The 65,003-nt window shown below is 43.2% G+C and overlaps 1 protein-coding gene across 3 annotated transcripts; it reads right to left on the reverse strand.

Annotated features, from left to right (window-relative positions):
• Nucleotides 1-3,567: 3,567 nt before the first annotated feature.
• LOC1274771 (retinal homeobox protein Rx) lies at nt 3,568-48,742 on the reverse strand. Of its 3 annotated transcripts, none has more exons than XM_313972.4 (6): nt 47,613-48,741; nt 47,374-47,463; nt 35,479-36,792; nt 35,190-35,356; nt 5,359-5,524; nt 3,568-4,913 (listed from the first exon to the last, which is right to left on the reverse strand). In XM_313972.4, exons 1-6 carry the CDS (start codon nt 47,824-47,826, stop codon nt 4,165-4,167), a joined length of 2,700 nt encoding a protein of 899 aa, XP_313972.4. In that variant the 5' UTR covers nt 47,827-48,741; the 3' UTR covers nt 3,568-4,164. The 3 variants fall into 3 exon arrangements, with proteins under 3 accessions (XP_313972.4, XP_061500886.1, XP_061500887.1); XM_061644902.1 differs by having other exon boundaries at nt 47,350-47,463; XM_061644903.1 differs by lacking the exon at nt 47,374-47,463 and having other exon boundaries at nt 47,613-48,742.
• Between the last annotated feature and the right edge of the window lie 16,261 nt (nt 48,743-65,003).

Below are 65,003 nucleotides of genomic sequence, written 5' to 3' on the forward strand. Positions count from 1 at the left end.
TGTACGAAAAGTACATAATTTTTAAATAATAGCTGTAGTAGTAGAGCATTTTTTAATGAAATTATGTATGAAGATGCTTGAACATATAGCAAATTTGTGAAAACTATGTGTTCGCATATTGTTGTGGTTTCCTCATTGCTAGAAATACAGTCTGTCCTCGAGATACGCAGATTCGGAGATTTACGATTTTTTTATAAATTTGAGGTGCGTTTGACCAATCAGTACAATTGCTCCAAGAATTGTCAAGTCCAAAATAAACTATTTTTTTTTACTAAACTTTAAACCACTTTAAATCCAGCAAATACATTATAATTATAATGAATGTATACACATACCCAGTAACCCTGTACAAAGTTATACAACACACCGTGCAAAAAAACTGTAATATAAAATGGTTAAAACATCGACAGAATAGTTTTTGAATATTTATTTGTTTCATATACACAATACATTCTGGTAAAAATGAGCCTTTTTTCTATTTTGAGTTAGTAACCTATGTGTTCAGCCTGTCAGTAGAAAAATCCGGATTGTATACATGAGCCAACAGCGTTCTGCAAAATTGGCTTTCATCAATTTTGAGCAAATAATGATAAGTTTCAAAATAATTTTCTTTTCTTCTTTCTGCTTCAAAAAAGTTTTTCGTATAATGAAACATCAATTCAAGCTGTTTTAACATTTCTTGACAAAATGTCAAGTTTAAAAATGAACTATATATGAGCTAACCTCGATCCTATGGCGAATTCGCGTTTTTTCAAACCTTTTTACATGCTGAAATATTCTACGCTGAAAATCTAGGCCTAGTTTGTTGTTTTGTTAGCCGGTCTCGTGGTACAGTGGTCAACTCGTACGATTTAACAACATGCCTGTCATTGGTTCAAGCCCCAAATGGACCGTGCCACCATATAGCGCGTGGCCATGGAGCTGAAAAATGTTGAAAATTTTTTCAACTTTGTCAAAATTGCTTGTCAACTGCAAAAAAGAGCTTTTCTCGTGGCCGCAGCAAAAACATACACAAGAGCGACAAAAAGCTCCAACATCTGAATATCATCGATATTTTGTTTGAGAAGTACTAAATAGGTACATAAATCAATTAGAATCATGCATTTTAGCATTATTATCATAACAATGGGTCACAACTGCGCCAAATAGCTGTTTGTTTACGCTTTTTCACGAACGTCAAATTTTGTCAAATTTTGTCAACTTTTGTCAATTTTTTTTCTGGCTGCTCCAGGTTACAAAGTTTTGACAAAAGCTCAAAAAAGTGACAAAAGCTCACATTTTGAAAAATTTGTCAGCATTTTGTCACTCCCATGGCCTTTCGCTTATACGTTGGGCTGACTATCCTGCTATGGGGGGAAATAAATTAGTCACTGAAAAACCAACCCCACAAGTGGATCTAGGCAGGCCTTGACCGACAACGGTTGTTGAGCCAAAAAAAAGTAGAAGAAAAAGTTTGTTGTGTGTATTTGTATGGAGTAGTCATTGGCAAAATGATTATTTCCACTGAACGCGAAAGAAATAGTTCGCTCAGTAAAAATAACCGAGTGCGACTGGTATTATTAATTTTTTGAAAGCTTTCGGATTCGTCCCACGGATTCGATTAATGAAACGTTTCACTTAATTGATTCAATCATTTATCTTAAAAATGGACAATGCATTTATCTTAAACATTGTGAGCACGATTCATAAATGTATAGCAATACATCAATAAATCGTAGAACAAGAAAAATAATATCGGGAAACGCAAGGGAAACGTTGCAAGGATTAATTAACAGCTTGCCTGTGCGCAATCAAACACTAAACGACACGTTCGAACTAGTGATGGGTAATTCCGATTTTTTTCCGGAGTCGGATCGATCCGACTCCGGTACACATCGGAGTCAAACCCGAAGTTAAATGCTACATGGAATTTCTAATTCATCTATTTCACACTCAGAGAGCAGTGCAGGCGGTCCCCAAGATACACGGTTAATGGGGATCTAAAACGACCCCAAAATATCGCGTATCTTGAATTTCCGCGTAAGTCGAATCTCGTTATTTCCAGCCTAAATATCACTAATTTTCATATAATGTTTCAATTAGAGAGTGGTTTTAGCCACTTTATTGATTATTTGATATAATTCCGACTGAATTTAACAGTTATAATTCTTTTGAAATGATTTTAAATATTTGATCAAAAGGGAAATTATTTGGCATTTGACAATTGATATGTCTAATCAGTACAATTTGCTCAAAGTACTATCAAATTTAGAAAACTGCGTATCTCCAAATCCGCGTATAAGAGGTACCGTGTATGTCGAGGACTACCTGTATTTCACTACACATTCTTACCGTGCGGCCAGACGAGGTGAAATATACAGCGAAATGAACTATTTGACAGGTAAAGGGTTGGGGGAGATACAACATCCACTTTCGAAAATCACTTAAAAATAGTATCTTATTAAGCGGAACATTTACAAATGGAAAGAAATGATGAACTGTTAACTGAAAATTAACGAAATACTTGATATTGAAGTTTTTTAAAGGATTTAGTTGCGATTTTGTACACGTTATTTGTTTACATTGCACATCAGCTGTGATGCGTTATCTCACTGATATTTCACCTGTCACATAGTTCATTTCGCTGTATTTTTCACCTCGTCTGGCGTTGCGGTTAAATAAAGTGGTAATTTTATCAACAGAATATAACAATTAAAACGGTTTCTATTTGTTTTTTTTTTTCTTCAAAACAATGTTGTACACCATAGTTGTATTAATCAGTGAGTAATCGTATATTAATTTTGATAAATAAATCATGCATATCAAATACCAGCCAATTCCGTGCTACAGACCTCAAGACGCAAGACGTAACTTGTCTATCATATGCTTAAGCCCCGTATGGTCCTTAGCCTCCATACACAGGACAGACTATTCTGCAATGGGTACAAAATTTAGTCACAGACAACCAAGCGTATTAGTCGCTAAGCTAGGTCTAGACCGACTACGATTGTTATCACCTTCTGCTGACCACGATACCATTCCTCTGTTAACAACGATTAGACAAAAGGTACTTGACTTCAATCGCTTCTCCTCTCGCTCATGAAGTGCAAAGAAAGGCGCAGCTTGATGAAATAATTAAAGCAATAAAATGGTAATGATTGTTTGCCTGTGTACTGATCGATACCAAATTCAAATCTACCATGCTCAAGTCTCAAATAAAGCTGTTTGAACATTACTAGAAGCATTGGCTGACTGATAGAGGTGAAACAAGGAACAAGAGTTTCGGTAAACTAATCGATGCTGTTGGCCAACGATTCTGTACGATATTGTTATTTAGGTCGTGGAGGGATCAACATACTCTAGAATACGGACAAAAAGTTTACTTACAACTCGAGAGACCTGAAATGTATGACGTAAAGTTGTTCGGATAATACGCAACTGCTCTTCCGGTGTTATTTTCGAAACAAATGCTTTATTTCCCATTCTTCCTCCTCGAAACGCTGTACCGATTGCGTTGTATTCTTAAATAAGCCAAAAGTGTTATCTTTTTTTTATCTTGTTTAAAAAAACAGCACCCTTCAACAGTTGGTTGTTATTGTTGTTTGTTTTTGTGTTTTTTGTTGTTGTCTCCTGATGTCATCCTCGCAAGCGCTGCGGTATCGTGGGTGTGTGCGTTCTAAAAATTGGCTACATTAAATTATGCCTACAGGGATGCTCGTAAACGCAAGCCAAAATCTGCAATTAAACATATTTACAGCTCCTCCATTCAATGGTTTGGTGGCTTTTCTAACGCTATTTCTTGAAGTGTATTGGTTTCGTTTTATCTTCGCAAAGCTTTCATTTGCCCTAACCACTGCATAATCGCTAACACAATTTGCTTGCCGGAAAGGAAATTTGTGTCACGTCTTAATTTTCCTTAGTATTTAAGCTGTGAAAAATTATTTCCAACTATGTGTACACATATTTACAAAACATAAAACATACATTCACACAAACGAACTCCACCTTACTGATCACATATTAATTTACTCCTGCTCCGGGTAAGTCCTACGTTAGCCTATCTTAATCGGTGAAGGGTTTAGAACAAGTTTGTTTAAGTTAGATTTCGCTTATCGTTATGTACAAAGGGTACACATGAACAATCATCGTAGCGTTAATCATAGATAGTTTAAATAGCTCAATATATTACACCATCGTTGTCATGCCTTTGCTCAGATTTTCCAGATGTTCCTTCGCTTTGATGCGCAATGTCGCGATGGAGTTGGTGCGCATATCCGACGAATGGTGATGATTGACCGTCATATTGAGTGCGGCCGAGGAGGGCGTGCTAGATGCGGCCGTATTTGGGCCCGCTTTGGACGTGTCAGCGGACCCGGGTGTGTCACTCTCCGAGCCAGGATCGATCGGGGTCAACTTGGAGGCCATCTTTAACCCCGTCGGCGAGGGTGAGTTGGGGCTGAGCGATTGCAGGTGTCCTTGTGAGCCGGTCGTCGCACCCGGAGGTGGAGACCGTAGCCCCGGCGGTGTCAGGGAGAGGTTTTGGGGCGATGCAACGGGTATGGTGATGGGTGTGGATCCGGCAGTGGGTGGCAATGGAGGTGGTTGCGATCCGGTCAGACTTCCCAACGGGCCAGCCTCCAGCGGTGAATGGCGCGGTGTTAGTGGACCATGCGGGCCCGGAGGCGGTTGATGAGGCATTGAGAGGTTCTGCGGACCTCCGAGCGAGCCGTTAACGTGGGGCGGCGAAAGTCGCATGCTACCGGCGGTCATTTGGGGGGACGTCATGGCGGCCATGCTCTGGGGCGAGATGCGCAGATTCTGTGGTCCGTTCGGGTGTCCCAGCCCCAGGTTGGTCATGCCGAGGTTGGACGGATTGAGGCTGAGCGGAGGAGTCAGGTAGCTCGGGTAGACTCCTTGCGGGTGCGACAGGAACCCTACAAAACGCCGAAAACCCGTAAGAATGAATTACTTTTAAAACAGTGCTGTTAAGTTGGCGAAACGATCAACAAGAGTGGCGAAGTGTTGAGAGTAAAATGTCCAGTTTTATTGAAATTTGTCTCATTTTTGACATCATTTCGACAGCGTACGAGTTAGTCGTCTGCTTAAGAATAGCTTTTTAAAACTAAATTGTAACTAAATCGTAAAATTGATGTTTAGGTTTCCCTGCATATTCTAAAACCTTGATACTAGCTCGTAGTTGGATGCGCTATGAATGTCACTAGTAACTTAAATCACACAAAGTACCCATTCAAGCTGAACATTACATTACTTTGATAACAATTTGCAAAGAAAAACGTATCCCTCCTACTAGTGCAAGACGTCTCACTCATTCTAATAGCTTAAGCGCGCCCGACCACAAAATTGCCGTTAGATAGTTACCTGGTAGGGCGGACAGCAGCGGCGGGGAGAGCCATGGATCGACCGGAAGGTTGCCACCGTTGCAGGACAATCGGTGCGGGAGCTGGGAGAAGTGTGACAACCCTAGCCGCAAGCTTTCCGACTTCTCCTGGCGGCGCCATTTCGCTCGTCGATTTTGAAACCATACCTGTGTTGGATCGGAAGAAAAAGAAAAACCCGTGCAAACGGCGTTAGTAAGGTGGGAAAATTAATGAAATTATTTTTCATTTATGAGCGTTTAATTGCATTTTCTCAAGCGCGCCTCTCCCTTGCACGGACGGAGAATAGGGGACAGACTAAAAAAAAAAAAACAAACATGAACCACACCCTGATCGACTGTAAATTTCTTAAGAAAAGCTCCGGTACCATGCTTTCCGACTCCTTCCCTGCGCTGCAAGATGATTATGAAAAGCGCAAAGAATGGTTAATTACTTGATTTTTCCGCTCCTTCGTAGACAGTGGGATAAAAACCGTCATCTGGCATAAATGGCGGAAATAATGGTGCAAAATTTGTGTGTGTCTGCGTGAGCATAGGCTGGAAAAGTACTGGGAATAAGGAAAGCATTTAATAATTTGTCGCACAAGACTGGAGCAGAGAAGCAAGAAGAAGTAAAACAGCAGACAACAGCTTAATTTTAATTATGAAACAAGCATCTCCCGAAACGACTGGAAAGCAAATGAGATTATTTTTTAATCCTTGCTTTTTAGACGAAAAACACGTCCAACAAAACTCTTGGAAAGAGAGTCAGAAAGCAAAACTATTGCCATCTTTCATTCAGCCAGTTAGCAGAGGGATGGTAGCAGAAATGTAATTAGTTCGCCATTTTCTTCCATCGTTGCATTTGCTTCGCTAAAAAAGCGATGCAATGCAGCAAGAAAAAAGGATCCAAAGCAGACAGTTCCATAACAGCACCGGGGCTCTTCAGTTTCAGTCCAGTACAGGAACGTTAGCCTTCTTCAACGTGCACTGTTCAGCCCGCTAAGCAATGCAAATTAAAACTAAATTAATTCCATGAATTAAATAATTAATTTAACCATCACAAATTCGCAACGCCCGACGCGACAGGAAAACGGATGGCTACGCGAACGGATGGGTATCGATCGGGCGGTGGTATGGGTGTTGGAGCCTGGGCTACGGCAGCGCTATAAGTATCTTTTCCTTTTGCTTCGCCGGTGGAGACATTTACTGGTGGAATCGCGTCTCGTTCGACAGCCGCCGCCTTCTCGTCGCTATTTTGTCACCCACGCTCTGGGCCTGTTCGAAAGCGCCCTAATTAGTGCCGGTAAGTAATTGGTTTCTCGGCTGAGCATTTTCCCATGAGGAATTGGTGGTCGCCGAACGTGGCGAGCCTGTTGCCGATTCCTTTGTGCCGTTGGGAAACGGGGAAAAGGAATCTGTCAATTAGGCGAGCTAGGCCGCGGATGGTGCGAGCTGCCACAATCTCGCCGTTCCAGAAATACTCGGACCGCGGCTGTATGACAGTGTCACCATTTTGTTGTTTGTGTGTGTGTGTGTGCGTGGCATGTTGCGTTTCGCGATGGACGCCAATTACCGGCACGCGGGATCGGTGAATCGGGAATCGGATGATGATGGAATGATGGCGTTCGGGCTCATTAGCGCTTTGTGGCATCTAATTGCTTGACTAATCCAATCAATTAATCTAGCAATTTGCCGCCATCACTGTTTCAGGACGGTTTGACGGTGTATTTGGGACATGGGTGCCTCTTCTAATCTTGGTGCAAAACTTCAGCTTCCAAAGGCAGCTGTATTAAATCTGTTGTGTGATGGTTTTCTGTGTGCAAACTGTAAGTTTTTCACTACAGCACTACCACGTATAGCAATATTTTTCCCTTGAAAGAAACCAGATGCCAAGCTTGCCAAGTTTTTCTTCCCGTTTGCTCTCCGACTCACCGACCGCATGGCGTCATGTTGCTTGATTTCACGTTTGTCACGTCTGTTGGTGACAGCTTTTTTGCAGGAAAGAAAATTGGCTTCACTTCTTGTTACCAGATTTGCATGGCGACGTTTGGTACCGTTGGGCGGTAAGACGTTCGCTGTTGTCGCTTCTTTAATTAAATGCTTAAATTCGGCACGATATTGCTACGAATACATTTTTTTCGATTTTCAGGTACAAACGCTAAATTGAAACATTTGAAAATGTAATCGAATGAAATAATTATCATATTTTTAGAGCTAAATTAGTCTTTTTCTGCAAAAAGGGACTATTCAACGTTTGAACGCGACTATTTCTAAGCTTTGATTGTAATTTTCAGCCGTACCGGCGAACTCGTTCGTTCCTGGGAACGTTCGCAGCGACGCTCATTTTCACTCATTTCATAGCCCTCTAGATCAAAAATTAGAAAACCGTTTAGATTTTGTACTGGCCAACCTAGCGGTACAACCCTGTCCACTCATGAGCGACGAATGTTTCTCGTCGAACGAGTTCGCCGGTATGGCTGTTTATTAGAAGCGAACCGATCCGTAAAACAAACGAAAAGATAAAAATTAAAGCATAAAGCATTTGACGTGTTTCTTCTAATCAAACAACAAACACGGCAAAATTGAAAATAGACCACCAAATTATTAAAACGGTACAGGTCCATTTCCTGCGCAATACCAACCGTTCCCGATAACTTTGCTACAGGTATGGAACCGCAAAATAATTCCAATCGCACACAAATCTTCATTTCCCTCGCATGCATAGGCCAAATCAAATTGAGAGGTGCCAACAAAACTGAAATACTGATTCCTCCCCTTCCCCATACAGCTCGTCGTCCTCTGCGATCTCTGCATTGATATCTGAGCTTGGAGTCTGATTGCTGTCAACTATCAACCGGCGTCAAGCGTTCCATTTGCACAATCTACCAACCCGGCCCCCTTCGCACGCCATCCCAGCCCAAAAGGGGGGTACGTCTCGTTTGGGTACACTGTGATTTAGTTTAATTAAAATGCTGTGTAAATACTGATCGAAAAGTTTTAATTACATTTGCATAATAGTTTCGCTCCGAGAGCGCACGGCGAGCCGGGATCGTTTCAACGCTGAACCGCTCGACAATGCTCAATGGAAGTTTGGGGGCGAGTATGTAGCGAGTGGATGAAATGGAAGGGATGCGTGTAGAGAAAATCTCCGCAAATCAAACTATCCCTTTCGGGCCGGATCAGACCAAATACAACTCAATTCGGTCCGAAAACCCTCAAACGCACACGTACGTACGTGCACCGCACACAAATCTCGACCTAAACCTAAACTGACTCTTCAAATTGACGTGAATGTCGGCATAGAGGAGGTGCATGGGGGGCCACTCTAGGTTGGAAATGTATTTCATTTCACGTTTGCAGAAAATGGAAAACGCTTTTGAATGCTAGTTCCGGTGAGGTGGGGCAGGCGAAAGGGTTAGCCAGCTTGTTGACCCCCTTCCCCTAACGCTTCTCCTAAATCCGGTGGATAGCGAACTGAAACGAAAATTGCAAAACAATAACACACACACACACGCGTGTTGTTTTTGTTGTGCTCTTTTTCGTCTTTGTCGGGATTCGACAGCAGCGAGCAAGCGACATCGCTAAAACTATTCAACTCATGTACATACCCTGTATTGGGATGAAATTTGACAGGGAGAGAGAGAAAGAGGAAAGCATACCCTGCGTGAGCAAGCAAACTAAATAATTTCCTCGGTAAACGAGTTCGATCATAGCAGAGGCCGTCCGTCGGTATGTATTTCCGATGTACAAAGCTTTCTATTCTATGTCGGCGGCTTCGTTGTCGTGGTTAGGGTTTAAAATCAATTTTAACTACAAATCATCCACAAAACTGTGTTTGTACTGTTTCTGGGAAGTGTGTGGAGCACTTGTAGGATTAGATTATCAAAATATTCGATTTCAAACGTATCCGCTGGTGGCAAGCGCACCAACAATCGCCATTGTATTTTAGTGAAGAAAACACACCGTACGCACAACAAAACACGTCCCCGGTACGGCAACGAGCCCCAACTAGAAGGACGACGATGGCTTGAGTTTGAAATTCGTCGCTCCCCAAAACGAACCCGAAACCCAAACCTTCACATCGGTAGATTCAATTAAAATGGTTATTTCATGCCATAGTTTCAATTACGGACGGGTTTGTTCTGCTCTGGGCTGTCAGCGACGCGTTCGATTGGTTTTCAGCATGCGTCGTGGAATAAATGATGCTTGTGGCTACATTTCTTACCTAAAAAAAATTGAATGGTACGGAGAGAGGGAACACAACGATTAAAAAAAACCTCAAGCAAAAGCGCATCCCCCGAGTGAGAGCAAACTCATTTCGTTTGGGCCGGCCATGTTTGTTTCGGCATTTTGGAGGCCTTTTGGCGGAGTAGTGTATTTTTTATTTTTTCCTTTTTTTTTATTCACCAAAAATGACTTCCCCCAGCTTATTCCATGCATCGGTTTCCGTTGCCATTCGGTCGTATCAGTGTGAGATTGTGGAAGCTAAACATAGACACACTCACAAAAAAATCCAAACCATGTCCATCCGTGCGGTGTCCCCGAGGGGAAACGAAAAAGCTCTCGTTTCTAAAAATTTCAAGCCAGTTCCGGTTCCGGAGACCACCGGTACCTACGCTATTGATGTTTATTGCATCAAGCGTGTCCATTTTTGTCAACATTCATGTCACGATCCCATGAGTTTGCGAGGAAGGGGGGAGGGTCTCCGACCCCTAAAGTGGACCAAAAATTCATTTGCCATCCATCAGCACTTTTATTTCCAATTTCGTCTGCGGCAGTGTACGTGTGTACCCTTTTAGGTGCACGCACACGCACAGCAAACGGTTCCATTTCATCTTTCACTCGTTCAATTCGCTCTCCTTGCGGGGGTTGTGTCGTGTTTTTGTTTTATTTTTATGTTGTTTGTGTTGAACCGTTTAGCGAAACGCTAGCAGAGTATTGTATCGAAGGTTGGTTTTTGTTGTGCTCATCTCCATCTAAGCTTCCCGAAACCAATCAGCTTCAAACAAGTCCAGTATCTAGTCGATTCCAATATCGGTTCCGCCATTGAAGCATTGTTTTTCCCTATGGTCCCTTGTTTCGGATTACGTTTTTTTTTATCAGAACCTACCAGCTGGATTGCAATCGAATCGACATTTTCATCGTTACGGACCAGCAGCAGGACGGTGCGAGGGTAGTGTATTGCGTGAGATGGGCTCTTTACCTTGCATCACAAAGCAATAAGGGCAGTTGACGATGAGTCGATCGAACGCCTAAACCTGTGCGTACGTTGAGCATCGCGAAAACGCGCTTTTTCATTGAGCGTGGCTTTGGTTAAATTGGGAAATTTGCGTTTCCTTTTCCGAGATAGGCAGCAGGCGGAACAAGGGACCACTTTGCTGCCCAACCGGGATTTTCATTAGGAGATATTAATCATTCTGCAAGGTGTCGTACGCACCAGAAGGATCAAGGCAAAGCCATTCAAAGAACTTTTACTGAATTGCTGGTATATAGCTCATTTTTTCTACGGCGTTAAACATTACATGAGCTTTTACAAATTGCCATATGTTACATCAGTTTCAAACATACATTAAATACTAATTTCAATAAAATTGCTTTTCAAAATTGCATCAAAACTGATTCTTTATTAGTACGAAGCTTGAGCTGTAGAGTAACGCTTCAAACAAGTCGCTTTCGCATTCCTGAGACAAACGTAATTGCATCTAATTAAGATGTCAAAACAGTCATCCAACCAGAAACAGTCCCTCTTCGCATAAAACATAGCAAATAAAAGATGGCTTCAAATTAATTTTTCGCTCGCAATCAATATCCCATACCGTATAGCTTCACGCACTCTTTCAAACGCATATAATTTCCTTTCCCACAGGTCTCGAACGTACCCGTTGATGTCTCTTGATTCGATACGATTCCATCCTGCTTCAACTGCTCCGCCTGCATCATGCCAATGTAACGGCTTCAAATTACACGCCGTCCTGTCTCATTTTTACTCTCCCCACCGACGGCACTTCAAAAGGACACTAAAGTATCAGCCAGGCGCACGTGTCCTTCGTTTGACATCGACAAGCTGCTGTTTGTCGCACTCGATTTGTTGGTTGGCTAGCGCGCTCCGACCGTGTAAGAGTAAGAACTGTCTGCGCCTTAAGCGAACGGCGTGTACCAACAACTACGCCGACGTCAACATTGGCCATTGGCCCTGCGGCACCGCAGCCGGTGGGAGCAGAATGGTGATACCCTACACTCTGACGTGTAGCGCAAGCAACATCCAGCAAACAAAAGCGTCCGCGGCTTCGAGACCGAGATAATCGAACACCCTGCGCATGCCCTGGGGCCGGTGGTTCTCACACCTCCCCTTGGCGCTAGTATATAAAGGATGTAAAGCGAGTGATGAAAAATCGCAAGAGAGCAAGAAAATGAGAGCAAGAGAGAGCGAAAGAGAGAGGAAGAGTGAAAGAAAGAGAAAGAGAGATAGAGAGAAAGAGCTATGTACGTTGTTGTGGGCCTAAGGATCAAGGCGGAAATTAAAAGCAATTTTACCGCTCAATGACGAACGGTGGCGACAATGGCGACATCTTCCTGCATTAGCCGAGATTCCCCCAAAGCAGAAGGTCATTAGTTACCTTCCTGCAGAAGCGATCGATCTCTGTTGGAGGCAATTGCTTACTGAAATCCCCATGAGACGTTTCGAGGTCAGCCAGATCCAAAGGACCTAAACAGACGAGGAAACGTGAACAGAAATCCCTACTCAGCCGGAGGAGGTCTTGTTAGCGCGGGACCATGTTGTCATCCGCTATTAAATTAGACCACCTTCTCTACTGCTAAGGTAGCGTGAATTACACACGCACACACACACACCCGAAACACGGAACCGTTGACCAAACAGACCGTCCACACGCGCACTCACCAACGCGGGAGTCATAAACAGTTATTAGAGGGTTAATTAAACACTTGCCACGTGACCTGCCAACTCCCGGGACACCACACTGTGCCCTGTCCCTGCCGAGGGTTAAAAAGGCATACCCGAATATGTATGCGTGTGTGTGTATGTGTGTGTATATGAGCAAGCGGATCATGCTTGGTGGCAAAACAGTGGCCCTGGGAATTGTCCGTGGGAAGAAGCGGGGCGGTGGACATAAACAAAGGTGACGGTGACGCCGAAAAAAAGCGGTCGTCAATGCACACGCTCCTATGGCTTGTGGCGTTTATCGCCTCCGGGGACTTGTTTCCTTCAATATGTCACCATGGTGGGACATACCACCACCACCACCACCACTAACCAGTGTTGAAATCTTACTCCTGCCCTAAATGGGAACTCTCCAGCTAATGCGAAACAGCCAAAATTGAACTTTCTGATTCTTGGTCTCGGTCAGATATACTCACTGTGGATGAAATCTGTGCGGTTAGGTGCAGTTCCTTTCCTACTTTTGACTGTTGATTTTTGCCCGACCTTCGGCAGCTGCAAGAAAGCATCGCCAAAGGAAAACTTGTCGCTTTGCTTGCTTGTGTCGAAAGTTTCGGCGTGTGTACGATACGACTCGAAACTGTTTCGAACGCACACTGGAAAAACGGTTTATTTTCACATCTCCGTCCCGGTTAGATCTGCGAAAACGATGCGGAAAAGCTCGTGACAGACACCGGGTTAGGGCAACACTGGATGGTTAAAAACATTGCTCTGTGCCGTGCGCTAGGTAGCCGAACGTCTTTGGTGGAAAAAAGCGCCGAAAGGAAACAAGATTTCCCGCGTCTACCGGGGTTTCGACCGGATTAGGACCAAAGAAGCAGTGTTTTCTTTCGCCATTGCACCTAAGGACAAAATAGTTGCTGGTGTGAGCTGCAAATGCACAACCGAAAGGATGCGACATCTGAAATGCGAACAATCGTGCGTAAGAATCACCTTTTTGATTTTGTCCTCGAACTGTGTGCAGTTGTTAATTGTAGGAAAACTCAGACCCAAGGGCCGGGGCCCGCTCGAGCGGATGAGCATCTCCGATGAAAGTCTTGATGCTGCTGACCGTTTGCCGGGCGTTTTTCGGCACGCACACACAAAGGCCTGGGAAAATGGTGTCTCACACTTGAGCAGCTAAAATTAAACTGTCAAATGCAAATGTTGGGATGGAGCTCCCAGCCTTCCTTTCAAGCACCGCCCAGAGGACACTCGCAAGGCGTATGATATTGATTGTTATCGTACAGTTTTGATCTTTCACACGCAACGAAACCAAAGGGAAACACCGACGGACGGAACGGATGTTGTTTCTTTTTGCCCCAGATTGATTATTGTTGCCCTCTTCATGCAGGGAAGATGAGAACTTTAGATGATGAGGTTAAGAGCCTGTGTTGCCATGTGCAACTGAGACTGCAATGAGACTTTTGATTCTTTGTACAAATGCGATCGGAATGAAAAGCATACCAGTAAAGTATGATTTTTATTTGTTGATTTCGACTTTTCTATAACTTAAAATTGAGTAATGGTAAATTTAAAAAAAAACCTATGTGTATTATACCATATAATTTTTTGAGTTATAAAGTATTATGATTTAAAATATGAACGAACGGAAAGTTTATTGACATCTCAGTTTCGTATTCTTATTGAACAAGGGTCTAATTAAAATCATGCTTTACCCTTTCCTGTGTTCTTATTGCCCAAACATGCACACACAAATCACACAATACAAGATCATATGAGGAGTACGTATCATCATCAACATGTTTACACTTTCCCCTCCCATCAAATGAGGCCTACATTACCCCTTATTACCCTCCAAAAAGCCAGTGTAACTATAATGCCTGCGCTTCTCCTTTGCTAATGGTTTACTTTGAGCAGCAGTTTGGTCGACAAGAGCTTTACCCCAGACCCAAATGACGGTGCACTTCTGAAGTGTGATCGGAAAGGTGCGATAAATGGTGATTATGCGAAGGTGACATGTAACGCAGGATATTTAACAACAATACAACACTAGAAAAAAAAAAGAAACACAAAACATCAACAACGACAACAAAACGAACTGAACAACAAGGACAAAAACGTCATTTTTTTTGCTACAACACAAAACCCCCTGCACAAGCATTAGCTTGTGTGTATTTTTGTGACAGGAAACACCCTTGTGTTGTAGAGAGAGCGATAGATATAGAGAAAGAGAGCAAAACAAGAACGTTGTTGCTGCAGTTTTAATGCTGGAGTGCGAATACAACGGAATACCCTGAAGGACGAAGAATGGGATAGAAAAGCGAAGCAACCCAAAGTGGTTTCGATAAAGATCCTTTCGTTTCGGCGGAACGGGCTGTTTATCTACCGATGCATTCTGGCAATTACGGTCTAATGAACTTGAATAGAAATAGGTAAGTAGCGAAAATGGTGATCTATGTTTTATGCTTCAAAACAAGTTCGGACACCCTACTTTTAGCCCCGAAAAAAGGTTTATTGCTAATTGTGTATAAATTAGAAATTACGAATCATTTCATTTCCAAATGGTTGCTATTACTTTTCATCTATTTCAGAAAATACTCGCAGAACATAACGCAAGTCTCATATGTCAATATTCACGTACAAATTGCAATTTCTAGCACACTCCAAAATCGGTACAAAATAAGGGCAAACAAAGCTGCTACCTCTTCTATCCGTCAAACGTTGCTTCCATTGTTTGGTGAGAGTCCACTCGAATGTAAAGCACACTTGATCCTCTGTTTATTCCACTCATACCTTTCCATATGTTTCCACCAGTCAGCCCAGGATTCTAACCTCTTCATCCAAGCACGAGGAACATATGAGAGCCCTCCTTTTGAAGACGAGTGCGCTAAACTAATTAAACTCTTGACGCATGTGTGTGTGTTGAACTACCCCTACCCCGTACAAGGCCCTGACGGGTTGCTCGTGTCCAACGTTCGGAAGAGGCACAGCCCGACAAGATGAGACGGAAAAGCAAAATCAGGGAATCCGTTTCATGACTGCAATCTGAGCTGACTGTCTGAGAAGCTGAGATGAGTGTGTTGCATCATTTGGACAGCGCGTATAGCGATGGTTGGAAAAGCCGCTACCGTCGGCATCGTTTTGGGGTAACTGGAGACGCTTGTGCCCGAAGGACAATGTTCCGCATTGCCGCCATTCACGATCACATGCCGTGCCGTGCGTCGTGGTAAATAATTAGCGCATGGGGCGGCTTAGCTTCAAATGGCGCATAGCCAGCTGGCGGTACGGGTAGCGCGGTTTGTCCAGTTGTGAGAAAAGCGGTACGTTTGACATCATCTTTATCCGTGTAGCGTGCTGGCGATCGATGGCTTTCATGTTTACCGCCGTCATGAAACAGAACGAGCTATTTTGTTAGTTTTCCTATTTTAAATTGCTATTTTAACGCATTCAGTTGACAGTTTATACAAATGAATCAAGATATTTGCTCTTGTGAAACAATATCACTCTTTTCCAGCTATAATAAACGAGCAAACAATGAATAAAATGGCAAATCATCATCAGTGCATATCATTGATCATTCGATTGCTACGACCTTGGGCGTCCTCCCGGCCACAGCAGGATTCGCAACATTGATGTTTATTATAGCCAAGCGCTGGGAATTTGGCAAAATGTTTGTGACGGGCTGTCGTGAAGATGCAGAAGAAAAAAACATATAATCGTTTATATGGGTTTTTTCTTCCTCCCATTTACTCCTGCATTGTCTGAAGACAGGCCACCACAACCAACAAAGGGTGTGCGATAGCGAGGTGTGAGTGTTTTTTTTCTCTTTTCGAACCTAATGGAGCATTCGGTTGTTTCGGTTATTTGGGAACAGTGCGGTTTGCAGTAAGCTCGGTTAAGAACCGAGAAAAATCGGTTTTACGCATGGTTCGCTTTAATTGTGCACTCAATTTATCATTGTGATCCGTGGCAAAATGTTGTCACCTGGGACGGCTGCTCACTACCCGGGCAGGGAATTATGAGAATTATTTTTCCTTTTGCTTATCAAGAAAGTAACATGGTTAATCAAATACGCTGGGGTTGCTTAATTTGCGTTCAATAAGTAAATGTTTAGAAAGGGACAAACTATACACAATAATGAAACCATTGCAAATGTAATATTGTAATAAGATACGCTGTGTGAACGCTTGAACAGTTCGATTCATTCTGCTTCATTTCCATGCTGCGTAGAAATTTCCCCCGTGCTCCCAGCACAAGCCAGCCCAATCTAACAAATCCCAAAAACAAAGAATCTCTCCCCCTCTGATGAAGTGACAGCGAACGTAGGGGTGAGTTTAATAATTGTCAAATTATTTGCTAAGTACCAAACAAAACCCATTCCAGCGCCGGTTGTGTATCGCGCTTAAAGTAAACACACCTTCGTGGCTGTTTCTTCTTGATTTTCCACCCTATCGTGCGGGTGGCAGTCGTGCGACGGTGGCATCGAATGCCATACGTCCCTTGCGGCGGCAGCACCTAAAACCACTTTGAACTTCACCCATCCGAGAAGAACGGTTCATGATGATGATGATGATGATGATGATGCTGATGTTCATTTTGTCGCCTCCTCGCTTCTTCGTCTGCTGTTCGATTTTCCCGGCGCTTCAGCGAGCGACAAAATGCAAGCAAAAAAAGGCAGATTTTCCTCCAACACTTTGACCCTCGGGTAGAAAAACCTATTGCAGATTTTTTTGTTGTTGCTCGATTCACCTTTTCTCGCGTGCCTTTCAGTTTTATCGAAACGATATCTCTTAAGGCCATTTAATCGAAAGACTAAGGGAAGGTGAGCGGGAGCGTGAAAGAGGAGGAGGGCGAGGAGGAAGAGGTGGGATGAAAATAAATTTCAATTTCATCCCCGTTCGAATACGAAAACAAACAGTGGAAAACGGAACCACTGAAGCGTAAAACAAGGGATACGCCAAGACTGGGGGTGAAACGGTCATCCGCTTTTCTTGGCGCATAAAAGCAAGAGGGTGACTCGCAACGCTTCCTGGCAGCAGCAGCAGCAGCAGAAGGAGGCAGACAAAGCGCGGCCCAAGCGAGGGTGCGAAGGATCCGTAGCGAAGTGTACCGATCCGGAATGGAATGAAACCGTTTGATTCGATGTGGCTTTTGCTGACGGCACGCTCGCACCTTCACCGTGCGAGGAAGCGCGCAAAAAGGACACATCAAATGAACTCCCGGTGCATACTGCACAGCACGTGGCGGCGGAATGTGCTGACAGGTGATGGTGGTGGTGGTGGTGGTGGTTGGGATTGATTAAAAAACTATTTGACACAGCCCAGCTCGCGGAGCAGGCGCAAAGGTGGGTGGTGAGCCATTGCGATCGCAAATTGAGTGGTAAATTGATTTTTAATGAGGTAATAAGGGCTCGAAAACAATGACTCTCTTGAATTGGATGGGCTCGGGAGTTTGAATTGTGCTTCATTTTGCATATTAGATCGGAATAGTCACGGCCCTGCCGTAAGCTGGGAGGAGTGTTTTAATAAATTAACGGCCGTACGAGTGAATGCTAATGGTTCGATTGGAGTTAACTTAATTTATTCAATTTGCAGTGCAGAGCAGAATAATGAAGAAGGCTCAGTTATGTAGTGTCGTGTGCTGGACAAAGGAATGAAAATATCTATTTTGAATTAAATTCAACACCACTTCCGAAATTTGAATGCGATATTATGTGGATTTGTTATTCGATTTCAATTGTAGGATGTCACAACTTATTGAAGAATTAATTATTTAGAGTGGTACATGTTAAGCTTATTAATAATATCATTTCAATCATAAGTCGTTAGCTTATTTTGTTCTCGTAAAAACACCCAAAACAAGCAAAAACAAGCATCAAACATCAAACAAATAGATATTCAGAACAAGTCAAATAACCTAAAATAATTCATTATCATGTTGAATGTAACGATGAATTCGTTTAAATAAAGTTCTTTAAAGGCGTTCCACACCGTAAACCACGAGCCCAGTCCGCCAGTCGGTTAGCCATCGGGGGCAGAGTGCAACAATTATTTGCCAAACTCTTCCACGTGCGTTCCATTTAAACATCATCGCATCGACCACCGGAAATGACAGCTGGTGGAGCCGAGTTAAACGGAGCTGATAATTCGCGCTTTAACGCTGTGGAGTCGATTTTTCAAGCTCAACACACACATACACACGTACAGACGCACAAATGCTGCCACGTGTTATGCTGCGGATTTGCTGCGTTGATGTTTGGCTACGCCATCGGCGCGAGCGATTAAATTGAATGATGCGCAGGCCCCAAAAACGGAAGCCCGCACTCAGAGGGGGGGGGGGGAGACCATACCGGCTAAATTACGTCACGGGCGTGCAATAGCTGGGAAGGCAACCGTAGGTCGATTTCCGTTTTCCGGGAGGTCAAAACGAAAGGCCCGGAGGTGGTAACCCGAGGCATAATGAAATTAAAATCCATAGCTTCTTAGCAGCGCTGTGTAGCGCGATGCGTGCTTGTGTATGATGTTGCTGCAGCTTTTGTCTAAGCTCCTACTATTTTGCGGGTGGGGCAGTATTAAAGAAACCCGCCTGCTTTTGTGTCGGATTTATGGTTAAGATCTTGATTTTGTTGTTGCTGTTGTTCCTATTATTGTTGTTGTTGTCTTTGGTTTAATTTCAGACAGCTGTGTTTTGCATTGGAAAACCATAAAACTGGCGCGGCGCGTTTTTAAGCCCTTTTTTTTGGTAATTGTGCGTATGGTTTTCTCTTCCTTCAAACAGTCATCCTGCGCGGTGATTGATGTTTGTTTACGCGATTGTTTGCCGTGTCTTCGTGTTGGCAGTGTTGTTCATTATATTCCTTTTCTCCATGATCAATGGGTTCGTACAAAGTAGACGATCGTTTTATTATGTCGTTGTGATGGAAGAGAAAAAAGGAAGGTAAAACAACAAAAAACACACACACAAAACCACCAAGCTTTCCCTGCTACCGTAAGATAGATTAGCACAAAGAGCCGACTCGGCCCGAGATTGAATGGCGACCGGTAACAAGGGCGGTAATTTGCAGAATTTTATTTAATTAGGGGTTCTAGATGAGGGGCATGTTCTTTGTTTGTCGATTAAATACTTAACCCCTTTAGCGATTTGGGAAGGGCACTCAGCTATGTGTGCACGAGCATTCGCCAAGTGAGGTATACAATCGCGCGTCATGAAGGATCGGGCCAGGTGCTGCACTGCGTGCATCAAGTAAAACAACGTTCTCCATGTTGCTTGCGTTTCAGTTCACAATGTCAAAAGTCAACCATGGTGACACACTTTGACTACGGTCGCAACCAATCAGAATGCTTTCTTACGTTGTGTTAGAGGGCTTTCAATTAGTCCTTTGCACAATGCCATCATAAAGCTGGTTAGTTGTGGATACAGACATTTTGCACAGCACTCAACAACACACGAGAAAACAGGGCCGCTACCTCTGCTGTGATTGTGATAAATTTACACTTCATTTTATCCAAATGAACCAAAACCGGAGAAAAAACAACTGCTAACCCATCCATTGGTAATTTGCTATAATGTGGGAACGATAATCGTTTCCTCAAACAAACAGGCACGGTTCCAAGGCGCCATAAGCGTAAGCGCTGTACCCGAGCCCCCGGGTGGCCGTGAATTAAAGTATCCCATAACCTACAATTTCCTTCCGAGCTGCGATAATTCATTCCGTCACGTTTAGCAGAAGAACAGAGGGGATCAAAATTGGCGTGTAGAAAGAATCTAGGATTTGTTCTGCGCAGAGAAGCAAACAAACAAAGCTTCGGAACTGCGCCGCCCGTACTGTTTGGTGGAGGCATGTTCGGGGCGACCCAAAGAAAAGGGTCCAAGTGCGCTCGCAATGAGCAGGTTAATTGAATTATAACATCGTGGGCTTGACGCGGCCGGCAAATTTGTTTGAAAATGAAGCGAAATTAATAATGAAAGGATTTCATTTAGCGGCAAGTTGTTGTTTTTTTGCTCTTGCTCTTCGGTCCTGAAGCGAAGAGAGGGTAGCATAAATAATAATGCTAACAATAGAAAACGTGATTAGGAAGTAAACCTTTCCGGAAGTGTCTTAATGGAATTTACAAAGATTTGTGTTAAAACAGTTTATGTATAATTTTGACTCGAAACTTTTGTAATTCATACAAAATCAACAGACTTCAAATCAACAAATAGTTGTAAATATTTATCAAACGTAATTTTTTAGATGTTTTTCTTTTTTCAATTTCCTATGTTTCATTAGATTCTTTTTCGATATAGCAAAATAGGTTATCGAAATCCGTTCTTCGTTTGTTAACCCCGTAAACTGTCCTGCACATTACAATAATTCCAGTACACGAAGTTTGGCATGGCCCCATGGCTTACCCAATCGCCAACGCCGTGTTCGCATATGCTGACAATAAAGCTAGCGATAGGAATAAAATATTTATTGCTTTCCTTCATGGGCATTGACAGTACGACAGTACGGTACGAGCTACCGGCAGCCTTCGCCAACGCCAACCGGAGCTCTGTCGCTCCTTGGTAGTAATTCTAATTCATAAATTGGTCCTTTATTTTGTGTGTCCCAAATGTGCTCACATATGAGCGATGGGGACGTGAGTTTTGTTGTTGAAAAAAAAAACCCGCTGCCGACAAAGACCAAAGCGACATGCGTGCGAGAAACCATCCGTTTGCAGCCAGCAGACGAATAAATCTATCAAATTTATTTTCACTTTTATTGTATCCACGCGGGGAACTCCCTCCCCGCAAACGCACGATAACTTTATGTTCGATTTTGTAGAAGTTGTGCAGAAGTTTGCTGTAGAAGACGAAGGGGCCGCCCTTGATGCGATACCAAGCAATAGGCAATAGGCAATGGGAGTTGGGAGGAGTAGCGAACAGTCGTTTCTTCAATTTATTCCCATATTTAATATGGAAATTCATAAAGATAATGCTAATAGTCATAACCGCGTGGCAGGCGGCTGGCTGGTTTCGCTGGGTGGAGAGAGGTTTCCACACCACGCACTCCTCGGAACCTCGAGAACCCTACACACCCCCACTGGGGACTACCTAGCTAATGTGCAATGAGTGGCTTTTTATTATTATTACACCTTCACGCACGAGATGCCTGTTTTTCGAGGGAGCATATTTTTCCAACCTTAACCACCATAATCGACCCAAGTGACTAAAGGACTTTCCTGTGAACGTTGTGACACGATGGTTGTTTTCGTCGCTGCCGTCCACCAGGCACCGATGGACGGTTCGCTAATGAAATCAACAGCCATCCATCCATCAACCTTGTCCCGTGGTCAGTTTGATGGTTAGTCCCCAAAACCCTCACCACCAAACCAAATGTCCCGTTTGGGGTCCGATGTCGTGCTAAATCATAAGTTTCCTTTGGTTCACCCACTGTGCGGACCACAACGGCAATCACCAACTTTTCATATCTCCAGTGAAAGGTTGGTATTGGGGATGATGGCTAGCGAACGGTAAGGGCGGACCGGTTTCTCCATCCCACTCCTGCTGAACCGGAACCTTTGATAAACACGAAAATTAAATTTAATGATTTTTATTACCGAATGATTAGGAGCGAACATACATTCGCATTTGCGTGGTGGGTGCAAAGCGCAGAAAGGTGGAAAGGAAATTCTCGGTCCTAATCGGTGTCGTAAAAAAGCGCTTCACAGCAGGGCGAGGTCCCTTGGGTACAAAGCGTGACAGAAGTGGTAATTGTATTAAAGCTTGATTTTTGTTGTTGCTTTGTGTAGTAATAAGCTTACCACACTCATGAAATTACATACAAATTAGTCATTAATTTCAATATTGTTAAGCATCCTTTCGTGTGCTTAAGTTAAGGAGTAAGACGATACGAAATCATGAAACAGTCACCCAAAGGTGCTGTACATTTGTGAAACGTAGACAATCTTTAGTTGTAATTTCACATGCTTTGATGTTGATAAAAGTTAGGATAGTTTTGAAGGAAGTCCATGCATATGACTCTTACTGTCTCCAAAGCAATCCAAGCTTCTTCACAGACCTCCTGTGGAATTAGTTCAATAAAAAACATGCATAACGTTCCCACCCTCCGGCCAGTCTTGTACTACCCGATTATTGCACGAATGTTTCGTGATTTATGAATAATCATTTGGTACGGCAAAACGAAGATGCTATTGTCCTTTTCGAAGTCAACGTGTTCGCATGCAAGCGTGCACATGGGCACACATTCGTTGGTGGTTGTGGTGGCGCGATCCTCTCCTTCCACATACATGGTAGTATTATGACCGCCGGTCGCAAGTAACTTCCACTGCCGGCATCCGCGGCATCGATTTGTGACCGCTTGCGTATTAAACTCCCATAAAGCGCTAGCGTGTAATAAAACAAAATGACACAGGAAAGTTATATCCTCCATTTGTTACGCTCGCCTGTGCCAGCGAAGCATGCAAAAGCGAACCATTTGGGAGGGAAATGGATGATGGAATTTCGATTTCAAATTGCAACGAACAAAAAAACCGACCCCGGTGTACGTGTGCTTACCTCAAAACATATTATTATTATACTTTTCCTTTTACACACATGCCGCCTCTCTTGACGTTCCCTCTCCCTCCAGGCTGAGATGGTATCAAAGGCATTGAACATATAAAAATCTCCCCCTTCGTAAGCTGGCCCCAAACAAGAACTGGGACAGAACATGGTGCACCAGAAACGATTTGTCCTGCAAATACCTTCGCATGCGAAGGAAAGCGAAAAAAAGCCCGAATCGCCCCGAATTGCGTAGCGAGTTCTCCGTTCCGTTCCCATCAGACGTTGTCATATTTTACCATAACCAAAATCAAACAGTCCCACCGGAAGCGACGTACATCGGCGCTACACACGTACGAAAAGACACGTGCAGGACCAACTGTTCCTTAGCTTAGCCGAAAGAAAGCAAAATCGATTCTCAACGTTGTGCGCTTTACCATGTGCACACTTACACGTGTGGTGGGTAAACTTGTGAGCCTGGTACAGTGGGTAGGTTTTTTTCTTCGTTCTACACTGTACGCGTTAAATACTAACTTAAGCGCTGCTAACGAGCTTGGTGGGGTAATTTTATTAGCAACAATCACGCGCCCCCTCTATTTCCTCGTGCCCCAGCTCGTGAAGGAAATGAGTAAATGTAAACGCTTTTTAGGCGATGCATGAATGCGTCAACGTGCTTACCAAGAAGAAAGGTTCTTGTGTTATTTCTTCTTGCTAATTTCATGATATCGTCCACGCAGCATTAGGTTCTGCTTCGTATGGTACGTAATCGTGATATAATAAAAACAAAGCTCTCCATTGTTCATTCAACAAACTTGTTCGATCGAAGATAAATATGGATTTTTATGATTGCAATTTTCGCCATTGAATAATCAGTAAAATACGCTACAGTGCGCGGAACATTGCTGTGTATACATGCAAATTAGCAAGCGCCAGTGTGCCATGCTCGAAGAAATGTACGAACAGTAAGCGGTATGTTAAATATTCGATAAAACGGCAGTTAAGCATCATAAACAGGCGACGTTAAGAGCACGGTTAATCGGTTTGATGGAGAGGTTAACTGGTGAGATTGTACTGGATATTTTATGAGCTAATTCCTATCGCACGAGCTTTATTTGTGACCAGAGATCAAGATTGATTCTTTGATTCATTAACTTCAGACAAGAGCAATACCGATTCATTACTGCAACGATCATAGGGTTTGAATAAAATAAACTATCCTCATAAATACCTCAAAACCGCCCTGATATTAAACAAATTGTACAAATTTGATAGTTAATTGTTCAGGTTATTTTGTATTTTAAACGGATACGAGTATGCAAACTTAACATTTTTAATCGATTCGGTTAAAATAAGTAAGAGTTTGCAGAGAAATATGGAGATTGTGGAGATGAATAAGTGTTTTTTATTCAGTCAGTATCAAGTCAGTGTTACTGTTCTTTTGAAATAATTGTTTGAGTTCTGTCACACACCCAAAGTAATTTAAGCTACATGTCCGTTTATTTGTAATGCTTAAATGATATTAAATCGAAGCAAACGACCAGCAAATATATTTCAATTACAGTTTGCATAACAATAAAACCAGCCCGACCGGTTAGTTCCCGTCCATCCTTTTCGAAATAAAAGAACGGTCCCAACTCAACGACATACGAGCTAGTTCCGCAAGCCTTAATTGCTTTCGGTAGTTTTTAAATCTCCATCGCCACAACGCTTGAAACACCCCAAATACTTCGGGCTGCTCGGGCAGTGAACGAATAGTGCGGTTTTTTAGACGACGTTCCCAATCCGGTAAAGACTCACTCACGCAAACACCCTCTCTCTCTCTCTCACGCACACACACACATTCACCCTGCTCAGTGCTGCCCTCGGCCAGCTAATTAAATAGCAATTTCCGTTCGCTCCACTTTGCACCGCCGTCCCCCTGTTCCTGTAGCGATACCGGTGTGCACTCGAAAGCGCGAACCAGGACTCGATTGAAACATAATTATGCGCTGCATTTTCGTCGTACCACCCCTTTTCACCAGGAGAGTGACAGGGTGGGGTATGCACATCGCTGCAGGTGGCCCATTAGGTCGGTGTGCCCGGTGTAGCTGTAACGGTGTCACTCGTATCGGGACTTTGGAATTAATTTTCCACCACCGCCGATCGGTCCGGCCCGGCGGGTCCGGTGCACCATCGTACCAACGGGGATGTCGGTGGCATCGTCCCGGGTTTACTTGCATCCTGTCCGATGGCCGCCTCTGAGTCTGCTGGTGACAGAGTGCGCGTACGGCGCACAAGGCGTTTGAACTGAAATCGAATGAGTAAATTAAATAATCAACGCCAAACCGAGCAGGACTTTGTTTCGGACTCGCTCTAGCACCTGCGCACCGTCCCGGTGGGTCGCTGAATCGGCAATATTGCCGTTCCTGCTGGACCGTTTGTGTCCACAGTTCGGCTTAATTGACACTACAGCAGTGGAAAAGTTTCGCCCGGCCAAAGGCACAAGAACCACGGGCAAGAGCGCACACACACACACACATACACACACAAGCACACTCCATCGTTACCGTCCGTGAACGCGTTCATTAAAAGGAATAATTTGATTACCCGTCGATTAAGCGGTAAACCATTGTGCTACGTTCACTTCGACGGGGCCCGTACGATGCCGCAAAGCATCAGCGCGTCGAGTTTCCTCTAGCGCGCAACGGCAGCCATTTTCTTTTGCCGAGCATCGTACGATGCACGATGGCTACATCAAACACGGCTGGATGCTGCGGAACCGACCCACCGCGCTCCAAGCAATGGAAAAAACTCTCCAACCCTGCCGCTCGTTTGTGTGTTCCGCTCTTATTCGCTCACCGCTATTCGCCTTTCGCTCGCACACTTTGATCGATTTTCCGTGCCATTTAATGTAAACCCCACAACTGCTCTATCATCAGCCCTGTTAGAAGCGGTTAGCAAGAGTAAGGGAGATGATTAACGCACGCCCCGATGCGCACGATTGCGCGAGACGAGCGAAGGATCTCGGTTTTGAGAGCGCCCTTTTTTCATGATTTTGTAACCGTTTGCTATTGTGGTTCAATTTACGAGACAAATTGGATCTATTGTCGGGATAAGATGTCGGTGCTAAGACGATACTAAGTTCAGGAAGTTTTGGAGAAAGAGCATACCCCACACACAAGCATAAATCAGAATGTGTACGAGAAATGCCAAATATGAAAACGAGTTTGCACAATATGTGCTTATCTTTTATGTGTTAATTGTATACAAAATTTAAGAATAATTTGGATTTATTTCAGCAAAGTTTTAAACGAAATAAAAAGGCAAATGTTAACCTATGAGGTACTCTTGTTTCAGCCCACTTGGTTTAACCTCCATCAACTCCTACCATGGAACACAAAAGAAAGCTCCCAGCCCACATGATTAAGCGTACCGTGACAAATGTCCTAATCTCTCATAATTGTGTGAGAAAACATGTGTTTTCCTTCGCGCAAAGCCGTTTGGGGAAAACCTCAAACATTGCACCCTTCACTCCGGCGACGGCGACGTCAACCAAATTGCTTCCCGGAGGGCAGACGGCGCGCGTGCGGCTGGCGTATAACCTTGCGCCTCTGCAGGCTCAAGTGCCTGCGGCAACGCAACCCAATAACCCGTCAAGCGTAATTTAATCTGGATTTGTCCTGCGTTCCGTTTGTTTGTCCCTTTCCAGGGCTGAGGTTTGGGCTCTTTTCTTATCCGTCGAGCCAAATAATCCCCCGCACACACCGCGCTCTCGGGTAAACAAAAAACAGACAAACGGTGGGATTAACGTTATGAAATTTTGTAAATCGCATTTCGCTCGATCGATCTCGTTAAATGAAGATATTGCGGAGGAAATGTGGAATCGAAACAAATAACCGTGAAACACCCCCGCCGCCTCCGGAGCCATGGGATACGCAAACGTTGAGATCTTCCGCCCGAGCAGTTTACGACAGGCAACGGGCGAACGGCGATGATGGAAAAAAGGAATAAAACTTGGGTCAGCTCTCGACTCGAACAGAACGGAAAAACACATTCCATCGAGACGAGTCTGCCCAGCCGGCACGAATGCCCAATGAACGTGGGCGTCATGGCTCCGCAACAGAGACGAGCGGGCAGGGACGGAGTCGGATTATTCAATTTCCCGTTCTCCGTTTCGATCCGAATGTCCTCGCGTGCGGCCGGGGTGAGAAGAAATTGGATCCATCTTCGGCATTACGTAGCTCCGCGTCTTCTGATCTTTCGATTTGATTGACTTTTTCTGTTGTTTCCTTCCTCCAGCGAAGGATCCATTCTGTTTCGGGGTTCTCCCTTTATTTTCCTGTTTGAATTTCCCGCTCGCCCCCCTCCCCGCTGTGCATCTTTCCATTCTCGGGTCGGCGGCTGTATTAATAGCAGCTTTCCTTTACCTGTCCGAATGGGATGCGCAGGGATGGATGGAAAACCACTTGACAGATATCTCAGGCAACTCGATAAGATCCGATCACGTCCCTGCGATGCGCACGCTAGAAATGGAGAGCAACGCGTACGCGCAGCCACTCACGTGACAGTGACAGCTCCGCTAATTGTAATCCGTTCTTCGATAGACAAATAGCTGGTAAATTACTGGGGCTTCGGCAGAAACGCGGGAGGGATTTACCGACCGTCCCCACCCGCCAGTGGTGGGTTTGAGTGATGGAAGCAGATTACATCGAAACGCCCGCGAGTCGCCCGTGTCCCACGCGTGTTCCTCCGGGATGCATCACACGCGGGAAAACGGTAATGATGTTGCGCTTTCGGGGGTTTTTGGCAGCCCGTAATCTTCCTCGTCTCCATGTAGGCCAACAAAAACGCTCCAATTAAGTGTGTAAATTAACAACAAATCAGATTTCCCGAAACGATTAATTAAGTGCGCTTTTGCTTTCGGCGTTAATTGGTGACACTTTTATTGATTACCGCATTGGTGGTGTTAGTGATCGGGTGACTTGTTTGTTGGCTGCTGAATTGTAGCATTGCATGGTAGAGCATGTTTTGGATCTTTGGAAAATAGTTCTTTTTAATGGTGCTTATTAATCAATCATTTTTAGTTTCTAACGATGAATTTATGGAATCTTAAACAAAAGTTTAAAGGGGAACATGAAATTTTTTATCTCTTTTGTGGTGTTATTAACAAATGCATATTTCAGAAAGAAAGATTATTCATTTTTTATAAGATTTGTGCTATTTTTTATACAGTGCCCACTAACTGGCTGTGTTTTACTGGCACTAACTGGAATCTCATGAAGAGAAATTTGTCCCAAATCAGCATTTTTCACACAAATTTAGGGTCTTTTACCTACGTTTGCTATTAATTTAAGCCATCACACGAATTACTATACTTTATATCAACATAAATGAAAAAAAAGTTTGGTATGTTTATACCAGTCAACGCCAATCAAAACAATCAATCCATAGAAACGTCACTCCAGTAAGCGAACGTTGTTCGTTAAGCTTGTTTACCTCTCAGTTAGCGGTCATTTACTATTATAAATTATTTGCGTGTTAGAAATAGCGTAAACAATTACAGCTAAATTTATGTAACATTGTCAACTAGTAACAAAGCGTTGCAAACATATTGATTTTTTGTCCAAAGCTAATACAGTAGAACGAAGTTTATCTGGGATTATTTGGATACTAAAATAACGCGGATAAAGGAATAAAGTTTATGTGATATTAAAAATTCGTGATTGTTTTTTGAAATTTTTACTGTGTTTTGGTAAAACCTATCCAGTATTTATTTTACTTCAGTTTTTTTAATGAGAATATTTGAAATTTACCATAAATTTTAGCATTTCTTGTTATGTCAATGTGCTTTGATAACGGTTTGTTAAAATATCCTCCCCAACACGCAATGTCATCATTGTGTTAAAATATCATTTCTCAACAACATGAATAAATGGACAGCCAAATAAAAGGCATAAACCCGCATAAACGGCATTCCTCTGTATTCTGTAAAAAAATATTACGTCAATAGTTAAAACTAGTGATGGGTAACTCGAAATGAAGTCGTGGATCCACTCCGACTCCGGTGCTCAAAATATGAATCTGACTTCGGATCTTAACCGGGTTCCGAACGAGTCCGGTCGAGTCCGAATCTGTCCGGATGATTCCAGATGTGTCCGAATGAGTCTGAGGTTTGAATGAGATCGGATCGATCCGACTCGGGAAAAATGGTATTTATCCATCACTAGTTAACTAACACAGTTAACTTAACACACTCTTAATGTTTTGTTAAAGAAGCAAAAGTCGTATAAACTTTCCTCGAAAAGTGTGGTTTAGCAAGGTCTTCCTTTCAGGTTGGAAAATAAACAAACAAACATGACGAGATTTGACACGAGTGCGCGGTACTTGTGTTTGCTGTTTTCTGTGGTGCACACATTGTACTTTTTCAAAAACCTACTACAACATTGTATTATTATTACTTTACGCTCGGTAGAGTATAATTGCAAAAGTATAGTCCTTCTCGCACTAGCAATTCTACCATTAGACGATGGGCAAACAAGCGTGTCACCAAATCTCGTGTCACGCAGACATAATGCGCACCGTGTAGTCAACTTTATATGTGCATCTTATACCGTACAATGACAGTCCCGTTTGCAGACTGTCACGCAAATGGGGCGACACTAATTAATTTAATTATTTCAACTAATGTGAACTATTTGAAGATGCTATCTAAAGTGTGCCGTTCAGCACAAACCCATACTGCTCAACCGACTGACTGCCGGTACACTACTCCGCACTGCTGCCGAGAATTGCTTTTTATCATGAGAGACCATTAAAACAACCTTCGACTCTCCGCCCTCCCTCTCCCCTCTGCTCTAACAGCCCAATGTGCAACTCCTTTCGCATACGCATTTTCACGCTGGTGAAATGTGAAACTTTGTGTCGCTTTTTATTTGGGGTAGAGCGTAAATGGGAAAGCGGATAAGGGACAACTTAATTGCAAGTTACACCGTACGGGTCGGGTCCGTCTGGTTCGTTTGCTGCTAACGCTGTCACAACCAGGTCCGCCGTTACAAACTGAATGGCTAGGTGCTTCGATTGCGTTTCCGTGATCGCGCTTGAATGTGATTATTTATGACTATTTAATTACTGTGTCCTTTAACCGATTAAATTTTGATTTCATGCTCCGCTCGCCAGACCGTTCCCGCCGTACACCTGAGGGCCAGGGTCGGTCGATAATGGTCGCAAATAAAAGCGCAATAACAGACGTGTATCGTGATCAGGACGGCATGCACCACCAGTACCATCGTTATCCTTTTCTAGCGCTGTCCCTAAGCAAACAGAGCCACACGAAACCGACCATCGAGCGAGGAATGTGCATGTATAAACAGCAGTTTTTTTTTGTAAGCGTCCCACTAATTGCTGCACTATCAAACACTCATTGCAGTCCATCGTCGGTGGTGGAAATAATTGAAAGAAAGTCGGCACATGTGCATCGTGTGTTTCTGTACGGTTCCATTTCCTGGAATCGTTCTCTAGTTTGTTTTTTGCTTCCTGAGACCGCCGGGTCGGAGTGGTGCACTTTTTCAATTTTCATAATGGAGGTTTTGCATACAATGCAACCTGGAGCCTTTTGCATTTTCCAACCAAATGGTGTAGGGGTCTAGTTGGTGGCGTTCGGTAGGTGGAAGCTCTATGGTTAGCAGAAATTAAATCAAAGCTCAATTTAAATTAAATTAAACTCAATTGTGCTTCGGCTTAATCGTGATTGCTAAACGATGTGAAGTGGTCAGGGACGCGTGTCGAAGCGGCATGAGCAAACTTCCCACTTTTTTCCCCTCCCCGCTAATGCACTCCGCTGGCTGCATGAAGGAAAAAAGCTTTTTCTATGCACCAATCGAGACCCCATCGCATGCACATGCACCGTATTTGCGTTCGCTTAATTGGCTTTGCGGGGTGTCCTGTGGATCCTTTAGGGCATACTACCCCCAGTTCCGTTACACGGGGGCCACATAGTCGAGAGAAAGAGGCAACAAATAAATGAAACCTGCAGCCAGGTTTTGGTTGATAACAGGGGTCAATTACCGTGTTATTTTTCCTTCCTTCTCAACCCGCGCACCCGCCACACGGTTGCTTTAAGCTGGGAAATATAATTTGTTATAATTGTTTCGGTATCTATTATGCTAATTTGACGTGACAGGTGAGCGATCGATCGCCCCACTGACCGCACTGAACACCCAGGCTTACAGGCACTGGTAGCGGGAGGAGCGTTATTATTCAAATGATTCCAAACGAAAGGGACAATCGATATATTACGTTACGTTCTGCCCAGCTCCCGGGTCCGTCCAGCTCATTTGGAGGTAATTTTTAATTGTGCCATGGTCGAGGCAGCGCCCGCAGAACACAATCGCTTATCGACTGTGATTGATCAATGCAGCGATGGTCCGGATGGGAGGGTGGAAAGCAGCGGCAGGGTATGTAATTAAATTTCCCTCCAACAAAACAGTGCCCACTGGCCGCCACCCTTTGCCTGCTGTATCTATTTAAAGAGCATAAAACAGCATTACTCATCAGCCATAATTAATCATTATCACCAGACAATGCATACAGCGAACGAGAGCGGACGTGCGCGAGCGTAATGAGACAACACCTCAGCCCGACGAGCTTCACCATTAGCAAAAGACGCACCGTAGCTTTTTTATTCTGAATGTTAGTTGTACACGAAGGTCCGCAGAGCAAAAAACCAAATATCACAAAGCCCAATTAACCACAACCGTTAGCCACACACGGGTTAAAGGGGAGTGAAAAATATGATTGCACCTACTAAACCGGTGAATATAAATCAAAAGTGTACATCTAATGGTTCCTTATTGAAAATAGAACTATTCGTGACTTTTGGAAGTTCTTCTTATTTTCGTTTTCGTATCTGCTCTGCTTGCTGGAATGGTGGCGTTGAAAGAAGAAACACCCATAGGCTTGTGCAAACAATACCAAACAACGACCAACAAAAAAAAACAAGTGTAACAAAACACCAGCGCGAATGAATCGCATGCCCCGACATCATTCGTCACAATCACTAAACGATTTTTGGCAGCGACACCGAGATTGAAATTGCTTTTTACCAACTTTTGAAGCTCAAATGGCTTTTTGAAAGAACATCGGGAGAGAGAGAAAAAAACACACGCAGCACACTGTTACTCACTTTTAGGACATTTTCACACAACAACTTCACACCCACCTGAGCTCGGTGGAGTTGTTTGCTGTTCGGTGTGATTTTTCGACCAAAATTGATGTTCTTGCTTTTTTCATCCCATGCCTGACAGTTTCGTTTAGTGTAGGCTGTTTTTTATTATTTTTCGCTCTATAGTGCATTGTAAAACGTGACGATATTTCTTTAAAGTTTTTTTTTGTTCGCTTCGCTTCGGCACATGCGCGCCCGGTCTACCGTTTGGCCAAGCGCTGGTAAATTGAATTTGAATAAATAACATTCAACCGAAATTGGATTATGTCTTTTTTCTAGTTGCAAAACGTGAGTGAGCGAACCTGAAGCGTGGTGTTCGATCAACACGATGGTTGATTTTTTGCTTTTTTCTTCTTCCGATCATACCCTTAGCCGCCTTTTACCTCGCGTAATTCAGGATCCTACGACACAGGAGATGGGAGTGCTTTCAGCATCAATTTATTGCATGTCGTTGACCGTGGAAAGTAAATATTGTTTTGCCACAACACATCATGCAGAAAAAAATGACAGTACTAACCACGCTTCGAGCTTAGAATGGGATCCGTTTGGCTAAGAAAATCCTTGTCCAATGGGTGTTGTTAAACTTTTCAAAGTCAGTTTAAAAATTGACTCATGAAACGAACCAGGCAGCGCCGACCACGAGTCAGTGGTTTCTGCCCGGGTTCGTTAAAGAACGTGCCTCCCGACGTGCACGAAGGAAAACGACGCGTGTGTTGCAGAAAGGGGAAATGAAAATTAATTCGGTGCGATTTCTACTCCACCTCCTCTTCGGACCTCGTTGCATCGGCAGCCGGAATGCGCTCTTTGTGCAAACCCACGTGACCCGTGAGTGAGTGAACCGAGAATGGCGGTGGATAATGTTTCCTGTGACGAAACGTCACTTTGAGGTTATGTTCCGGTGAAACGCGAAATTCAATTTCACTTCCACAAACAACTCCGCTGCCATTCCCGACCCGCTGAAGCCAAGTGCTGCGCACATGTGTGTGTGTGTGAGTGCCAGTATTGACTAAACAGCTCCATCACCAGCACCTTCCAATCGCCAACATCATTCCAAACCCCAACCCCAAAAACCGACTACCGCTCGCTCCCCTTTTTCACACCCGCCCGTTCCATTTCCAGCCGGTGGAAGTGGGATAGTTTTTCCTCAATTTGCCGGTATTGTTGCTCCACTAAATTGCAAATCGCGAACATGTCCCGCGGAGTCACTTTAGCCGTAGCTTTCCCCGTACGGTTATTATCCTTGACAGTAGTGTACACGGGGCGCCACACTCTGATGCGACCGGGTGCATCCTTTATGCTTGCGGTGTAGCTGTCACTTTACGTGTACGTTGGAGCATTCACTTTTTTGTTATTTTTGTTTCTTGCCGACTACATCTAGAAGCTTTGATGGAGTGAAAGTGGTGGAGTGGTCCTTCCGCGTACATTATTGTCAATCGAGTTTTACAGTGGTTGTGCGTGCGAAAAATATCATCTACGTGCGTTTAGCTGGGGTTGGTTGAGATAAGTAACATTGACGGTATAAACGCTCCAAAAATGTGTCTTTCTCTTGAAAGTTTGGCTGAATGTCAGTTGTAGGTTCAAAATATGTCTTAAATATAAGGAATGAAAATCAATGTGCAATATTTCATAAAATGATTTGCAAGACACTTCGACATCAAAAATAATCAACAACAAATATCGAGATTTGCATAAAATAATTATGCACATCAAATAAAGTAAAATCATAAAGTCAAGTTATTATTTCACTCAAATTAGCCCCTAAATCTGCTTTGATTTCGTAATCCAGCGTGTGTTTAAACGATTGATTCAACCGGCCGACTTGCCACATTGCAAAGAAGGTTGAAGGAGGGTTGACCTGGTTTGAAAAAAAAACGAACCTCTGAAACAGTGCGTCAACGCGCCGGGAGTTGACACCGAAAAATATTGACAGATGCATGACGAGTCCTCTCTTCCCGACGTGCGACTTCGATAATGAGGGTGTTTGGCAAGTGGTTGCGTCCCGCTGGAAGAGTTTTTAATTTTCGCCCAAATGTTCGGTGCAGTGTTGTTGTGCCAGCATCGCTGGTAGGTGGTTGTTCAAACTCAATTATAACAGTGCCAGGCGTGGGTTTGTGGTGGAAATGAAAATTGGACCATTCAATGGAACATAAAAGTTTGAATGAATTATTGAAACTAATTATCACATTTTTTTGAGAAAATTTTAAAACAGGTGAACAATTTTTAGAACATTAAAAACATGTAAATCTTACATGTACTTTTTACAAATCAACCATTTTTAGAGGCAAGTAGCGTCCTAGTTTATACACTGTCTTTACCTCGTAAGAGAGCTTCCAAGTCAGTAGTTTGATTTAACTCCGTCGTAACTCAAACCAAACGTAAAAATACAAATTGATTGACCCTCCTCCTACTAACTGGCTTACATAGTTGGTGCCTCATTAGGTGCACAATATAATAGGAAAACGTCAAAACGCAACAATTACAAAAATTTCAATCAAACGCGGCATAATCGTTCCCTTCCTTAGAATTAGAGTGTGTATTAATAGACCAAATATGACACCCCTTTCGGAGGGAGTTAACCAAGGGCTGTTGCTGTCCGCCGGCACCCCAAGGCTCGAACCAAACCTCTCCCTCGTGTAATCGTATTCATATGATGGTAAATTGAAAACTCAATTACCGCTGCGATTTACCAGCCACGGGCAACCCCGGAAGTGGCAAGCGGACAGCAAAAGCAGTAGGAACAACGTGCACAGAAGGGTAGTGGCACTGACCTCGTACCCACGTACTCACTCCTACATCGATCAGACAACCAGGAGTGTGCACACTTCGCATCGCTTCTAGGCGGCAGACCTAAGGGGGAGAAAAGCCGCAGGCATTTGCAAGATGACAAAATAAACAAACCACTACGCAAAAACGGAGGGCGTAGCTCATATTTTCGCCATTTCCTTCCCTTTTTTGTTGTTGCCCGATCCTGTAAAAAGCGAGACGTAACGAGATGATTCTCTATTGTATCTCGTTGAATATGATTGGTAACGATTTTGGGCGATATGGCCCGGAGTCCGGTCCGGCCTTCTCCAGATGTTTGTCAAAAATCCAAACCACTACAGATGGTGGTACAAAACGAAGCGTCAAATGTAAGAAAGCTATTCATGGTTCTATTCCGGCCGTGCTTGAGATGCATTAATGAAACAATATCCTCGTTAGACACCTACCTGTACCCGTACTTCCGGCAAATTCACTTTCATCGCCAGCTCCTCGCGCGAATAGACGTCCGGATAGTGGCTCTTTTCGAAGGCTCGCTCTAACTCGTGCAGTTGATAGGTGGTGAAAGTGGTCCGATTTCGACGATGCTTCTTTTTCGAGCAATTATCATCACCACCTAGAACCGGGCCGAAAAACAAAAAAGCGTCAAAACAATGAAGGCCATGTTACATAGCGCAGATTAAAAAATGTGGAGAAGAAGATAATAGACGATTGCTAAAATAAAACCTTCCATCTTACCTTCATCGTCACTGCCCGAGCCCACCTTTTCGCCCTGTTCGCTGGACGTAGTTTGATTGAGCTCTTCGCTGGACGCGTAACTCACGCCACCGTCATCTGCGCCCTTGTCCGCACCACTGTCCGCCGACTGTCGGTGCGGATTGTAGTCGTCCGTCCCCGCATTGGTCCCGGCAGTCGTCCCGTGCTGCCCGGACGATGGCGATGTCTGTTGCGGATGTTGTGATTGCGAAAGGTGTTGTTGTGTCTGTTGCTGCTGCTGCTGCTGCTGCTGGTGAAGAACTTGTAGCTGTTGGTGGTGATGCTGCTGCTGCTGCTGTTGCTGTTGATGATGATGATGGTGCTGTTCCGCTTCGTACGCTGCAGCCTGTCGGGCCCGCAGCTCGTCGAAATTTTTCATATAATCGAAACTATTAGCCCTAATTGATTTATCGGCTGACTCATGCAGCTTATTATATTTGTTAATGGAGCTGTCGGACGTCGGATTGCTTTCGGAGCCGTCCGGCAACAGGACGCCGCCGTCGCCATTTCCGCCATTGCCTCCGGGCCGATCCTCACCATCCCTCGTGCGGTCGTATTTGCGCTTCAGACTCCCGCTGCCATTACCACTGCCTGCGCCGGTTGGGGATGAAAGATTCTCCTCGTACTCGCCGCCGCCAGATGCACCACCGCCTGCCGAGGTGCCCGTTCCGTCCTCTGGGGGACCTTCTGGTCCGCCGCGCATACCAGCCGCGTAGCCGAGCGATCGATAGTTGCGATCGATGAAGTATTTGTTCGTCTCCTTGAGCGTCTTCATGTACTCGAGCTCGGCCAGGGAGGGATGCGGTGGCTGCTGCTGGCCGAGGGCAGGATGCTGCGCATGATGCAGCGCAAGCTGATGCTGTGACGGATGCGTCGGCGAAGGCAGTTGGTGGGGAAGGTGCTGCTGGTGTTGCTGCTGCTGCTGCTGATGCAAATGCTGCTGAAGGTGATTGTGCGCATGGTGGTGCTGGTGGTGGGCTGCATGCTGATGGAGGTGAGGTACGGCCGGCGGGTGTTGGTGATTATGATGATGATGCAGATGATGGTGCGACGGTAGCTGATGATGGAGCGCACTCTGGGGCGACGACGGTTCGAGGGAGCTGGCCGCCACGAGGTCCAACGATTTGATGTGGCTCTGGTAATTGGCTAACTGTTGCTGATACTTGTCCGGGCTCGAGGGACTGCCGAGACCGTAGGTGGCGGGTAGCTGTGTTTTCGCCATCATTTGCTGCTGATCGCACAGCTTGATCTGGCTAAGAGGGGATGCGCTGAGATCGGTTGCATCGCTCGAGTCTCCTGCGAACAAAGGGCAGGGTAGCGAAATAAGTTGAATGATGATGGGTACCAACGTTTTGAGTGCTTTATGATCCTGCACCCTGCTAAATCCTACTGGAGCTACTAGTAAATTGAAAAAAGCTATAAACTATTAAACACACAACAGCAACAACCACAACGTGAAAGGTCAACATAAAAACAAAACGTAATAAAAAGCTGACACAATTGATTAAAGTTTGCTGCACCATGCGCATCTCATGGTTAGTAAAAACTTTGGTTAAGCCATGCCAAATCATATCGCAAAACAATCCCCAAGTCATCTAGTTATGTTTTCAATCGTACAAGAAGTCAATCTAATCGATGTGTTTATTCAATTAGCTCAATCAATTCCAGATTCCGACTTTTCGTCTGAAGTCCAATTAAAGATGGCGCATAAGTGCTTCAACAATCAAGCTTTTGTTTATGTAGGCTTTAAATCCAGTCAGGCAAAAGCTATTAATCTGATGAGATGAGCAAAGATGGTATTGACCAAGTAATGCTCTAACATTTGAAGCAACATAATTCGATAGTGATGAAACACTGCTTAATAACTAGCTACTCATAAAATAACTCATCAAATCTAATCACGATATATAATTCAGCTCTTAACGTCAACAGCTCATTAACTCTGAACTATTATATGTTACTTTTTCGTTATTCTGTATGTACAAGTATGCAACATCACATACATACCATAATAAATGTGCACCAACCAAAAACATCAACAAACAAAATGCGATTCCGATCTCCGTTTACCGTATTGCCCTTCGTTTTACCAAACGCAAAACAGGTGCGAATTGCTTCTTAATCGAAATTAGGCAAACAAAACACATAATAAGTTTCAAACTGGTCATAATTTTTGGACTAACTTGCATCGCGTGTCTGCCCAGTTACGGTGGGCACGAGCAGCCAGGCAAAACAAAGCGTAAAACCAAATTCCATCACACGGCACTGTAGCGTGCGGAAGCATAGAAATCATGGAAATGGCTTAACACACGAGCATGGCGTTCGAACTTGTGTTTTGGGGAATTTGTTTGTAACCTTTTTTACTCCCATTCAAAAAAGCCGCTTTCGCGGGTGTTTCTTGGAATTAGTTTTCGGGCATTCTTAATTCTACCCCCACTGGCACCGACCCTAGGCGTACCCACGGCACGTGCCTCGCTACACAGTAAACTGTTGTAAAAGAAACTCCTTCTTCTAGGACCCAAAAATAACGAAATGTAATTTACTAGCGTTAACGGGGTGAATTTGAGTCCCGAGCATTGCGATTTTGTTTTCGGCAAGCAGAACGGGAATGCAACCCTTTGTAAATAATCGCACCTCGTTCGGTAGAAAACTCGCGAAAAAGTGAGTTATTTTTGACAAATTAATTACACACGGGAAACTGGCATTCATTTGCACGGCAAAGTGATCAGTTTTGTGAAGCCATGAAACAGTCAGGGCAAGTATGGGAGGGAGGGATGGTAAGACACTGCTCAAGTTTTCCGCTTAGCTTAGCCTACCCTGCGTTGCCTTCTTTTGTCAGACCATTCTTCCCTGGCGTGGTGGCAAGCTTTGCATGTCAAAGTGTCATAACGCTACGGTGTGGGGAAATTGTATGTGCTTTAGTTTAATGGGTAACAGAGACCCCGGCATTTTCGTCGCGGCTTCATTATCTGTTCCCTTTTTGTATGATAGCGATCGACCCCTCAGTGCTCGTTTGCCCCACTTGCTTACCGCTTCGTCCGGACTCCTTGCTTTTCCCATTTCCCTCACATATCGGCCGTGGCAAAGACAACCACAAAAAGCGACCGGTGTGCACGTTCTCGAATGGTTGAGAATGAGCCGGAAAACCATCGATAGGAAAACTGAGTATAGTGAGGAACCGCTGACTGCTCGGCAGTCTAATCTAAATTGTGCTCAAATTCAATTTAATTGAGAGTGATTTAACGTTCATGATTTAGTTGTCGCTTCTAATTCCCGCGTGCCACCGCTACCGGTTTAGTGCAAGGTGGGGAAGAAAGGAAGGAAACAAAACCACTGACGTGCGTGTTAACTGTCCTTTGTGCTAGGGGCGACAGCAGGCAGTGTTTAGATTGATTCCATTTCGAAAGGGAAGAAGCCGGTCGGCAACCGGTCGGTGGGGATCGAAACGAAACGCCCAAAACGATATCAAATGCAATCCATTAGTGGAAGTCATTGTAAATCTAGTGTTAACATCATGCAAGTCAAATGATTGTGGTGTTTTTTTCACTCTTCCTCTCTGTCAGGGTCCTGTTTTTGGTCGCATTATCCAGTGCCTATGTTTGTGTGTGAGTGTGTGTGCCCAAACTGGTGTAAAGAACGTGGCGTGCTGTGACCAACGCCATCAAATGCCGTTGACGACGACAGTTTTCAGATACAGCTCACAATCCAGTACAACTGCACTCTCCCTCTCTTACTCTCTCTTTTGCTCTCTTTCTTTGTTTCCGAGTTATTTTGGTCTCTTTTTGTAATAGGATCTGTTTCCCACCAGGGCCAAATCCCAGCCGAAGGGGTCGTAGTTTCGGGGGTTTCATCCATTTTTTAACTATTACGAGACGAATATGCTATCTTGATGGACTGTCAATATATCGTTTCACTATCAAGCCCCAGACTCGTGCTGTAGCGATCATTGAGATCCAAATTGACAGGCGCTCCGTCACGAACCGTCCATTCGGAGCATTCGGTTGAAACTCGTTATATCAACCTAGGACAAGGTTGAAAAGCAAAACTCGGGAAACTTCAACCGGGAAAAACATATCCCCGAAATGGGGACATAGTGTTGTCAGTCTAGGAACACCTTCAAACTGGTGAAAAGGCCACGAGAAGGCTTTGAAGGATGGTCACACATAGATTACGGGATGTGACACAATGTTAGGTTAGATTACCTTCGAGCAAATAGAGAAAGATAGAATAGATATGAAAAATCTGCAAGTTTTTCTGTTCTTTTATGCGATCAAATATTAGACAACAACAAAACATAACTTATATTTAGTAACCAATAACCCCGATACTGGAAGGGTTAAAACTAATCTGTCTTAAATAGTTTACGCTTTTTACCCGCTCGCTTACATTGGAAACGGTTTCCTAAGTGAATAATTAGTACGATGGCAATTGGTTGCTAAACATACGTACATTAGTCGTCTGTTTACAGCATCTACTGCAATGCAAGCTGCAAGTCATTTTTGTTCCCACCTTTTACCGACCATCTCTCGCTTCTTGCTTAATGCAATTCCAGTGAGAGGCAAACCCAAACATCCAAACTAGACAACTCCGTCAAGGATCGGAACTTGATTGTTGATTAACATCTCCAAACGTCACAGTCTAAAGCGACTCGGCACGGCAACAGCGGCGGCAAAAAGGTGCTTCCACAAACGAATAAAACACCTTCCAGTTGCTTTTAAAGGGGACTTTTATGTCATTCCTGCCAGCGAGAAGGATGAAAAGAGGATGGTATCAAAACTACGTTACCCATCCGTGCTATTGCTGGGTGGAAAGTGAAGAAATGGAGCTAGGGCTTGGGACGACTGGTGCTGCAAGCGTCTGTGTGCTTTAACATTTCCAAGGACTTATTTTTAACGAAGACAAAGAGGGAGAGACACAGAGAGAGAGTGAGTTAAACAGAAGGAATACTTTAAGCCCTTGTTCGCATCTAATTTCTAATAATATGCTCGTTGTTTCTACACGGGATTAAAAGGGATAAAAGCATTTAACGTGTGACATAAATTGATTCCTATCGAGACGTACTGATGCTTGTTCATCTTGGCGAACTCGCTCCAGCCAATCAGTGTCTGACGATCACAATCCTACGTTAAAAAGTACATTCTGCTGCACTCAAATAATGATCTTGCATGACCTTTTTAATGCGCATAATTACTCTCATGTTTAAAAGCGTCCATCATCTATCTAAAGTTTTCAACACATAGCGATTACCACAAAGGTGGTGAGAACGCAATGGCAATGCTGCTAGATTATCTCTTAGAAAGTGAATGCTTATTAGGGAAAATCTAAATATTTAACTAATTACTTGCTATGATCGATTACAATGCGTGATTAGTTCATTAAAGAATAACATTAATCATTCATCGTTTAATAGTGAAATTTAACGCAGAGCTACTCAGAAATTACAGTTCAATACGACGAAGTTACAGGATAACGAGGAAGAAGTTAACAAAGAATACTACTATGTCGAAGTACACTATGCACAAAAAAGGTTTTTCCAAAACATATTGCAGCTTTAATGAAACTATACGAATCAATGACAACAACAAACACACTGATGCCTGTATCCGTGTTGTCGCAGAATCCGGACGAGGTCGATGAGCCCAAATAAACGGTGCTCCGCAATATATATGTATATAAAAATCAATAAATACAGCGTAGAAAATTCATAAATATATACTCTCACCCAGACGATTTGCTAGAACGTCGCAAACGAAAGAAAGAAATCCCGCTGACAGGCCGGTCACAGCAACAGTCACGAGACGCCAGATCCAGACGTCACGATAACCTCCAGCTACTTTTGATTCAATTTGTTTTCCTAATTAATACCTGCATCCGCATACATCCGGCACGAAGCGGCATTACGAAACGCACGTGCTAGAGCTTTACCTATCGCTATTGTAGCCAGCTAAACAAATTCCCTCATAAATGTTAGACTTTGATTAATTGAGCTGGAGTGAAGTGTCCGATTAGCATTCACTCGCAACCACTGTATAGTTTCCAAACAGAGCATGGATTGTGGTTTAAATATCAAGGTGAGAAAATGTATAACTTATAACGGATTTAACAAACAGTCTTTTTAAAAAGAAAATAAACGATCTTCAATATTGCAAATGGTTGCAAATGTAGCACACTAGCATCGAACCCTTTGACAACATAATTGCATAATATCGGTCAGCGTCCATGGTGAATAGGTTCAGGTTCTATCTAGATGGAGCAAAAATGTCATGCCGTAGGGCATTTCAGTAGTTGCTAATGGTTTTTGCTATTCCAAAGAACAGATTGCTTTCGATTACCATCAAGCTCGCATTTGATCTTCCTTATTTTGTCTATCTTTCTCTCTCCGCTCCTCGATTGATGATTCGATTAAGAAGATACAAACACATTTATTCATTACAAACGAACAGATCTGCACACTTTTCAGCTCGTTCAAAGGTAGACCTCTCAACCGAGGTCCGATACGATCTGAGGATGGGGCTAGGGCAAGGTATTAGGCGGCGCCCGGACACAGGAAGTGCATCCATCCCTTTTTTAAATGCCTGGATACAACCTTTTCCAGATATGTCGCTTGATCTTGTGCTGCTGCAATCCGGTTCAATCCGTTAGGGATTCAAAGTCATCACACTCAACAGAGAACAAGACCCAAGCTAGACGAAATGCGGTACCGGCAGGCAAGCGGCCGCTAAAGGTTCTCCAGCAGTGCACTGCTGGCTTCCCACGTTATTGAGTTAGTTTTCCATTTGGTAAACTCTTTCATGTTGAAAATCTCCTCTTATTGAATTTCTTCCGACCCGTTTCCCGTGCAGAAGAACGGAGGAACGAGAAGTGAAGGCAGCCTTTGGTACGGTGGAATGCAATGGGAGTGAAGTCGTCTTCCGACTGTCGCCAGCCAGAACACTTTCCATTCGGCCGTACGTTCCAATGATGCAGCTACTAATTGCACCGTATCTTGCTGTTAATTTGTCTAATTTGCTGTGAGTGTATATTTTTGTTTCAGCGCACAGGAACAACAATGATTCTCAAGAAATCGTTCGAAACAGGCGGAGCGAACGGATAAGTGATATTTAATACAGTGTTTTGCCTCGTCATGGGGTTCGTTTGTCGGGAAAACTCTTTGGTCTTGTTATGTTCCTTTTTTGTTACTTCTTGTCAAACAAAGAGACAAAATGTTGAAGAAATGTTGAATGTGCACCAGAAATGGTTGATTGAAAGGGAAAGAAAACGATTGCTGATTTGCTTTCACTCGCGTGTACCATCTGTATTGTTTGGGGTCAACTAACGAAAAACAAATAGATAATGTTCCATGCTTTGTCGAGGTACCGTCAATGTGAAATTTTTAAAAAGTTGGTAATTTTTTCTAGCTCTGATTAAAACTTAGTTGTGGAATTTATAAGTTTTGATATGTTTGGTATGAACCGATTATCGACTTTAGGATCAATGTTGACCCCGCTGTAGGATTTTTAATTTTACGAAATTTAGAACAATGGCCGCAAATGAAATAGGTCCTGAGACGGAAATAGCTTTAACCTAAAAAATAAATCTCATGCGGATGCTGGCTTCATGTCCAGCTCCCATGTGTACGTTAGCGCCCTGCGCATCATAAGTTACCGACCCGTAGGATCTTATTTGATTATAAGCTTGGAAACATCAAGCCTTTACATGTTTTATCGATTCAGATGACATGTTTCGAATTTTATTAATTCTATTACATAATTTCATGAAAATAATATAATTATGATTTAAAGATTCAATAATTATGATCAATCATGATTTTAAAAACATGATATGTTGATTTTTCACCACACAAACCATAAATGAAATATGAAGCATAATGGTTAAAAAAACATGAACTGAAATTTTATAAACAAGACTAGATGAAACGTAGTCTTATTGATTTCATCACAACTTATCGATATTCTGATAATTATAACCATGTCATGTCGTCTCTACTCACGTTTATTAGCATAGCTATTCGTTTTTGCCTTGCTGAATGATACACGATCTTAACATTCCATTGTAATATAGCGAGTGTAATGAATTCATGTCAAGTATAATTAGCCCGTGCAAAACCTTCACTCAGTAATATGGGTCAAAAGCAATACGGAGCCAATTGACTTACATTTATCGAACCATCCGCCAATGTCCTTAAGCCACTGTAAACCGTACTCAAAACGGAACCTCTGTGTTCTTTTTTTTCGTCCAATTGGTGCCACTCACTTTAAAACCTTCGCGGACAATCACCAACCGCCTCCGTTCATTAGCCGGCTCGCCAAGCCTGACAGTGGCGTTGACGTACATTCGTCTCGTAATAGAATTACTACAATCTGTGCGGCAGAGAGCTGGGGAGCTGGGGCCACGCAGCGGTCCATTACCGCGGGTCCAACCCGTGTGTTGACCGATGATCGGCGCGTACTCTTCTTAATGGAAGCAACATCATTATTAAGCAATCGCAACATTCATTTAATGATTAATTAAGTGCTAAACACGGCACTGGCGGTAAGGGTTTGGAGTTGGAGACTTGAGGATGGTGTGCCGGGAGTTTATTGTTATTTATCCGCGCGTTAATGGAGATGGTAGGAGCCACTTTAAGCCATCACCTTCAGTTTCACACAACCTCCTCCGTGACTTGAGCCAACCGGTTACCGGGAATCGAGGTGGCTTAACTGAACGTAATCCTAATTTTCGCCCAAACGTCGAATGCTCAAAAAGACAGTTGGTGCGAACAGTAGGAAACTAACAAAAAGCAAGCGAAGCTATCGACGGAGTTGGAGTTGAAGTAATAAACGCAACCCCACTACCATCGAACACGACCGAACGAGAAACAAACTGTGAAAAGTGAGGTGTATCTCGCGAGACATAAAGAAGCGTTAATAAATCAATCAAAGAAACACTTCCATCCATCGGAATCGACCCAACGATGGAAGGAACAAAACGAGAGAAGCAAAAAATCGTTTGATTAATTTAGTTTTAACCGTGCCAACCGTGCGTGTTAAAATCATCGACAGCTGGACAGGTGAACGTTCCACAGGGTAGGGCCGTACGCAAAAGCGAAATCCTTCCTGTAGTTTGGTATTTTTTCCACACAGAGGTATTGCTTTGGATCCAGTTTATTGCTTTGTTTTCTCGTACGTTCTCGTACGAAAGTAGATTTTAAATTGAATTAAAACTCCGTGCCAGCACGCAGAGCTTCGTGATCCACTCAAGATTGACGACGGAGCTGCCGGGTGCTGGAAGATTACGGCAGTCATGCTTACAGTGTGCGACCAAGCGCAACTCAAGCACCGAAAACGGAGCACCAATTTTGGGCACAAACGTGTGTAGATGCCAATCTTGGAACGCATATACACTTTACACGCTCCATTAGCCGTACAAGAAGGGCAGGACCGGTCGGTGGGATCGGTGGCCCGCTTTTGAAAGTGAGATTTTGCACAAAAGGATCGGCCATGGGTTGCTAAATGTTCGCCAAAACCCGTCCCATCTGCAGGCAACCGTTCGGACAAGGCAGCTATCTGTCAGACGCTAACGTACTATTTACCCCTTTCACATCCATTTTCCAAAGACGAAAAGCCTTTCCTAAGCAAAACCGGCGAAAACCAGGTGGGAAAATTTCTCATGAGTTCCGGTGGACACATTTCACTTTCCCAACTCGGAAGCCCGCCAAGGGGCCTATCAAGTGTTCGCTACAAGAGCTACACGAAAGCGTTTGATTGATGACAGAATGGGTCGAGTGGAGGGTTCCCGTTGGGAAATAGGGAGCAGACAGTAAAGCCAGCATGGCTGATGGAGCTGACAGTGGAAGATGCAGAAAGCCTAGAGATCTAGCGATTGGCCGCGGTCGATTACGGTGGCTGATTCGGTCGACAAAGGAAAGCCCACCGCTTTGTGTTCGCTATTGGGGCGATGAATGGGATACCGAAACGCTAAATTAGAGACACTATTATTATCTGTGCACCCACCGGACTTGTCGGGAGCTGAAGTTAACGCATGGCTTTTCCAATCGTTCATTGATCCATTTGTGTGGTGTGGCAGATTTCTCTCTGGGTTTGAATAATTTATGTCTTGAGGCATGAATCTACGCACGAGGCTTTTCTATGTATCATCTAACGATGGGAGATGGCATTTTAGAAGAAACTAATCAGATGCAAACAATGTGTTGAATAATTAGACTTTTCCCAAGTGTTTCAGTAGCATGCAGATAGAGTGTAAACCGCACAGATTAATTGAATAATAGTGATTGCATCGTCCAAAATGTGTTTGAACAATATCTGTCTTATTGTAAAATACGGCAAAATTTAAGCCTTAAACCACAACACTAATTTTTGTACTAACCTCAATATTGTTATTACACGGGCATTAAATTTGCTACATAAAGCAAAACGATTAGAGACAAACTACTAACGATTAAAGGATATTTCAGTGACACAATCTTGGCATGATTTATGAGCATTGTTAAATTCCGAACAATAATTTGAAATTTGCATGAAATGAAGCTGTTGTAAATTTAATATCAACATTATGCGTTCAGGAAGCATCATACACACGCAAATATTGCATTAAACTGAACCACATTGTCGCTCTAAGTATTTGGAATAATATGTAAGTAAAAAAAATCCAGTAAGAAACTTAAAAGAACTCAATTTTCTCAAATTCGTGTCCTAAACGACAAACATAACATCCATTACATTCAGCAATCTAGGACAGTTTCTTAGAGATTAATTTATAATAAAAATATATTTTCTTGTTTCTAAAAACATTTTTAAAATTTCAAATCAAATAGCTTACTTTAAATCAAAAAGTTGCTAGTTTGTCATATAAAAAAATATCAAAATTATGCACGTACCGCAGTACAATTTGCTACAATTTTATCTCTTGCTATGCTATCCTATATCCTTAGCTCCTTTTTAAAATAAATTATTGACTTTGGAGCTTTCAGCGAATTTTTCAGAACCAGTTTTTGCATAATGTTTCCAAGAAATAGCTACATATAGTTGTTTTTAATTTTTGTTTTACTGATTCTTAAATGTATAATACAAAGTATTACAAGTCAGACATTTATCAATACATACAACAAAAAAGATTAGAACATTTGTAAAATTTTCATATACATCATAGATACAACCAAGCACTTCCATAACATATGAACATATCTATCGTAACATTTCAGGGAGGTTCGTATCAAACAAATCACATGAAATACATTATATTTTTTATTGCTGTTGTCAGTTTACTTTCAAAAATAATAATTTTAAACGTTTAACGGGTTTATTGTTACGTTATTGTTACAATTCACTTTGTCTTTTGTTTACCGAGTTGTTGTTGTTTGTATAGCTTTAAGAGGCTTTGGCTCCAACGGAGTTCTTTTGCCTCTAATGTTTCAGGAGTTATATTCCGAATCAATGAACCATTTCACCGTTTGTTTTGTATGGTAAGAGGTTGTTTTTAAGGCAGGTTTTACGGAAAAGCTGTCAATCTTTTGATGTGAAATATGTGCGGCAACAACGACAAATTAACATTGATGACATAATTAAAAACAAACAAATTAGTTCTAATTGCGTGCAAACATAATTTGTACCGTACAGAAATATACAAAAGATAAAAGTAAAAATAAAAATGCATTCAAACAAAGAACCTGAACCAATGCTACCTTTGCATCATATAACTTGTTTTGTTCATTTATTAAAATCATCGATAAAGCAGTGGATGAGCTATAGTGTTATTTCAGTTTTTAAAACATTTTTTACAAAGCCAAAAGTCATCAAACCTACTGAAACCAAACCATTCCCAGCCAAACAGAGCCAAACTAGATTAGTATCCTACCTCCGTTTTCACAATTATTCAAACCTAATATTGCGTCGATCGTGTGCCGAGGTGTGAGCGTTTGACCGCCGGGTCCGAGTTTTTTCGCCGTATCTTTCAGGAAAATGCCATTTTCTGAAAATCAAACCACCAGGACGAACACTTTAGAAACAATACATACTCCCAATCAAGTACAGGACCAGGACACTGACTGTTCCCATTCCTTTGTAGGCTTTTGGGTAGCCTTTCACACACTGTCTTTCTCTCTCACGTGTGTTACCTACCTTCGCGGAAGTTTTCCTCAATGTCGACGTCGAGCTGACCGCATTCCTTTAGCTTTTCCATGATCTTGTGAAAATTTTTGGCATCGCGCACGTTCTCCAACAGCTTCTGCACGTCCTCGGCTTCGCTCGGTGGAAACTTATTGTGTGCAATCAGCTTCTCGATCAGGTTCGTGAAGATTTGCTTCTGCACCTCGGACAGGGACTTGATGTCCATCGTAGGCGGAAGGCGAATGCAAGAATGGTTGGATTGACAGGGTGGGCAGCGTTTTGCTTTTTTATTATCCGTTTTAAGAGTGGGGTCACTGAGCAGTTTTATTTTTGTACGAATATCCTTTACATGAAATTGATAACACACTCATACCATATTGCAGATATTTTTCACATTTGCCAGTAGGCTGAACGGCTTTCTTTTATACAACACCTTTGAACTTCGCGCACACCAAATTTTGTATATTTTACACCGTCATTATTACGTTATTATTTCCTCAATATATTACCACACCAATTACACTGATTCCGTATCATTGATAAATTTCAAAGCTTTAGGTTCACGTTTAGCCTATTTTCCACTTAACAGTGAGAACGTTACATGTATTAACTTCACTTTCCGCACTGCAACCGCATTCTCTCTAAACTGTGACGAACATGGTCGCGTTATTATCCTTGACGAGATAAGGAAATGTGTGCCAACAGGTATTTCTTTACTAAATTTCCTTTCACACTGGTTGGTTCGTGTCACAGAACCACACTGGCGAGCTAGCCTCTAGGGAGAAAAGATTTTTCCAGCGTTTGCTGGTCGGGAAAAATTGTCAGCATCAAACCATCAGCACGCATAACCGCCCCCTGGGGAGACACACGAAACAACACCGGTGCTGCGCCAAAACACAAACAAAACAAAAAGCACAAACCACACACTCACGCGATGTAAAACTACACACTACACGCGGCCAGCTAGTAGAACCCCGGAATGCCGTACCATGCGACAAAAGAGTGCCCGCAGGAGCAGCACGCGAATTTCACGCGACACGCTAAAATCGAACCCGAAGAAACACGCGAAACACCACCACAGCCGTATGCGCAACCAAACGCGCCAAAGGTAAATGGCGTTTTGTGCGGTTCGTCGAAAATCCTTGTGTGCTGGAGCTCGATTTTCCCTGGTGCCGGTGGTGCACTGCTACGCTACCGGGGTAGGTTTGTAGTGCTATCCTCTTTTCCGATTTGCGCTCTCGCTCACTCTCCCGTATACCCTGTGTCTATCCCGTTTCCACTCTTTCCTGTGTGTTGTAGCCGTTTTCCCCCGTACCAGTATTGTTCAGCTTCTCTCAGCCACCGATCGAGGGTTGCTGCTTTTAGGGGTGGATTTTTCGCTCTCTGAGAAACCACTGCTTGTCTCGCCTTCGCCTATGTAGCTCTCCCTATCTCTTTCTCTTTCTCTCGTACTCTTTCTCTTTCTTTATCCATCTGCTCCGCTCTGTTTCGGATGCTGCAAGGCGCGCCGATTGAAAGAGAACCAGATTTTTTCCGAGTGGCAACCATTTCTTGTTGATTCTCCTGCACCATTGGAAGCAAGGGAGGGGGGGGGGGGGGATGTATGGAACGACTGGATTGGCGCCCCTGTTTCAACCCATACCGTTGGGTTGGGGTGGGGATGTGGCATGGGAAAAGAGCGGAGGGTTTGTTCTATTCTCCCTTCTTACCGCAGCCCAAAACCGACCGTAATGAGTCGTAATTTGAAGCACGGATAAATTGAAGACGTGCGCGCACGATTCGGGGGGCTGGCAGTATTGTGGTTATAGAGGAGCGAAAATAAAGAAAACACATTCCCTACCATTATGTGCGGGGTGCCCGAATCGATGTGTCTCATTCTTTCGCACCACTCTCTTGCGCTGTTGGTGAGATGCGTTTTTGGTCTACGATTTTCACCCAATTTTCATTCCTTTTCTCACTTTTCGCTTATTCGATGGGGGTGGAAGAGCAAATCGAAGGCACCGCTTGAGGGAGGGAAAAGTCTTCTGACTCTGTGGGTAATGTAATTATTTGAAGTTTATTAATATTGAAGCAATGAAGGACTAGCAAACCAAATGGCGACATGCGTGGCTCGAATCACCGGAGACTCTTGACGTTCCACTCACTTCCTCTATTTACGAATGATTTTATTTATTTTTAGAGGAAATCTTATGTGACGGTTTTTAGAACATTTTTAATGGAATAACTCAGTTGCATTATTTATTTTTAACACAGTTTGGTTGCATTATTAAAATAATACTTCATGTGCTAATGGCAACAGTCCTTTCAAATAATAAATATTTATTTTTATATGAACTTAACACTAAAGTAATGTTGAATTTGCCTCTATAATGATGAAAAGGTCAAAATCTCATCATCAAGAGCGACCGGAATTGTGAATCTCGACTAAGACATATAAGTGATAAACAGATTGACAAGAAAACTATCCAGAATTGTATAATGTTTAACGTTCAAACCAGTTTTGGGGGTCGTGACCTCACGCTCTAAAAAATAATATTTCCATTTTTATAATGTTTCAAACCCTCAATCAAGACCGACTGAAAAATATTCTTCTCGTCTTCCGTTTATTGCAAAAAAATTTTACTTGAAACAAAAACGTTCCTAGCAAAACCATTGCATCAATCGCATTTACAAGCTATAATTAGTTCGTTTATGTAGCTTGTAAATCTCGGACAAATATCCCAAAACTCAATACCCGGAAGAACTGGGGAGAAAGTATTATTACACTTTAATTGGTAGCTTATTGGCCATCAACGGAGCAGCCAAAAATGGCTTCATTTTGTTGCACTATCCCAGCTCGAGTCCAAAACCGATGTAAAACATTGCTGTGTTGCAACCATTATTAATAGCATAACTGGTGAGTCCTCCTCAAGCTGCCACATTCTGGCCGTGCTCTTGTTTGATTGCACCGGAATCGTCCAAGGAAGCGACTCCCCCTCCTAATCGTAGCTCTTTTTCCAAATCCTGAAGCCAAAAGACCCCAGAGGGACGACCAGGAGCGGAAAGCGCACCGAATGAGAGCAATTATCCACTTTCCAGTGGCACGTACTGGCATATGCTCGGGCCGCGACCATCACGAGCACGAGCTTTTTTAGCAAGAAATTTAATTGCACCCCCTATTTGCACCCGTTTGCCATCCAGCCGCAAGTTCCAGGTGGTTATTTACACGGAGAAAAACAGCGTATGAAATTGGCCTTGATGAAACGGCCCGCCCGAAACGGACGGTAGCGTTGGTTGCTTTGTGCCTGTTTATATGTTGCTTGGTGTTTGGGTAGTAGTGGGTCCCGTCCAAAAATGTATAAATTTCGTACGTTTGCTTCCTTCGTTTGCCTATTTGCACAACTGCCCCGTGTTCGTCTTCCTGCTCGTGTTGATCGTCGGAGCTAGCCAGCTAGCGTCGGTTACAACAGCAGCGCAGTAAGGGCAATGTACCGGGCCACGGATCATTGCAGACTTCTAGGCTTAATCGAACCGAAATGTCGGCTGACTAATCGCTGACCAAAAGCTGGTCGAAAAGAAACGAAAACTTTGAAAGAGAAATCAATTTCGATTACGACTCCAAATAATAGTGATTGAGTAGTTCGAGTTTCATCAAACGATAGAATTGGCTCACTTCTGCTCCTCAGCATCCGTTCCCTCCCTAGCATCTGCACTCACCAGCACAGCCCCGGCTTAGGATCCAGGATGGAAACCTCACATTCAGACACACAAATGAAAACATTCGCATCTACCCAAGTGAATGAGTGGCCTGAACAAAAGTGGCTTGAATGAAAATCTCCCCAAGCTGAAAGATGAATGAAACACCGTAAACAAAAAGAGGACGCTGAGCTTTGATAAAAAAAAGAAAGAAACCCCCCGCAAGAAAGCTGGACGAAAGAAGCAGAAGGAACGCGAGTAGCCACCATACAAAAAACGAAGAGAAAAGCTTTATAATTACAAAAATCTAATTTAAATTAATGCATTAATGTTCCGAACAAAAGCCACTCTCCAAGAGCAGACACATATACACATACGTCCGAGCGAGGGAAACGGAGGAACGAAAGAGAAAAGCAGAGGCACAGAAACGAAACCACGATCAGACCCGTGCATATCAGCTACACCGTTTTGAGCCGCATCGAGCATCGCGTTGCTTGAATTTTTGACCATCGATCGGCTCGATCGGTTGGGCACGGGCCACCAATATCAGCACGGGCAAAAGCTTCTCCGATTCGAATGCAAACTTGATTGTGCTTTTTTGGAAAGTGCAATTAAAATAAATCATCGACATCCTTCGTTTTATTGATCAAATTACTCAACATAATTGCCCTCAACAATATTTCAATTACAGTGGCGGTGGTGCTGTGTTCTTCCCGTGCTTCCATGGATTCGCGTTCCATGGAGCTGTTTTGGTTTGCGTTTCATTCGGTTGCGATGGAACGATTCCAAGCGGACGAGATACACTGTGCAGAGAACAACGTTCATTCCGTTACTGAAATTATTTTGTTTCTTTGGCTAAGAACATTTAAATTTGTATTATAAGGTGAGTATCGGCCGTGGAAAAGTGATGGGAGGGTAGGAGAGGGGAATAATTATTTCTTCAACGGACGTTTGCATGCTGGTAAGAGTGCACCCGAGTAAGGCCGGTAGCAATGTACGATTCTCGCAGACAGTATGACTTTCTTCCGCCAATCTTGTGTTGTTTTAGCGAGGAGATTCCGGTTTTAGCGAGGAGATTAAGTCGATGGGGGAGGCAAAATCGGAAAATAAAAACAACATTCAATTTACACACTGATACTATTGAACACGGTTAGCATGACTTAAATTGTAGCTTGTCATTTTGTTCGAAAGTTCTTCTGAAAGAGTCAATTGAGAAAAACATTTGAACTTTAGTTTTATTCTAATCAAAATACCCATGTTGCTGAGTTATAAAATTGTGATATTAAAGTCAAACTTAAAAGCTCCAATTAAAAGTCAGTTATTGCTCAGTTATATAATTTTAAAAATCTTATACTACTTATACTTAAGAAAAGTCTTTAACATCTTAAAGTTAGAAAAACATTGAACATTCAATTTTCAGTTCCAATCACACTTCTCTGATTTAACGTATACCTAGTTGCAACTGCACTGAAATGCATGCACCAGAAAAATCTCCACTATTAATTATAATAATACGAACCCGTGGCCCGTATTAGATGCTAAAAGCTTCCAAATGTTCGGAAAACGTGGGTGGAAAGTGCTCCGCCACATTTTCCATACAATTATCAATCTTTACACTTGGTCGCTTCAACACTCCAATGGTCCGGTTATCGCTGTACCTTTCCGTTGTGCATTCGCAGCCCCCACATTTAACTTATCCATCAGTTCGGCTACAGACTCTCCTGCTTTTTCACCGTGCACGTGCTCACCACTCTAAAGCCCCCCAGCCCTCCCCCCCCCCCCCCCTTGACCATTGCTTTAAGGCGCACGAGCTCGCAGAATGCGCTTGCCAGATGAAATTATCCGCGATGATATTACATAAAACACACTTATCAACCAATTAGCCCGAACGCGCACGCCCGGGAAGCTCGTGCAGCGAAAAGAAAAGAGCATCCGCCGTTAAGAGTGGGCTTTGTGGGCTGCTCGAAGTGTGGCCGGCAGCCACATCGCCCACCCGCTCAATCAAACCCAATGCCCCCGGCGTTCCCCTGCTCCTCGGTTTGCTTGATTGATGATGAAAACCATCAATGCATAATGGAGCCCACCCCTCGCGGAAGGTGGTGAAAGGTTGAAGGGAGCGTAATTTCCATAGGCTCGAGCCCATCAGCAATCCGCCAACCAGCCTCTATGGCAAACCATTGCGCACCGCGGCCCTGCTCGTACGAAGGTGACTTGGAGAATTCTTACTTCTTTCGTACGACTTTTCTTCTAGGTAGCCTTCTGAGTTTCTCCCTTGGGTCGGATTTTAAGCACGATTGCGATAATGGAACGGGAGCATAAAATTGCTCCCAACTGTTCCACTCCCCCTCCCACTCCCACATCGCCTCCAACGTGCCGAAACGTTTGCTCGTTGCCGAACGCAATGAATCAGTTGACTGTTTGTGGCGTGAATAATAACTTAATGATGACGACAGACTGGTCAACTCGGAAAAGCTGGGATGGTAACACCGAGCTGGGGGGAGGGAAAGGTGGGGCGAAGAAACATAACCAACTGAACTTATTGGATGTTTTCGTAACGAAATCACTTAGCCCCGAAAGAACGTGACCACCAACTCTTGGTACGGTGAATGGGGCGGTGGGACTTATTTCCCTAGCGCGGTACAGTTGCTGATGGTGTCCCTTTTTGTTGTCGTCCTAGTTTGATGCAGGGCAACAGAAGAGGTGGCACAGCGTGGGGTACGTATGTGGGTAAGGAAATTGGACCTAATGAAGGTAATTATGGTCATCGAAAGGTGTCCCTGAGGAGAAATGTTATTAATGTGCTTGGCGAGCACAACATGACTTCCTTCAAACAGTGGTACACATATCATACTACGCCGGCTAAAGCGGATGCCGGAACCTTAAGTAAAATGGAACATGAATTACATATGAGCATTGCAACACATTGTCTGAATCAATTCCTAAGTATTGAGCTTGGGACAATCATTTGCCAAAGGTACGAGTGTCAAGGTGAAGACTGATTGTCGAATGAATGCTCTGATAGTAATAGTTAATTAAATTACTTAATTTTTTTTTATCCCTTCCCTGGTATTTAGTTTTTATAAATTACATTTGTTAAACAAGCTAACTTCTAACATTAGGAACATTAAAATTGATCTTTATAAAATTGGCAATTTGTCAATTAAAAATATCAAAATAATATCTATTCCACCTTTCTTACAAGGGGTCTCGTGGAACAGTCGTCATCTCGCTCGACTTAACCTCATATGGTGGATTGTGGGTTCAAACCTCATATGAATCGTCCCCCCGTATTTGGGCCTCCACACGTCATGGGCTAGCGTACCGTATTATTCGTTTTTGTGTGAGAGTTTGACGGAACGGTACGGTACACGTGCCCGGTACCAGTGGAGTTCCTTCCAATAGCAGGTGACTTCGTCTCACGTGACAAAAAGTAGATCAATTCTGCAAGCTGAGCTACTTGTCTCACGCGATATATCTGCTTAATCAGAAACAGTCGAATTATCCAGTTTGTTGCGAGCCAAACTGAACAAAATAAATTTGAGCACATTTCACACTTATTTTTCATGTTATTAAACAAAAAAATAATTAGGTTAACTGGGTGAATTGAGCAACTTTAATGTAAGCACTGCCGGACAGCTCTTTGCATTGTTTACATTTGACGCGCGACTGTCCAAATGTTGATGTTACGGTATGAGAAGACGCTATGGTCGCACCAGTCAGATGGAAGGCCACAATTGCCTCAGTTGAAGAAGACTATAGCGGGCTAGCCCGAGACGTGTGAAGGCCTAATAACAAGGATTCGCAATCAAGTTGAGTCAACTCCTGGACAACTGGAATACAGTCAACTCCTTTTCAATAGTCCACAGGTAAGGAATCACTATATTAAATCGGTTAGCACACACTAGAGTATCAATTTAGAGCTGCAAATACGAAACAAATGACATACAATCAACTTCTCATCTTGCACAAAACATTTATGTTTACAGATCTTGTTGTATTAAACAAATCTCAATCTTTCAAACGTTATTTTATAACCGGGATAAAAACTCAACCCAGAATTTGAAAATATTTCTACAGGGTGTATGAAGAATTAATATAGGATGAATTAGGCTTTTTAGGATAAGTTCAAAACGAATAACAAGTGTAATGGGAAGGTTTTTTGTATGTTTGAAGGATCTTATTTTGATTGTACATCATATCAACGCCGATCCGATGGTACAGACGGCATCTCGACCATTTGAGACATCGTGAGATTACTGAACAATAGTTTATTTTAAGCATATTAGCTTCTCCTAGCCATCATGCAGACTAAATTGGTGATAAGTTGTATCTGGGTATAATTGTAAAAACGTACTTTTAAAAAATTTCCCAGTAATCCTAATTAACCCGCATTGCTCTAAACAATTGATGTATTAGCTCAATTCAATGGTTAGATATAAGTTTGAAATGTTAAGCAATCGTTGCCGGTCAAGGCCTGACTGTACCACTAAAGGGCTTGGCTATTGATGACCGATAACAGGATAATCAATCCTACGTATATCAGTCCATAACGGGCATATTGTTGAGTCGTGCGAGTTAACGAATGCACCATGGAAATGATTGATGTGTGGCCCAATCAAGCCAAACAACTTCAACTACAACGAGAACATCCGTAAAGATTAGGCATGTGTAAAATGAACGAGAATCGCACCGTTCGAACAGTTCGGTAAAGTGCACGAACGAACGAGGTTCTTAACAAAAAGAACGACCAGGACTTTTGGAAGAAACTGACTACACCGAACGCGTTCGAACGTTCCGTTCAGTGTTCGACGGCACACATAAATGTGGTAATAAAACGTGCAAAATCATATTGCTTTCTCGCTCTTTCTCGCACCGTGCGAACGGGTCGTCAGAGATCAAAATGTACCCTGTTGGTGTTGAAATCATACCCATACAACTCAATTCCTCGAACGCCGTCGAATTTGTCCAGCAGTGTTCGATACGTGTGCTGTTGGTGTGGAAATCGTATCTATACGACTGAATTCATCGAACGCGTTCGAACTGGTGTTCGATCTGTGTTCTGTTGATGTGTAAAGCGTACCTACACAACTGAATTCATCGAACGCGTTCGATCTGATCCGTTAGTGTTCGATCTGTGTTCTGTTGGTGTATAAATCGTACCTACACAACTGAATTCATCGAACGCGTTCGAACTGGTGTTCGATCTGTGTTCTGTTGGTGTATAAATCGTACCTACACAACTGAATTCATCGAACGCGTTCGAACTGGTGTTCGATCTGTGTTCTGTTGGTGTATAAATCGTACCTACACAACTGAATTCATCGAACGCGTTCGAACTGGTGTTCGATCTGGGTTCTGTTGGTGTGTAAATCGTACCTACACAACTGAATTCATCGAACGCGTTCGAACTGGTGTTCGATCTGTGTTCTGTTGGTGTGTAAATCGTACCTACACAACTGAATTCATCGAACGCGTTCGAACGGGTGTTCGATCTGTGTTCTGTTGGCATGGAAATTATACCTATACAATTCAATAGATCGAGCCCGTCATGTTGATCCATAATTAAGTAGTTTTTTTTTAAATAGAATCCTTAAGTGTGTATAAGGCATGGGGTACAATATATGCAGGAGACATTTTTGCTCGTATTAGTTTTTACATGCTAGTTTTTGGTCGGTTTTGCGATGGATTGTGTTGACCAGACAGCCGAGTGTTTAATGTTTTTAAATGATTGGTTTCAACCGCAGAATGAGTACTTCTTTGGCTACAGTATGCGTCTATGGTGGGTAAATGAAAAAGATAACGAGCGTTCTTTGTGAATAAAAACCTCATGAAACAAAGAACGAAAGAATCGTCGTTCGCGTTCGGTTCTTTTTGGTGAGCGAACTAGTTCGTTCGCGTTCGGTGAAAAGAATCGTTTTGCCCATGCCTAGTAAAGATACACACCTAGTAAAAAGTAACACAACAGACTTTACAGGTGTAAACGATCATCAAAGACATTTAACTTAACTGCCAAAATGTGTTCCGTATCATAACAACCATTAAAATCCATTATCTCTCAGAAAGTCAAATTAAAACTGCAAACTCCATTACCGTAAAACTACAGCAAGAGGCTCATCATGTCCAGATGTTTTCGTTATCACTCGATAGCTGGACGATCATATGAGACTAATTTCCAATTCCAATGCTACGGATCATAACATCAGACCCAGCTCCAGTTGCTACTGCTTGTATCGATCTATTTAATTGCAAGATTGCAGCTGTGCCACCGTTCCGCGTGTGAAGTCAATTGCAATTTGTTGCTCAATTTTTGACTGTAGTTGTACCGTATCACTTGAACGGCCTGTGTGCCACCCATATGCCACGCGCTGAAGCTTATTATTTCTTAACAACAATTTGGAATTTCTTCGGCTAATCGTTTTGGCAATGCAAACATATTCCGACCGCCGAGCCGTTTTTGGATCAACATCAACCGCAATCATCTGCCAGACAGACTGGCGATCCAACCGCGATCCAACCGTTTGCCCGATCGGTGTGGAAAACTGAAGCACAGAAGTGAAAAACTACACCAATCATCGGTAGGAAACGTTCGGTTGCCGGGAGGGTTGGGAGGTGAGTTGCCTTACCCGGGCCTTGCCTCGTTGCGATCGATCGCTTGATCTAATTGGAGTTGAATGGAATGGAAGCAAACGCACCAAATTGACGCTGTAAGGTGGGTAATTTCTTGAACAGTCATACAGCACACACACGCAAGAATCGGTCGTGGCTTTTAAGTGATCGAGAGTGAAATGGGAAATTGGATGGCGCGGCAGCCGGGGGTAGGACGACTCGATGAACAGACAAGCCAGACGACTGTTGTCGAATCGTCGCGGAGAGCGCGAGACCGGGCTGTGCGATGCAACCGAAAATTTTGTGCTAAAATCTCTACCGAAAAAGGAACGCACCAAACGGAAAGGAGAAACATTTCTGATCGCGGTAATGATGATGATATGAGTAGCGTTATTAATTCGTAATTTTTATGGCCAGCGTAATTATGGCCGCTGCTCGGAGCAAACATTTTCTATTCCCTTCATCATCATCGCCGGCATCATCGCCGGCATCATCACCACCATCATCATCATCATCATCCGCTTCATCGTACAGGCACGCTCGCGACCAAGAGAAGCAGGCAAGGGGGAAGTGCCTTGCGGTCGGTTGGGATGTTGGAATCGAAGCGAATTGCAATTATGCTGCAACAATAAAGCCGTGTGCGCGGTACTGATCACGCCAGGCACAAATGGAGATTTAAGTAGAAACGGAAGGCACGAGCTACGGGGCGCAAATGGTTAGAATTTTATCGGTGAAAAGGCATGTTATTATTGGGCGGAATCGGGATGCTTGTTCCGGGAGCGTGCGCAAGCGGTTAAGAGCATCTAATGTGTGCGGGATTTTGATATGAAAATGCGCACAATTACACCGGACCCGAGCGGCTGAGGCAAATAATGTTTCATGTTTTGAGCAATGAAGCTTGCAGCGGCTTCTGTTAGTTTGGAAAGCAAGGAACAAAATGGAAACAACTTCCATCATCGCGGTTTTGTGCGTTGCTCTCTGATACAGTAGCAGATAACAGAGAGGGCAGGTTGATGTGCAGTCGATGTTCACTATCAATAAAATTTGAGGATTTCCGGCGTGTAATGTTCTTGCAATATAGTTATATCGTCGTTGAGTGTCAGTAGTAGTTTATTTTGATTCGTAGTAGATAATATATTTTTTTTTTTACTAATTTTCGTCGTGATAGTGGGTTCAACATTTAGGCCAGGGGTCTCCAAACTATGGCCCGCGGGTCGCATGCGGCCTTCGAGAGCCTATTATGCGGCCCGTGGCAACTTTGCAAAGGTAAAAATAAATAGCTAATTTTTGTGACTATTTTTGAAGAAAATGAAATATATGCTTTTCTGAGACGTAGGCAAAGCTTAAATAATAGAGAGCTATAGAATTTTTGTACATTATTATTATTATTATTTATTTATTAATCTTCAACGGGCCCTATGGCCTAATTAAGATGTAACAGTTCATTAAAAAAAAAACATAACAAAACATGATTTGCAGCGCAATTCACTGCGGCCATGGCAAAAGCCGGAGACGTTCCTTGAAGCACTGAGTTGAGATGTCGAAGTCGAAGCAATCCGAGACAGTGTTGAAGACAGCCGACATGCGGAACATAGGGTCAGACGACCTGCGCTGGAACGGGGTTGAGCGAGCCGTAGAGTTTCTCTAGACCTAAGTGTTCGGGATGGTGCATAGATATCGACTCGATGCAACAAAGGCGATGAGTCGATAGAGCCATTTAGCAATCCAGCGATGAAAGAACACTGTGCATTGCGTCTTCTAACCGAAAGAGGTTCAAGGCCTAGAAGACGGCACCGCGCAGCATACGGAGGAAGATTATTGCGATCTTGCCAGGGAAGTAGGCGTAGGGCATATCGCGTGAGTTTACGTTGAATCGCCTCAAGTCGAGCAATTGAAGAAGCGGTAAGTGTTAGTGTTTTCTTATAAAAACGGATATTAAACGTTCACAACAACCACAGGCAACGTAAAAATGGCCATTAACTCTATTATATGTGAAGCGGCGAACTGAAAAGTTTGGAGGCCCCTGTTTCAAGCATTCTACATTTAAGTTTTGTGTTTAGCAATTGCTGGATGTTTTAGATTATTATTTGATGTTGTGCGGTTCGACGTTGAGTTAATAAGTTGATTTGTATGTAAAAGAACATTCTGATGTTCACACTCCCTCAAACCAATTCGAAATTATATTCGAATAAGCATTAAAAGTATTAAAAAGCTCCTCAAACTGAGCTTCATTTTCAACCAGAAAGTTTCCATTCAAAAACTGTACAATGTATGTTCAAAGACAAGCAATTACACATCTTTGGAGTACCATTGTTGAAATGTATTTTTTTAATAATTGCTGATGGTGTTGAAACGGTAAAAGAAACCCTGTATAATATTGCATAAATAGTCCGAAAATTATCAATGATAATGTATGAATGTGAACACCGTTAAAATGAACTATATCAGAGTTGATGATAATTTATAAAAATTCTTCTTTTTGAATGCTTTTTTTCTTCTATAATCAAAGGACATAAAGCTTTGGAAGCGACCTATGATTAGCGACTGCTCATCTTGTTAACCAAATGATTGATATCTGTTAATGGACTGATTAAACCAAACGGTTCTCAATAAACCGGTACACTCCCTAAAGGTAACCAATGAATTCAGATTTATGTCGCCTTGGTGACTGAAACCATTGGTGCTTTCTGAACATTAGGTTACTTAACATTCTCTAATTAGTAAATTAAATTCATTTTCTACACAGAATGATCGGCCATTTCCCTTAAATTCACTAAATAAAAATCAATAAATACCTCTGTGTACTTATCAAGAACTTTTCAATTTTATTAAACTAAATTTACCTTTCACACACTATCTGAGTGCAACGAAACACATTATAGGAAAGTAAAGCCCTACAAACAAATCAGATTTATCTTTTCAATCAATTCCATGAACCAACTGTAGCACATCCAATTCAAAGTGCCGTCGGTAAAACTCGCATTCCAGCCATTGCGCTACTCCGGCGAACATCAGTGCCTTCGTTCGCTCTGTCATTCAGACCAGCAAACATACCCTTATGAGCGACCGAGTAGGAAGGTACATTTTCCAAATCAACATCTCAATTAAATCTCTAAACCCTGCCTCTTGATCTTCCGCCCAAACGTTCATACACTCACCGTGTGCTCTTCTACACACTCCAAATATACCTAGAAAACGTCAATTTTCAACATCTGCCTCCCATGATGCCGCTACTGTTGCTTCTGGCCGTTCCTGCTTGCCGTTCGCTGTCGCAACGGTTTTATTTCATCCTGCACTGAAAGTCCTTTCCAAAGCATTTTGTGCGACGCACTTCATCCAGCTCTTCTCCACCACGGCGAGACTTCCACACAAACCACGGGGGAAAAATTGATTTCTGTTGAAAATTTATCTTATAAATTTAGACGCTCCAGCTTCCTTTATAAATTAAAATCGTTTAAAACCATATCGTGCTACCGTCGTGCTACCAAAAGAACCCGCCACGACTGCTCCATCTCCGTCCGCACTCGGGATGTTCATTTTATCCCACTCGCTATATGCTCTGCCAGCCTGCCTGCCTGAGGATGTAATAGCATATACACACACACACACACACAGAAATATGTGCGGAGTAGGCAACATTATAACATAATTCTACACAACCAAGCCAACCTGTATGTGTACGTGTGGATGCGTGTATGCTTGCCGCCAGTGCGGACGAAAGGGACAAACGGCAGCTCCATTCCGAAGGATCCGAGCTGAACATTTAATTTGAAAATAAAGAGAACCTCTCTTGCCACCTTCCTGCGCTTTCTTCCTGTGTCATCCCGTATCGTACCTTCATTTCCCGACTCTTCAACCTCGCAGGAACACACAGGATCTACGATCGTTAGTTCAGAAATTAACCAAGCTCCCCAAATGCTTGATGGCGGACAGCAGGAAGCAGAGGGCATCGGGCAGAACATGTTGGAAGATAAATTGATCTCTCCGAGCGACAGCTTTCGAAAAGGGACGCAGGCAGGAAGGCGAGACTCAACACAGCGACTCTCTGCGTTTCTGTGTCTCCCCCGTCACTCCACGCCTTCCCACAGCCCCCTTGTTTGTCATTTTTTATCTCGTTTGCGCTGAAGACTGTGGTGGTAATGGTGGTTGAGAAGCAGGAGAACGCGGCGGAAGCACAAGACGACACGCGCGTGTTGGGACGGTGTCGGGCCGAGGAAATGATACAGCAGATTTAAACAGCCACTTTAGTTACCGTCGATCAGCATCCAATTGTTGATGGGGTTGGGCCCAATGCCGAAGTCTTCGTAGTGCTCGAATGCCAAGCCCGATGTTGGCGCGAGCAGCTTCTCGCCCATGAAACTGGTCGTAAGGTGGAAAAAGGGATGAGGAAGGGAACGATGATGAGTATAGCGAAAAGAATCACGCAAACACGTGTACGCTTTTACAGAGCGGTCTCGACGTTACAACGTAATCGCTCTATACGAGAGAGAGAATGTGCATTAACATGGCATACTTTTCCACCAAACCGCGAGCGAGCTTGGTGGAGAAAACGAGATGTGCATGACAATTTACACTGAGCACGAAAAGGATGTGATGATGTTGTTGGCCACGCGCGAGCATATGATATGGAAGCGAAAGATTTTCCCTTCCGTGTGCTGTTTTCCTTCGCTGCGTTGTTTGCTTTGGTGATACGATTTTGCAGCATTAATTAAATTTGCGAAAATTAATTATATGTTTACAGTCGCGCGAGAGAGCGACAAGAAGCGACAAGAAACGCGGAGCGTATCTGGCGCTATGTGGTTTAATTATCTCTATTGTGCGTAAGATATTCCACCTTTTTGCTCGTAAACATTCAAACCTGTAAACAAGACAAAATTCAAAACAAAATTCAATGTTTGTTTTTAGAAAAAAAATAAGATCCTTTTTGCGTCCAATATCGCAGCTTCCGATACGGACCAAAACAGCTGCACCGGGTGGATGTTGTGCTGAGGCAGCTGATGAGCTAAAGGTGAGCTGAAGCAACATCCCTATCTCTCACATCTCTACTCCTCTCGCTCTAATGGGTGGAGCTATCGGGGAAGATAATAGGCGTCATTTTTATCTCGATCAACCAATCGCAAGATTTATCTCATATTGCATTTCGTGAGCATAGTACAGTGGAGAGAAACAGGATTCTGGTCCAGTTTGTGAGAGAGGACAATCGTTGTGGTGATTTTCAACAGTTTGAGGAGCCGTAGCATGGCAGTAGCGGCCGGTAAACAGCCATTAGTGACAGTGTGGGCTTCCATATTTAAGGGTCAAACACTTCAAACCGAAAATAGCTGCGGCTGGTTAGCAGGTTAATATAAGAGCACCAACTCTCACCGAGTAAATCGGTACCGATGGAGGAAGGAGGGCTAATTAATCAATAAGGATGGAAAAACATTTCATTTCCCGGTTCCCGGATTTTCTATTTCCTGGAAGATATTTCATGATTGATTTTGTTTGTATAGAAAGCCGTCGGCAAGAATTCTGTCTATTATTGTAACTCATTATGAGACATCAAAAATCGTATCGTATCGTTGGTGCATTTCGAATTCAAGGAAACTTGGCGTGGTTCTTGCCGAGTAATTAGCTGCCGTAATGCCTTAATGACACCAAGCATCCAGCTCTAATTAAACTAATCATCTAGCCTAACAACATCCTAATAGCATTATATTCCATGTCTGGATTTGAACATAAAAACGACATCATTTAAGGATTTGGAAGAACTATACCATACTCGATTGTAATTTCAAAAGAAGAAGTCACACAGTTAATTAACACGAACATTTTATTGATCACCTTTTTAAACAAATGGCATTTGATAATCATAAAATAAATCATCAAATCATCGCGATTTTCATATTAGTTTTACCTCTGAAGTGCCGCAAACATGGGCCTATTTAAAGGCTATTTTAAATTGCATGAGTACGCATATAGCTCCTTCGAAGAAAATAGACATATTTCAACAACATGTTCAGCATAACATTACAATTACTAACATGTTCAGCATAACATTACAATAAACATCATTATGAATTTATTTTTAGCTTACTCAAATCAAACCATTGCAATATGTTAAGCCTTTGTAAACCTTTTGTGTGTTTTTCAATATTATTCAATATCTCGATATTAACATTGATACCCATGATACTTATAATAGAAACATTCCTGCCGTGTGACTCCACCCTTTTCCTCAAGTCGATCGTCAGATAGATATTGAAATTGACAGGCAAAATTAAAATTAATTAATTCAAAATGCCAATCTTTTAAGCTCTCAGCTTAACCTTGAGCACACTAACACGATACGAAGCCACTTCGTACAAAAACGAGTCTTGGAGCAGCAACACCGGCAACATTTTATATTTTCCTAGATTCGTGGTTCCTATCCGGCCTTTCCGACCTCTGCACAACTTGTTTCGATTGCTGCTGCTGCTGCTGCTGCTAGTCCTGCCTTTAAGCTTGCAGCAAAAATATGGCATGAAACATCAAAACTGCCCTGCTGTGGACCAGGCAATGCCAATGATGGTGGGAGAGAAAAGGTTTCCACTCTCCAGGTGCCGCAGTCTGGGCGATTGGTGAGCCGCTGGAATCTCGTCACGGCTTGAATAATTAATTAACGTTGCTTTAAAGCACCTGTCCTGTGGGTTAAGTCTGTCTTGATCGATAAGGAAAAGTCGCACCACACCACACACCTCCTTAAGCCTTGCGAGTAGAGCGAGAAAAATCCCCTTGGCTAAGCCATGCAGACGCCCGAAGACATTGAAGAGCGAAGGCAATCTTAATGAAATCAAAAATACCAATCATCTCATGCGCTCCCTCTCGCCAGCGCGTCAAAGCGACGCAAAAGGCGCCAAATCAAGGCTGCGGCAAAGCTGATGTTTAGGCACCGGAGGAAGGAACCGGTCAAAGAGGGCGACACAACTGCATTCCGCCAGTATCTCGGCCGGCAGCGGTGCCGAGATAGCAATCGACTTAATGTTGATTCTAGCGAACGCGTAAAATGGGAGATGATTAGTAATAATTGGTGTTAGCTCATAGTCATGTGATTAATTCAAGTCAGAACTTATTTGCATACGCAAGAAAGGCATTTAGAGCGGT

Source organism: Anopheles gambiae, chromosome 2 (assembly GCF_943734735.2).
Source record: "Anopheles gambiae chromosome 2, idAnoGambNW_F1_1, whole genome shotgun sequence".
Classification (NCBI taxonomy): Eukaryota; Metazoa; Arthropoda; class Insecta; order Diptera; family Culicidae; genus Anopheles; species Anopheles gambiae.

Bases quoted from the DNA above. Each gene is read 5' to 3' on its own strand.
- LOC1274771 (XM_061644902.1), bottom strand. From the start codon at position 47,826: ATGGACATCAAGTCCCTGTCCGAGGTGCAGAAGCAAATCTTCACGAAC. The intron at 35,357-35,478 runs GTAAGATGGAAG...GCCCGGTTCTAG, and splicing joins CTCGGGCAGTGACGATGAAG to GTGGTGATGATAATTGCTCG. The intron at 5,525-35,189 runs GTAGGTGTCTAA...GATCCAACACAG, and splicing joins TGCCGGAAGTACGGGTACAG to GTATGGTTTCAAAATCGACG.